At 41.0% G+C, this 72,089-nt stretch overlaps 1 protein-coding gene across 1 annotated transcript; it reads left to right on the top strand.

The window, feature by feature from the left end:
• Positions 1-40,981: 40,981 nt before the first annotated feature.
• GYPC (glycophorin C (Gerbich blood group)) lies at positions 40,982-71,247 on the top strand. Its single transcript, XM_010568554.1, has 3 exons — positions 40,982-41,160; positions 68,373-68,423; positions 70,532-71,247. Exons 1-3 carry the CDS (start codon positions 41,127-41,129, stop codon positions 70,726-70,728), a joined length of 282 nt encoding a protein of 93 aa, XP_010566856.1. The 5' UTR covers positions 40,982-41,126; the 3' UTR covers positions 70,729-71,247.
• The last annotated feature ends 842 nt before the right edge of the window (positions 71,248-72,089 follow it).

Here is a 72,089-nt window from a genome sequence, read left to right as displayed (position 1 = left end):
TCAGAGCAGATCTGCTCAAACGGTATTGCCAATAGCTGAAGACAAATACAGAGAGGTAATAGTTGCTGTTCAATAATTTAATCTCAAACTGTTTTGCCATTACTGAAATAACATTTCATGATTGCATTCAGAAGAAGTAAAAAATATGACTCAATAACTGCAAACCACATGAAAACTTTTAAAACAGAACTTGTATTTGCAGGCATTAGAGTGAGATTATCTTAACAGCTCAATGGCCCTCCATCAGCCTAGATGATCATTGAAATAGAAATCTTAATGAGTCAGCTAACGTGCAATGACAAGCTGTCTCCTTGATAATGTTTAAAAAGGATCTATTTATTCTTCAGGCTCTGTGGGAGGATGGGATGTGTTCTGTGAAGAAGAAATGGATATAAATGCCCTGCATCCCAATTTTAGCTTGGTTGCCCAGTGCAATTGTAACCACATTTTCAGGGTGCGTAACTGCAATTGATCATAGTTTATGAGCATGAAAAAGGAATTTTTTCTTCAAAGGTGCAGCGATGAATATTAAAGAAAAATTGATTCCAGAAATCTTGCAAAGCTCATCAGATCAGGAAACAGGAATAATGTCATGTGACTTTTCAGAACAATTCCCCATAATCAGTGAAGTGAGACTTTTTTCACTGTTTTAAATATTTATTTCTACTTGAACCAAGGCCTGAACCATACTATTGGTGCCCTGTAGGGAACTAAATCTTCCCTGGCTCTGAGTCCCTGGTGAGAGTTTTTCACAAGCTGCTATCATCTTTTCCTTCAGATTCCTGTCTAAGTCTTTGGAGATAACTGCATTTTGACCAATGTCATATTGCCTTCTTTCTCTGCTTCTGAGTAATTCTGTCTTGTAGGTTCTTTCCATTCCTTGCTAACCCCAGAGGAATCCTACTTTGAAAAACAGATAAACCCCAAGCAGGCAGACAGATGTCTACTCAATGAGCACCTGTTCCCTTCACTGCTATTCATGAGTCCTTATATTGGATTACTTCCCTTTCTGCCTCACATTATCTGTTATTTGTTCAAAATGCAAGCACTGTTTACCTCCCTGAGACTTTTCTTCTAGAAGTCAGCAGAGTTATTGGCTCCCTCATGTCTCCACAATGTACTAGCACCTCTTGAGGATCTCTTCTTGCTTTTCCACAGAAAAAGATGCCCAAGCCAGCCCTCTTCTTTGGGCTTCTAGACTTTCTTCCTGCTCTAAGATCCTTCATTTATGAGTCACTTTTCCTGCCACCATTTATCCTGAATTGCTTCAACTCAAGAAACCAGAGGTACTAATTATTTACTTGTCCCAGTTAACTTTTTCAGTTGAAGAAATGTATATATTTCAGGGTTACTTGATACTGCTGAAATGCTTAGAAATAAAAGGAATTTCACAAACAGAAAAAAAAGGGTAATTGTCTAGATCATCAAAATTATTTAAAAAAAAAAAGTTCATTGTATGTGTCTGAGAAATTTGTAACATTGATTCTGTAAATTATTTGTGTGCATAAGCATTTAAGTGGCTTACTGAACTGCAGGTATAACATAGCAGATGCACTCTTGTGGAAATTAGTCCTGTAGCTCTAGTTACCACCTTAAAAATACCCATATCCATGTTTCCAGCAGAGTTCTACGTGGAAATTTTTTTTTCAGCAGAGCGGTCCTTGCAGATAAGCTGGTGAAAATAGACTAAAGTTCAGGCAAGCAGGGTAAGATATATATATTTGGGTGAAAGACAAGAAATTCTAGGCTATCACTTATTTTTGTCTCAGAATAAACACGTTTCGGACATTTAAGCGGACTATTACTTGAGGGCTTTGAATCTGGATTTGAGATTTTGGGGAAGAGGAGAAGGAGGTGCACTGAACAAAGGGACAGGTTTGCGTAAAGCCAGTCTTACATGTCAAAAGACTGTTCTGAGAGTATATGCTGCATTTCCTACCCCAAAGACATTCCTGCAGTGAAAGGGAACCGTTTTAACAATGTGCCTTTTATTTATCCCTACACAAAATCTGGCCCCAAATCTTTGAAAACAAACTCACTGCAAGATTAATTAAGTCTATTTAAGGGACCAAAAGTGGTCATCATTACACTCATTACAAAAGGTCAGCCAAGTTTTATGAACTCCTATGTCAAATTTACCCTGTAGCAAACTTAGTACCTTTTTTAAGCTGATCCAAAGAGAATGAATTACTGGCAATTTGCCAAAATGAAGTGAGAACTACTCACTTCCTCCATCATTTTAATACTTGTAGTTTATTGCTGGTGTAAATAGGTTTATAACCTTCCGGTATGAAGCACAGACATCTGCTCAGCTTAGCACTAAACATCTGGTTATTCCAACAAAGCATATAATTATATTTAATGGATGAGAAGTGTTTGATGGATTACATCCAAGTATCTGAGTAAGACAGTTATGCATAAAGACTATTTGCATGGATTAGCTTGACAGGCTAACAAGACACAGTAGAACATTATTTTGTCTGATAGTTATATTGATTTCGACTGATGTATTGTGTTGCAGAGGCTGCAGACATTTATTTTGGTTACAATCACAAATTCTTTTTATTTTCTTTAGGCAGACACAAAATGTAGAAATTTTCATTTGCTTGACCATCATGTGCAGCTTACTAACACTGCAAGATTCCACTGTGTTGTACTTTCACAGTAGGTCATGTTTTTCAAACTTAGCATTAAATATTGAAAGAAAGAATCCCTATGCTGCTTGCCCTCATAATCTATTGTCATCAGCTAGAAGATGGTTGTCAAGAAGCATTCCTTGTGCAGAAAAAATTGGACATTTTTCAGTTAATTGATGTAAGCAAGTAGCTCGCCAAAGGCAGTACAACAACAGATTGTCTTAAAATGAGAAGTATTGTTCTAGAACCATTAGTAGTAGAATTCCTCCAGGATTACTTATTTTCATTAGGAATCATGACACAAAAGTGGGAGTACTCTAATTAAGTTGAAAAGCATCATTAATGGAGGATGATCAGAATACCAGACAGGAAGAGCTGGGTGACCTTGAAAATGCTAGCAGAAATGGGATGAAACTTAATTGTGTAAACCACAAGGTCACATTCTTGGAGGCTACTAGCAGGCTATAGAACATGAGCTCAGAATCTGGAAATGACAGAGAACAAGATGGACGTTGGGTGTAGTGGACAACACTTCGAACTACATCAAAACCTTACACACAATCCTGACTGCTAATCAGGCAAACTTCTATTATGGACAGAGAAATATTAACAGCATGATATGGGGAGTTTGTCTGGAAGATTGTGTACTGTTCTGGCTACCTGCATTCAAGGAATATAAGAGCAAATATAAGCAGTTACAGAGAACACTGATAGGCTGACTGGAGGCATGGAGAGCTTATCACACATGGATAGAAAAGTTTGTCCTTTTTGCTCTAACATAAGACAATCTGGGAGATTATAGAACTGATCCCTATAAATACATCATGGGGAGAAAATAAATCTCCAAGGAGAAGGAAGAGCTAAAGGAGCTACTTAAATTAAGTGATAATTTGGGACCCATTAATACATTGACATAGACTTGCCTTGAATACATTAAAAATGTAAATTAGCAGACATTTCCTACCCACTAGGTTAGTAAGATTGTAGAACTGGTTTCCAACACTATCAGTGGGTAAACAGTTTTAAGACAGACGCTAATAAATTTCTTAAGGGAATTATATGACATTGCTGTCTATAATAACATAGGCTGGGTTCAGTGGCAGAAGATGTCTTTGCAGGCACATGTCTTGCGTTCCAGTGAAAGCAATAATGAATGGAATTGCATTACTACTGAATCACTGCAGCACTATTACTACCAACCATTAGTTGGTTATTGACACTGCAGAGGTCAGCTGAGGAATTCAATGCAGGTATTTCGCAAACATCTGTTGAAAACTTCATGTCACTTTTTGATAATATAATGGTTTATATGTTAGATATTTTTGTCCCAGAGGTAAAGAAAAACATTGTGGACACTTTTCTAAAGGGTGGGATTATTAATGTGATTTGCCTTGTGAGATCGATTGAATGACTGACTTATCCTATGACACTGTGGACTGTGTGTCTGGAAATAACTTCAGGAAATCGTGTCAGTCACAACCAGGAGAGGGACAGGGACTTGCTGAGAACAACTCTTTCCCAATTCTTCCTCTGAGATAGGGTAGCTACCTTCTGCCCTTTATTCAGAGCACATTCTCAGGCTACATTAGCTCATATTTTACAGATGAAGGAAGGAACAAAACAAGCTCCAAAACCAGAAACATTCAATAAATAAATCTTGCATAATGTGTTTTCCTTCAGAAATGTTATTTATTTCATCCAGATAGACAGAAATATTAGGTGGGAATGTGTCTATGTTGATAGGAATTTCTTCTGAAAAAACAAACAAACCAAACGAAAAACAAGTGAAACCCCTCCCAAAACCTGACTTACTTATAAGGCTGTATTAAGCTAAAAATGAGTTTGCAAAAATTTAGTTGACCCTGAACTAATATTTTCATCTCTGAGAAACTTCAACATCTGAATCTTATTTGGAGCAAAATTGAATTTTTAAATCACATAACTTACTGCCACAGTGAAATTCCAGTTCCCTCATAGCACCAATTAAAACATAAAACACGGTGTACACGAAGTTCAGATCTTCATGGAAAATTCCTGATCTGCTACAAAGACATGCAGTCCTGGCTCTCTGACTCCTATTTAGAAAAAATATTTTTCTCATCCGGAATTGCACTTGATAAATGAACAAATGATCACTTTACTTTTGGTGACTCACAGAGGTTATTTTCCATCATAGCTGACAGACTACAGCTCATTTTTAGTGACTGGATTTTGCAGACCAAAGTTTTGGGAGGATGTGAAGGAGGAAGTCAGTACCAAACAACATGGACAAAACATTTGAAATACTGGGTGAAGTTTTTCTCAGCTGTTAGAGCTTACAAAGGAACCCCCTGCCCTCTCTTGAAAACAACAAGCACAGGTCAGTGTTACAAAGCCATGATTTTCATAGGTCTCTCCTGTTTTCTCAGGCAAACCACACTATTCAAGACCATGCAAACAACATCTGCTCATGACTACTGGTTTTTGGCAAACAGTCTTCTGAGCAAGAAATCTAGCTTGAAGAGCTGTGATGTGTAATAAATACTGGTATTGAACAGTTAAAAGTTTAGCGTTAGCCAAAATTTCTAGTCTAAGTACTTCTGTACATAATCAGCAAGTTCAATCATCACTGCAAGTTGATTAGCTTGGAAGCAGCCATGTTTTTACAGGCAAATCTCTGTTGATTAAAACTTTTTGGCTAATTGTCTTGGCAACTGTTTGTGCCAAAGCTTGAGCCATAAGCCCATGTTTCCAACAAAGGAGTCATTAAGTAGTCCTTACAAGTGGAGGGAAAAAATGGGCTTCAAAGAAAATACAGAAAAAGTGTAGCTCAGACATACAGTGGCATAGAACAGCTGTTGTTAGAAGACATTTCCAACAGAGGTAACCCAGGGCAAGTCCCATGCCATACTCTGAAAATGATAAATTCAATCCTGACCTTGTTTGCATGTTCAAGATCTTCATGAAACGGAGGGATGCCTAGGTGAGGAGATCTTAACAGTTCAGTTTTCCTTCCTGACTCTGTCACAGTTTCCTTCTGTCACCCAGCAAATTACATGGTTGCTTTGTCCTACTGTTCCTACCTCCGTAAAAATGGGATAATGGCAAAATGTATTTTCCATCTCTGTAGCAATCCAGGGCATAAACATCTTGAGCCTGGGGATATCTTTCACCACCTTTTGGATAAGGCACACAGTACAAAAAGCTTTCCATGGGCTTGGTGCTTCTTGGCACTGGAATGAAACAGATTATATGTTCATCGTTTCCCTGGAGTTCCTTTTCTTCATTTGGTTCTGAAACAGATGCTTTATAAAAAAGATTTTTCAAAAAGTGCTTTAAAATATTTTCAGTCATTTACCACAGCAAATGGATTCTAAAGAGCTGTCACTGCCAGTCTACTCTTCTTTAGAATAGGGATGCAAAGAAATAATTATTTATGTGTTTTTTTCTTTTGATCTGATGATGCCATGAAATATATTTGTAACACACTACATTTAAACATTTCTGTATTTGCTTGTGTTTCATGTGTTTATTAAAAAGAAAAAAGAAAAAAAATCACATGAAGTCAAGCTTCCAATCAAGCCTGCAGTCCTCCCAGTGTTCAGTATTTGTACTTGGCTATGTCTCCAAAGTGATAGGACTGGCAGTGCTTGTTGTTTTCTCAACTCACATCCAAGTTTTTCATTTCCTACCAGAGACACCAGTTTCACATCACCTATTCTCAGTGCTTTTTTATTGATGATAGTCAGCTTTGCTGTATACTGGTAAAAAGATATGTGGCCTACCTACACCCTGTACATAATCATATGCACTTTTATTTGTGCACCAGCCACCCTACTAGCTAGGCAACCTTTTTCTATCAGCTCTTGCATCTATGCATCTTTTAACTACCCATCTCTCATTGCACCATCTTTCTAATAACTTTTTGTGCCAAGACAGCACTGAAGGTAATGGCAACAAATCATACAAGAATGCAAGCTGAACAGACAGCCTGTGCTACAGTCCTGTTGGAAATGAAAATGAAATAATCTGTGTGAATGACATTTTAGTAGCTGTTTAGTACAATAATTACACTGAGTGAAACCTCTGTCGGAGGGAGACAATCTTTTTAGTGTCTAACACAATTCTGGTGAAGTAAAAACATTCAACTGTCAAGTTACTCCTACTGAAGTCATCATATAAGGAACTAGAACTGTCTTGGAACAGAGCCATTGGACTGAAATCAGGTAAAATTCTGAATTCTATTCTAATTGTGGTATGTCTTTTGGCAAGTGATTTCAGCCCAGGTAATTTAGCAAATGTCATTGTATCACTGTCTTCCCAGTCACACATCTTAACTATTTTCATACGAGTTTACTAAAATGTCACATTTGGCAGTTGCTGAAACCACACATGAATGCAGAAGGTTTAACATGTTAGATACAACAGTCTAGACCCTAACACACCTTACCAACACTCATTCGCTGTTAGTACAAGGTGTACAAAGGGAAAGATAGAGCCATCACTTTCTTTATTGGAAGTAGCACAGACAAAAACATCTGCCCAAAGATCTGAGTAGTGAATGAGAGCACAAATCTAACCTAATAAAAATATGTGATGACATGAAGATCCTTCTAGACTTCTGGTATTGGGTAGAGCAGTAGAGACCAGAAGAAAATGGGCACCCTAATGAATCAAGAGAGTAGCACATCCTCCAGGGGAAAAAAAAAAAAAAAAAAAAAAAAAAAAAAATAAAAAATTTTTTCATCCCTAGGATGAGCACTCACCATAAGAAAAAAACATAAGAAAAGTCTTACTGATTCAGCACCAGGGTGTCTCTAGCCAGAATCCAACACTGAACTCAAATGAACTCCTACAAGAGAATAAGAACAAGGCAAGGATATATGATATTTGCTCCTTTATACTCCCCTCAACCTCCAATTATTTTAGCACGGGGATTTTCTGAGTCTATGCTGTATGCCTACTTCCCTGAAGGTTATCTCTTCCTGTCCTGGTTTCAGCTGGGATAGAGCTAACTGTCTTCCTAGTAGCTGGTACAGTGCTGTGTTTTGAGTTCAGTATGTGAAGAATGTTGATAACACTGATGTTTTCAGTTGTTGCTCAGTAGTGTTTAGACTAGAGTCAAGGATTTTTCAGCTTCTCATGCCCAGCCAGGGCACCTGACCCAAACTGGCCAACAGTGTATTCCATACCATGGGACGTCCCATCTAGTTTAGGAACTGGGAAGTGGGGGGGGGCAGGGATTCTCCGCTCAGGGACTGGCTGGGTGTCGGTCGGCGGGTGGTGAGCAATTGCCCTGCGCATCATTTGTACATTCCAATCCTTTTATTACTACTGTTGTCATTTTATTAGTGTTATCATTATCATTATTAGTTTCTTCTTTTCTGTTCTATTAAACCGTTCTTATCTCAACCCAGGAGTTTTACTTCTTTTCCTGATTTTCTCCCCCATCCCACTGGATGGGGGGGAGTGAGTGAGCGGCTGCGTGGTGCTTAGTTGCTGGCTGGGGTTAAACCACGACACTTCCAAACTCTTAATTCAGTCTTGAACTCACACAAACATTTTGCATCTGCAGCACTCCTTAGCAAGAGTATTGGAGGAAGTGAATAGCCGTGAAGCATAAGATTAGAAAGATGAGTAAAAAAGAACAAAATGGCATCAGTTATGATATCTGTCCAAGACCTTGAAGAACTATCTCAAATTATGACCATTTCCAGAACTATTCCATCAGATACATCTCCTATACTGCAATAAACTCCAACCCTTCAGAAGCCAACAAGTCTAATGACCAAATTCAAAAATTACAGTCACTTAGACACTTATACCAGTCCAAGACACTGTGATATGTATTTTAGTAACAGTAAAGGGAATAATCTCAGAGAAACACAATGTGCTTTATCAGGTAAAGTGGAGGTCTTCCTGAGAGTAACTGACCCTTGCAACACCCCACCAATGACTGGGGCAGATTTGCAGTAACTTGCCTTTCTAAAATCAAGGGATGTTGTTCCTCTAAACAGGACTTAATTCCAGGCATTTCAACAATCTGTGTTATAGCAGAGGTCATACTGCACAATGGTCCCTTCTACAGGCCTGTGACTTTTTCAGATGCAGCCCTTGCACTTTTACTGAGAACACAGGGACTCTTTTTTTTAAAACAGAACAGGGTGCTGCTCAGTGGGACTGACCTGGCTTAGCAGATAGATACTAAAGATCCATTGTTATAAAAGAAGCAATAATTGAAATCAGCTGCTTTTCAGCCAAATGTTTCTCTGCTTCTAGACAAAATAAATGGGTGTAAGGGAAGAGGAAAGAGCATCTCTCCCTCTGTATATAGGTCTATGCCTGTGAAAGGGTTTCTTTTCAGAATGGTAAACTTATCAACATTTGTCTTCTGGAATGGGTAGATTTGTAGTCACTTTTATAAATTCAGTAAAAGCTAGCAACAAGCTTGCCTGTGATACTGTGTGGCACATATGTAAGGTCATGAAACTTTCAAGAACTTTGCAAAGAGAATCATGTAGCATGCGTGGAAGATTGTGTCCTTTCTTCACCAAGGCAGACCAAATGATCATGTCAGCTGAAGGACTGGGTGTTTGGGCAGCAGTGACAACAATCCTCACTTCCCTTCAGATGCAAAAGGAGCTTCCAGTATACTTTGGTTAAATGAGAGAGAGATCTGAACCCAAACTCTTGAGCTGAACACCCTGAGCACATGGGAAAGGGAAACCTGTACTGGAAAGAGTATTCACACTTGCAGACTGATTCGTCACTGCCTTCCTGCAAAATCAGTGCCAAGGCACACATCAAGCAAGGACAGGTAGCCTGGGACGAATACAGAGAAACTGTCCGAGCAGCCAGGGATCAGGTGGAAAGCCAAAGCCCTGATAGAATTAAATCTGGCCAGGGATGTCAAGGGCAACAAGAAAAGTTCTATAGGTATGTCGGTGATAAAAGGAAGACTGGGGAAAATGTGGGTCCTCTCCAGAAGGAAACAGAAGACCTGGTTACCAGGGACATGGAGAAGGCTGAGGTACTCAACAACTTTTTTGCCTCAGTTTTCATCGGCAAGTGCCCCAGCCACACCGCCCAAGTCACAGAAGGCAAAGGCAGGGACTGGGAGAATGAAGAACTGCCCACCATAGAAGAAGATCAGGTTCAAAACCATCTAAGGAACCTGAAGGTGCACATGTCCATGGGACGTGATGAGATGCATCCACAGGTCCTGAGAGAACTGGCAGATGAAGCAGCGAAGACACTATCCATCATATGTGAGAAGTCGTGGCAGTCTGGGGAAGTTCCCACTGACTGGAAAAGGGGAAATATAACTCCCATTTTTAAAAAGGAAATAAAGGAAGATCTGGGGAACTACAGGCCAGTCAGTCTCATTTCTGTGCCCAGCAAGATCATGGAGCAGATCCTCCTGGAAACTATGCTAGGGCAGATGGAAAATAAGGAGGTCACTGGCAACAGACAACATGGCTTCACTAAGGGCAAATCGTGTCTGTCAAATTTGGTGGCCTTCTATGACAGGGTTACAGCATTGGTGGATAAGGAAAGAGCAATGGACATCATCTACCTGGACTTGCGCAAAGCGTATGACACTGTCCCACATGACATCCTTGTCTCTAAATTGGAGAGACATGGATTTGACAGATGGACCACTTGGTGGATAAGGAATCGGCTGGATGGCCACACTCAAAGAGTTGCCGTCAACAGCTCGATGTCCAAGTGGACACCAGTGACGAGCGCTGTTCCTTGGGGGGTCAGTATTCCAACTGGTGCTGTTTAACATCTTTGTTGGTGACATGGACAGCAGGATTGAGTGCACCCTCAGCAAGTCTGCCCACAACACCAAGCTGTGTGGTGCGGTCGACGCACTGGAGGGAAGGGATGCCATTCAGAGAGACCTTGACAGTCTTGAGAGGTGGGCCCGTGTGAACCTCACAAAGCTCAACAAGGCCGAGTGAGTACAAGGTCCTGCACGTGGGTTGGGGCAATCCCAAGCACAAATACAGGCTGGGCCATGAGTGGATTGAGAGCAGCCCTGTGGAGAGGGACTTGAGGGTATTAGTGGATGAAAAACTGAATATGATCCATCAATGTGTACTCGCAGCCCAGAAAGCCAATCACATTCTGGGCTGCATCAAAAGAAGCAGGGCTAGCAGGTCAAGGGAGGTGATTCTCCCCCTCTGCTCCACTCTTGTGAGACACCGTCTGGAGTACTGTGTTCAGCTCTGGGTCCATCAACATAAGAAAGACATGGACCTGCTCGAGTGAGTCCAGAGGAGAGCCACAAAGATGATCAGAGGGCTGGAGCACCTCCCCAGTGAGCATAGGCTGAGAGAATTGAGGTTGTTCAGCCTGGAGAATAGAAGGCTCAGGGGAGACCTCATAGCAGCCTTCCAGTACTTAAAGGGGGCCTACAGGAAAGATGGGGAGGGACTCTTTAACAGGGAATGTAGTGATAGGATGAGGGGTAATGGTTTTAAACAAAGAGAGTAAATTTAGACTAGATATTAGGAAGAAATTCTTCCCTGTGAGGGTGGTGAGGCACTGGAACAGGTTGCCCAGAGAGGCTGTGGATGCCCCATCCCTGGAAGTGTTCAAGACCAGGTTGGATGGGCAGGTATCTCTACCCATGGCAGGGAAGTTGGAACTAGATGATCTTTAAGGTGCCTTCGAGCCCAAACCATTCTGTGATTCTACGATCATGCTTTGGGTGAGAGGGCAAAAAGCCAGCTTTATGTAATCCTTGATGCAGTTCTGCATACAAGATACAAGGCAGTGCATCCTGTCTATATGCAAAACAATTTAAACTCCAGGTGTCCTATACTCCCCCATTTACTGTTATGGCATTCTTTATGAAGTTCTGTCTGGAAAGTACCCCAGCACTGACTGGACTGCTTGACATCGGCAATGGTCACACATTGCAAAAGCAAATGGGCTACATGGTGGTAGGCGTACAGCAAAAAAACAACAGAGAGGTTTTGCTTTTGTGTTCACATTCCTAGGTCAGCGCTGACTTGCCCTAAGATATGCTTAAGCCTGTGTCTGAACGGAGATTTGCACCTACACAGTGTAGGTGTGAGATAAGTTTGGGAGGCTGGAAGCATTCAAACAGTGTCTACCACACTGCACAATAAAGGGAGTAGGGAAAAATGTAACTAAGGATTCACAAGCAAAGCCATATGTCCTGTGAAACACCACTTCTTACACACACTTCAGACAGAAAGTTTGACACCTCTCCTTTGCACTCTTTTAGGGGGGGAAAAAATCCTTGTGGCCAGGGCCTGAATCATTTTCTCTGTGAGACACAGATGCCTCATTTCAGAAGCTCACACAGCTGCCCCTTCGTTACCTGTGGGAACCAGCCTGTGGAAGCACTCCGCGTTCCACACCAGTACTGCACAGCTCCTTTCATCCCTCCTCTGTCTTCTAGTTTTGTTTAATTGAGCCAGTACCTTCCAAAAGCATTACAGCAGCACAAGAAGAACACTTCTAAGCTGTGGAATCCTGAAATCAAGTGCAGAAGGAAGGAAACAAACTGTGTGTATGTGTGTGCGTGTGGAGGGGGGAACAGAACTCATCTTAAAGAAAATGAAAAGATTTTAAAATGCAACAACCTATATGTAATGTGACCTGTCTGCCTGAGTTGCCCATTTCTGTCAGTGCCACAGCTTCAGTGACCAGCTGTTTTCCCATTATTATAAATAGAGAGAGGTCACCCCAAGGAAAGGAATTCTCTGCAGAAGAAGCATGAGCTGAAGTTTCCTTCCCACCAATGTGCCTAGTACACCAAACATCCAGCCCTGCTGCAAAGGTATTTTTGCGGTGATCACATATGTATGTTTGCATGTGTGAAGAATAATGAATGAAGATTCATTTCTGACTTCATCAATTTGCTACCTGAATATAAATATTTTATGCTACCAGGTGGACTCTACCGCTTGACCATAAGCTGAAAGCAGTTGTGAGCTACCTTTGCTTTCTTGGGTGCCCTTGCTATTGAATTTCTTTAAATAAGTAGAAAACCAAATTATTTCAGAGCAAGCTAAAGCCTTAGCCATAATTGTATTAGAGATGGAAGGTCTGCTTTTGGTGATCCAAGGTCTCTATTCCCAACATCTAAAGAGTGTGATGGAATATACGTGGCATCATCACTAAATTAATTTAATATTTTTCCCCAAACAGTATTATCAGAACAATGAACCACACTTGGAGGACATGAGAATGATCAGTTCCCATCTTGAAAAGCTCAGATGACAAGGACCACGGCACATGCAGGGAGGACAGAGAAGCCTCAGGCCCAGATTCTCTGGAAGAGTATTGTGTGTGTTGGGAGATGCCTCATAAAAAAAATGAGTGTGAAGGATGCAACTTGCTCAGGAGAAAATCATGGCCAGAAGAAACATGCCTATGGAAGATACAAGTGGAGATTGAAGAGACAGGCAGGAGCTGAAGTGTAGGGATCTTTGCCATGGAGGATATAGACTATTCTAGTGTAAAGATGAGAGATGCCTTTTCAACCTGAAATAGAACTTATCTGCACTTGACAGAGGAGTCATTTTAAGTACTCAGTATAATTTTTGTTTTCTCTTAAGAGAACACACACCCCTAGGGAGAGACACTTGGAGGAAGGGACAAAGCAGCTAGTAAGACAGAAGATCTAAGAATGAGAGGTAATCAGGAAAGTAATAGATAAGAGTCATTATTCCTCTAGCTCCCTGGATACCTGAAGCTGGGAAATTCATAATTTGAAAACCATTTTATTCATTGTAGGCCATCATAATTTCAAAAGCTTCTAAATGTGGCAGTAAGTACACTATATTGTTGAGAGAACAGAAAATTTTGCAGTTTAGTAAAAGACTTACTGAATTTCAACATTAATTATTCAAAGGGTAAGATAAGGTTCAATAACTTATTAAGAAAACACATGTATTGGGGCTGTCCATGCAAGACAAACAGGAGAGAAGTAGTATGTCAAACAGAAGAGAAGTAGCATGTCTGCTACAGCTTCACATTAGTAACTCTTATAATAAATACACACTAAAATTTTAGAAAAACTTGTACTTTAAAATCAATTGAAATGTGACAAAACTATACCATAAAGCAAGTATCAATGTTTTCTTGTTAAAAGAGATGAATATATTGTGTAAGGTTCCCCATGAGTCTCACAGCCTGAGTTATTGAGAACCTGGATGATGGAATGAAGAATATATGTATTACATCTGCAATTTCATGCTGGACGGATCTGGTAGTTCCCCTGAATTTAAACTTTGGATATAGTGTGGGGAGAACCTACTTTTCCTTTTAACCAGCAAGTTTTAACACATCTCAGAAAGACATCACTATGATAACTGAACTGTGTTTCTGTGTGCGTGTATGTGAGGGTATTTGTCTTCAGCTCACAAGGAACACACATGATGAGGAGCACAGTGTCTAACATGAAGGAAGGGAGAGAAAAGATTTCAAAAACTAAACTGTGTTAGACTCATGCTACCTCTTTGTAAGTTTGGCAAAGCTTACACTGAGAACAATTTCACCTTGAGGGAACAGAGATCACTGAGGAGCTCCAAGGACTACAGAGGTATGAGCAACATCTTCAGCAGAGAGGTATTTTCTTCCTTCTGTGCTGTTACACATTTGTGTTATTTTATATATAAAGATGCACATCTGAGAAACCACATTTATGAAAATACAAGGCAAGAATGGGAAGGTGAGAGGAAAACAACAACAACCTGGCATAATACAGAGGGGACAATTAACCACACAATGTCAAGTTCCACTCATTTCTACTTTTCTGATGAGAACAGGAGGAGGGAATTACATTTGCAGGTGCACTGCTGCTACCAAGAGTAGATGTGTATTCTCAAAATGAAGAAAGCTTTGAGGTTTAGACATACAGACATCTTTAAGATGTGGAGTAAAATCAGAACACACTGGGAAGGGAAGGATGGTACCACTGCTGCCATTTGGAACTGGGCATCCCAGAGGGGTCAAGATATACCCAGGACAACCTATTTAGAAGAAAGCCTTGATGTGCAGTAGGGAAAAGAGAGTACCTGGCAGCACTGTGCTTAAACACCATTCAGACTGGAGCAGGACATGGTCACCTGAAGGACCATCTGTCCTGGGAGGAGAAGCACAGGCTCAACCACAGGCACAGCAAGTCCTACAACTCAAGTAGTTCCCACGCAAACATCTGCACTGCACAGGGTCACAGTCTCTTTGCTGCCCTGGGATGAGCTGAGCGCAGGGAACCTGCTGGAGGACTGGGCGGCAGCACCCACAGCTCTGCTCGTTCCTGCCATAAAACAGTTCAGGTTGGTGCTGAATCTGGAATTCTATAAAACTTGTGAAAGTCTGATCTTAGGAGACAGAAGTGGCTACAGTGTTTGATGAAATCAGAAAACTCCATTTGGCTTTTCTTTCACTTTTTTCAAATTGTAGGAAGACTTAGAAAGAATGGAGAGATGAGGCATAGGCTGAAGGTCTGACCTGACTGCACTAGAAATCTCACGAATGCCCTTTTGAGTCAACCAACAGCCTCTAGCTGTTCTATTGCACTGCCAAGCCCAAAGAGCTCTCTTTGCTGTGTGGTTTGCCACATTAACTTCAGTCTTGTGCTGCCAAAATGTGACAGGGAATTTGAGCCATCTCACATCCCACCAAGAGTCTGAGAAAAGTGAGTTCACTTCACCCCATATTAGATCATTTAGACAAAAAACAAGCTATGTTAGGAGATGTAAATTGCTAGTGGCTTTTTCATGTCCCTAATAATACTATGCTAACATGGAGATTCAGTGGTTGGGGAGGAGTTTCCCTTGTTTTGTTTTGCTTTGAAAATTAATTATTTTAATGTTTCTGTTTCATTAGAGGGGAAAAAAATGATTTAAGCTTTTTTTTTTTTTTTGTGGGAGAATAAGATTCTAATTGCATTAGCAAAACGCCAGAATCTTGGTTCTTGAATAAACAAGGACAATTATTCAAAATATTTGAATATAATAAGCAGCATACTCATGTCAAGAGGGAAATAAGCCATCAGCTTACTTTTCACTATAATCATGTAATTATTTTATCCAGACCCAACATTTTGCTAAAAGATATATGACTGACAGATGAAAAAAAGAACTAACAATGTTCTGTGTTTCTTTTTCTGCAAAAGGAATAAAAAATTGATGTGAACCTATTGGTTAAAATGAGGTTGGCCATTTATAGAACAATTTTTATGAGATTAGAGTTTCTGTTTCCTTTTGCTAAACTTGATTAAAAAAAAAGAGCCTTCTCTAAGTCACACTTAAGGGTGATTTCTTTCAAATTAGTAAGATTACGGGCAGCAAATTCCATTGATTCCTTCTAGTCATTAGGTTTAGGCCTGATGAGTGCAGAGGAAACTTTTACTTGCCTGCATAGGCTTTGCAGGAACTTTTGGCTCTGGTCATTCCTTTTTCTGAACACAAAAAGGCTTTTATCAGTTTTTTAACTCAGTACCAGAATTTAGGCCCCTGAGTAAGGGCAACTGAGCCACACTACACCCTGCTGTGACAGTTGTGCAGTCCTGGCTACTGGATGCACAGCTTGGCCATCTCCCAGCTGCACACGATGACACAATCTGATATGTTTCATTCCTTGGATTCCTTGGGGAGGACATCCCAAGAGGGAACCTGTGTGGGCTAGTCTGGATGATCAGGGGACTAGGACTACCCAAACTGCAGTGTAGACATAGCCATGGTGCCTATAACTGCCCTCTCCCTTATATTATCTGAGTCTTAGCACCACTGAAGCGTTGCCACATGGCAGCAGGCAAGAAGGTGGCATGCATCCTTGCTATCGTGAAACACCACCTAATAACATCTGTCAGTATAAACATGACCAAAATATCCACAGCCTTGGGAGGAAGTTCCTGTGGGCACGATCTTCTCCCTGTGACTTCATACTTTATCACAGAGGCCACAGGATCAAGTCTGAAAACTTTGTGTTGCTCAGCGTGAAGTCCAAATGTTCAGCACTTGCCAGGAATGCTCTCTACAAACAGCTCCTGAGCCTTCACATTGTGGCTTTCTGAACATTCCTCTGTATTTCCCTTCATTTTTCTTTGGAGTGCAATTTACATCACAGGCAGCAGTGTGAAGCTGAGAATTCACTGATCCCACAGATTTAATGCTAGTTTGCTTGGGAAAAGCTTAGAGCAAAAATTGCCTAAAAACTAAATAAGCACTTTCAGATTAATAAATATTAATAGCAAAGCTTTGCACTTATAGAGCAGATTCCATCTGTAGGTCTTGCCTAGCTTCATAAATATTAACAATCCAGTTCCATCAAAATCTATCAGAATATTTCCACTGGGAGTCTATGAAAATGGGACTTGGGTGTTGGGGTTTTTTTGGTGATTATTATTTTTTACCCCTTCTTCCGACTTATAGCAATCTTGTTCCTCCTTGGATATTGTCAGGCATTGGAGCACATGCTCTGAACAGGCCTCCATCTGAACATCTCTCCTTGATTTGTGAGCTTAATTAGCTGTTTTGGGTTTGTGTGGCAGGGCTTTGGTAGCAGGGGAGGGGGCTGCAGGGGTGGCTCCTGTGAGAAGCTTCTAGAAGCTTCTCCGGCTCCAAGTTGGACCTGCCTCTGGCCAAGGCTGAGCCCATCAGTGACAGTGGTAGCGCCTCTGGGAGAACAGAAATTTAAGGGGGAAACCTGCAGCGGTGGAGGGGATTGGGATGTGCGAGAAAAACCTATGTACATACGAAGATCAGTGAAGGAGGGGGAGGAGGTGTGCCGGGGGAGCAGATGCCCACCTGCAGGCCGTGGAGGAGCCCACACCAGACGAGGTGGATGCCCCCGAAGATGGCTGTGACTCCATGGGAAAGCCCGTGCTGGAGCAGTCTGTGACTGAAGATCTGTGGCCCGTGGAAATGACCCATGCCGGAGAAGTTCGTGAAGGACTGTCTCCCGTTGGAGGGACCCCATGCTGAGCAGAGGAAGAGTGAGGAGTCCTCCCCTTGAGGTGGAAGGAGCAGCAGAGACAAACCATAACCCCTATTCCCTGTCCCCCTGCACCAGTGCAGGGGGAGGTAGAGAAAACCAGGATGGAGTTGAGCCGGGAATGAAGGAAGGGTGGGAGGAAGGTGTTTTAAGATTTCACTTCTCATTATCCTTGTTTTGATCTGGTTGGTAGTAAAGTAAATCGATTTTATTTTTTCCCCAAGTTGAATCTGTCTTTTGCTTGTGACCCTAAGTGGTGAGTGATCCCTCCCTGTCCTTGTCTCGAACCACGAGCATTTCGTTATATTTTCTCGTCCTCATCCCACCAGGGCCAGGGTGGGGGGCGGGCGGTGAGTGAGAGTGGCTTCATGGTGCTTTGTTGCCAGCTGGGCTTAAACCACGACATTATGCCTGAAATGATTGTTTTTGCAAGAGGTGACAGCTCCCTGTATATTTGTTTTTCCCCTGCTTTACAAGCACGAGGGAGAGCTGGTCAGAAAAGTGTTATCATCAGGAACAAGCATATCTGCCTCAGATGGAAGTGCAGGCTATTCCTGAAGGCAGGATTCAAAGCCCTTCTGATTTCCCGAACTGCCTACTTGTTAACTATTTCCCTGCTGCCAGCGGTCCCCTGTGTTACAGAAGGGCTCTGATCAGAAGCAGCATTAACATGAACATGAATCAGATCTTCATTAAAAGAGTGTTCAAAAAGAGATGGTAGAAGGTGATGTAACACCTTGAAAGGAATAATAACTGTCAAAATTGTAGATTTTTTTTTTCTTTTTTTTTTGCTTGACTTTGCCTGATGGCAGCACTTCTGTGCAGAGTCAAAACCCTGCACTGCAAGTTGGCTGGATGTGTACCTCTGGGAGAGCCACAAGACCCTGGATAGTTCCAAGGCATCACCAGAGGCAGAGCTTCTGCTTCCCATGACACAAGGTGACATTTGAGTTGTGAAGTCAGCAGGAGCCCAGAGCTGCCACCTAACATAGAAGCCAAATTTGGTCAGTTGTATAATATTTGTTTTCCCATTAGGGTACTTTTTTGTTTGCTCATGCAGGTTATTTGCTTGTTTTACTCTCTCTTGCCTTTTTTCTTGCTTCCTCAAATATTAATTCATTGAATAATTTCTCTCAGGGTATCCACAGTGCCAAAAGAAAGACTAACATAACTGTGGAGAGGGAACTTTCTGCAGTCTGGTTTGCTGTTGATGAAGGGTTTGCTTTGTTTTCATTTCATGGATGTAACCATTGCTCTAGACTGTGACACACTGCTGGACACTTTTCTGGTTTTGCATTTTCCAGTGGAAAGTATCTGGGTTTAAAATATATTTTAAAAGACTTTTGACTTTTTTGGTATTAATTTTAAATATTTTGTTCCTTTCATACTTGATTTACTTTATAGAAAAATAAATATTTGAGCCTGGATGTTAACAAGGAGAATTGCTTTCCCTTCTCCCACTTCCCTCATCTCTAAATGAGCAAACACATGGTCAAGTAAAGAGTTCATAGGATGACTTGGCAGTTATTTTGGAAAAGAGGAAAATAATGAAGAAAGGAGTATATTTGTTAAAAAAGTCAAAAAAGTCATGACTCAATGCATATAGACAGGAATCTAAGATTCAAACTTGATTTAAAAAAACACAAAACAACATTGTGGATTAGTCTGATTCATCACGCTTTTAAAACAGAAAAATTCAAAGAAATGTAATAAAAGTCTTTAAAAAATCAGTTCTGCACCACAAAAGCCTGAATGCTAACACTGTCTGCAAGGTATCCAAGCTTATAATGTGGATCAGAAAACAATATCCTTGCTAATAAGAAGAGAGTGGGAGGATCATTTCAGTTACCTTGTCCTCAGTGTTTTGTGTTACGGTTTTGTCCTGAATAAATGGTTTCACAAGTGAGCTGTTGAAGTAAATTGCCTTTAAATGACATAAAAAATGAATTGTAAACAGGACCTTCGCAGTTTAAAGGAGAAACATTAGGTTTAGTTCTTTCCTCCTTGTATCTGAAAGCCCTGAATATCTTGTAGAACAACACACAATATAAATGCTGCAGCATCTTTGTTTGCTTACAGAATTTGCAGACTGTCTCAGTATAAAGTCAATCCATCCTCAGCTAATACTCCAGCTGAGCTCAGGGGCTGAAATTAGTGATAACTTCCTGCAGTGCCTTCCATGGCTGAGCTTTACCTTCAAAATCTAAGCATTTTACCATCAATCACCTATCAAAAGTGATTCTTCTATTTTACGAAGTGGTAGCTAAAACCACGCCACTCATGGCTACCAGAACAGTGACCTACAGCACACAACATGTAAAGAGGTGTTAAAGGATCTGTGCTTGTTTAGTCTAGCAAAAAGGAGGCTTGTTAGCAGTGGCCACTGTCTGCTCTTATTATGATACCTGTGCTGTCTTTTTTGAACCAGGGCAAAAGCAGCACAAACATAGTGGGACCAGGGGCCAGTCCCTCAGGTAAGTGTCAGAGATCCAGAGTCACGGACAGCACAACTCAGCCAACTTCACTTATTTGTTCCTTCTGCTGGCTGAAACTGCCAACATTCGTTCACACCAGAGAGCAGTCAGAGCAGGGAAGTCATTGCACATAGACTGGCCATCAGCTGGCAGGCACTAACAATGCTTGATTCCTATCTGACCCGACTCATTTCCCAGATATGAAAGAGTTTGCACTTCACTGACTCTTCTGTGGGCTAGCCCGTCCTGCCTTACAGTCCTGCCTAGAAATATAAATAGCTTTAAAATAACACATCTTTTTTAACTGCTCAGGCTTTGACCCCTGACAGTGATAACATGAGAGGAGAGGCAGCCTTACATGAAAGTAAACAGCCTGAACCTTCTGAGAAGGGAATTCAATGCTGAAATTTCACTGTTAGGTTCATACCACAAAATTCAGTTTATGTACCTCTCTCTGCTCTCAGAATAACATTCTCCTCACCCTTCCCAGGTGCCCTGGTGATTTTGTAGGGATTCCTCCACAAAGGTCACTTTTTTTTTCCTTTTTCCTTTTTTCTTTGTTAATTTTTCTTTTTTTTTTTCTTTTTTTTTAAGAGAAAGAAAAAAAACCATAAAGCAGCTGAATGGCACTCGGACTCCAGGGTGGCTCCTTTAGTCCCCCACAGGGACATTTATGCTCACATTGCCCCATGGACTTCCTTTTCCTGCACCTCTGCAGGCTCATTTCAGCCACAACCACGACCTTCTGTCACAAAGTATGGATTTTCAGCCCTTTTGCTGAAGCAGCACTAGTATCAGCCACTGGGACTAGGGATATCCCTTCGTCCCAGTCAGGGTTAGTAAGACCAGAGTGCTGTGGCCTTAATTAGTTATGACAGAAAATGCTCCCAAGCAAGGGAAAGAGCAAAAGAGAGAGTGCCAGGACCAGGCTTTGTTGGAATGCATTTTCCTTCCTATAACACAATTCCTTGAGACCAGGGCTTGTGGGTGTGCTATGTGCGGCATCCTCTTCCTCTACTGTATTCATGCAGGGTTCACCCAGCCCCACGGACATCAAAACTAAAATCTCCCCTCGCAAGCCTTTGTGGTGAGTTACTCACCTATCTAGTGCTTAAATGTGCATCACAGGCTACCCGAAAGTCTCCCAGGTAATACAGAGGCGAGTTTATCTTTCTATTTCTGGCCTTTTGGCTGTTGAAGGATATCTTATGCTATGATATGGTGTCAGAGGGACATACTTTTCCTAGGGCGCTTCTGATTCATGAGAGGACAGTCATTGCGACAGAAGCTAAGGGCTTAAGCAATCTCTTTTCCCCGCTGGTGACCAGAGCTCTTGTTCTTAATGCTGCTTACAGATACTAATCTCTTGCACAAAATTGTCTTATCTTGCTCCCATAAAGAAGACTGTCTGAGATGCATCTGGGAGCATTAAAGATGAATACGTGTTTATCTGAGCCTGCCTCTTTCAGGATGCCTTAGCTCAGAGATAGGGGAAGGATGCTAGACCTTTTGTTTTCTGCTGTGAAGAAAAATCCAGGCTCTGGGAGGGGCTGAGAGACTTCAAACAAGAAATAAGGAGGCTTGAGGGAATGCAAAGAGTTCTTTTTTTTTCTTGAGAATAAGAAAACAAGAACAGAAAGAAGTGGAACCTGATGAAAAGGAAAAGAGTAAACAGGTATGATGGGTAACGGAGAGAGGTAATGAAACAAGGCCAGACCTAGGAATGGAGAAAAGGAAAAGGAGATCGTTTTCCAGGGAGAAAGCACAGGTCTAAATTCTGCAAGCCATTATCTCTTTCTGAAGGAAAATATCTAAACAGCAAACAAAGACACTCAGGATGTCGCCCTCAGGATGTCTTCCAGCGGAAGGCTGTGTGGGGCTGCATCAGTATCGGGGGCTGCTGTCCTGTGCAGGCAGGGATCTGGTTGTGCAGGAAGCCCAGTGCATCCCTAGGAAGACGGAAAGTCTGCCCGTCTACTTGCCCTGGTGTTTTGGCCCTGATATTGGCTGGGGTCCCAGACCTGCACAGGGAATAAATTTGGATGACAAAATGGTAAAAAGACATTTTTGGCTGTCTGTCTAGCTGGTTATCCAGGCACAGCTGACTCCTTCATCTTGCTCTTCCTGGAAATCAGGAGTCAAGCAGTGGCTGCTGAACTCTCCTTTCTGCCTCGGTGATTGCAAAGCTCTTCTCAGTGGAGTATTAGATGAGAGGAAGAAGCCAGTGCAAGTGTTAGGGATCCCAGGGCATCATCCTGAACCCTTCCTTTCTTTTCCCATGGAGATGATTCCAGCTGCTGTTCTTAATTCTGATTTAGCTTCAGGCTCCTTGTATTTGGGCCTCACCATGATAAAAGTTAAGGCTTCTAGTTCAAGTACAAAGAAACAAGAAGGGGCAAATAGTAACAATAACAGCAATAATAATAATTTTGAAGGTGTTATATGGTGCAGAATGAGTCAGAGATAAGAGAGCAGGAGGTGAAAAAAAGGCAGGAAAATATTCTGACTTGCTTTTAAATGCCAAGGCCCAAACAAATCAGAGTTTTTCCCAGGGATTTTTGCTATCTTTCTGCTTTGGTTGGATTGTGCTTTCTTCTGAATGCAAACACAAAACCCAGAGCTCCTGCTGACATGGAGAGATTCTTCAAAATAAATGCTAATATGATCTACCTCACCTCCCAAAGACAGACTCTCATTTTGAAGAGAGTTTGTGATAGTTTTCAGTTTCACCCTCCAAACCCTGGAACAAACTAATGCAAGCCACAGCCTGGAAGGAGAAATGCCCACTTCTAAATTAAGGCTTTAAAATACTCTCTACAAGTACTTAAAAAGAAACACAAGATTTGTGTGTTATTGTCATTATTATTACTTAAAACATATCCGGGGAATCTAATCTAATATGCCATCATGCCTTGCAATGTTGAAGTCCATCAAACCAAATTAATTAACCAAGTGGAATTAATTAATTCCTTTGATACTACCCAGTTTGAGAACAGAGTGTTTAGGGTTTTTTTAAACCTTCAAACTGGCAGCTGGTTGAAACTATTTCTTTTAAGCAAATATGCAAATGAAAAAATGTTCATGCTGAAAAGAGTATTTTTTCTGTCTTGATCTAAGATTATTTAGGCTTCCTCCTCATATTGTAATTTCTCATATTATTATCTTTTTCTCTCTCTAACATTCTAGATGTTGGGATAGCATATAAACATTATTTCAGGCCCAAATTAAGCCAAGGCAATAAAATGTTTAGAACAGAACCTATGTATGGAATTAGCAATGGACCAAGGAGCCCTTTTCTTCTCCATCAACACTGACTGGTGTAATAAGGGCTCTAACATCACATAGTATTGTCATCGTCAAGTGACTACATAGCCCTTTAGACTGGAACAGCATTTTGGTCCTATTACTTCTTGTCTTGGCTCTGCGACCATGGAAAACAGCAGCTTTATACGTATTTGTATATTTCTGATCATTTCTCCACTCAGGCATCTTTTCTTTAGGCCAAAGGCCTAAACTACCTTTTTTTTCTCCCAACATTTTATTGCAGGTCATGTTTACTAAGGCAATGATTAGTAGTTCAGATAAAGCCTTGCTAACGCTCAGGTAACTCTATTTTTTACAGGTGATACTCCTGCTCATATGTTTGCTTTTCCCATGACATCATGAACATGACATGACTTGTTCAACTGTTACAACTCTTCAACTGTCTGAAGAGCTGCTACCTATTCCCCATCTTCTGTGTGTGCACTTGACTATTCTTTTCTCACTCTGGTGTCTCATACTTTCTGTTTCTATATTATGTTATCCCAGATTTTTCCCACCCATGTCGCCAACATACCAGAATTAGTTACAATTCTTATCTTCTTCTCCAGTGTCTTTGCAAGTCCCTCCCAGGCTACACTCTACAGTTTTAATAAACATGATTTCCATTACATCAGGCAGGTTATTAATGAAAAAGTTAAAAGATTTGGGCTATAGGCCTGCAGAATTAACCACAAAATTTTATTCTGTTTGAAGATGGAATCACTGAATCACTACATTTTCTCTCAGTTGATACCCACTGGATATCAGTTTCACCATATCAGCCTCCCTCCCTCAATTTTCTTGTGCTGTCTCACAGGGTCCCTGTGTATCCCTTCCCCACTATCATGTTTTTTTCCACAACTGAGGACAGAAGACAGGAACAGGAAAATGCCCTATGAGTTTTGACTGCTCATTGTTCCTCAATGCCTCCCCACAAATCTGCAGGACCCAATTTCTCCTGCTTCTTCACTTTGCTGCTAGGCTGATACAAAATGCATAAAGCATCACCTCATTTTTCCTGGGGCCTGGGAAAATACATCTTCCTATTAAAGAACATAAACAGCTTCCTAGTATTGTCTCACCAATGATGAACCCGGTCATTTCCTTCTTCCTGGATGTATAAAAATGTTTGTCCAGCCATGCCAGATTCCCCCTGTCTTGTTATTCACAGATTATGGGGACATGCTACTTGGAGGGGAAACAAATCAAAACAAAAATCTAGTCCAGATATATTAATAAAACTGAGCAGAATAAAGAACCGAAGTCTAGACTATTCAAAGACACCTAATCCAGTAAAATCCTTTTTTTATTGTAATGTGCTAGTGCTGGTTTTATTGTGCCTAATATATTTGCGTAAATATACTTGCAAATCCTAGCTAACATTTCCAGACCAAGTTCAGAACACCTACTGCAGCATCTAATGTAGATTTAGTCTATATTATTATATCTATTGCCAAAAAGCAATGAGCAATATAGACAGAGATGGTGAGAGTCCCGTCACAGATGAGACGCACATCACGCAACTTATAAAGTCATCAGGGTTAGCGTCCATACCTAAAGTAGGTAGTCTAGACTCCCCTTCTGTCCCTAGTGGACAGAAATAGGAATTTCTCAGTTGCAATTCATCACAGTCTAAATTACATGTTTAAAAAGAATTAGATGAATCATGGCCTGGAAACACCTATTACTTTCCCATAGTCATAAAAGGAATCAACATGATTGGTATTTCCGTCAATATTGCACATACTCAAACTTGGAAAAAAAGAATCTCAGCGGAAAGCTTGGAGCTGACATATCCCACACAATCCACAGACAGAAGCAAAAGTTGTGTCCAGGTTATCATCATGTCTTGCCCTATGTTTCTTTGCTGACCTAATGGGAATAACCACGGCCCCTGGAAGTGCCACTATTCCCTGGGACCTGGAGGCTGTATTAAGGGCTCAAGCCCCTTCCCTTTGTGCTAAATGTCAGCAGAGGGGTGAGACCGAGCTGGATAATGCAACTATTCCAACTTTCAAAACTGGGTCACAGAGGACAAAACATTAATTACACGTTCATATGACTAACTTTTCTCTAAGAAGCAACCTTCTCAGTTGTTAACTTAAGTAATGTGTTACTGGGAAAGTGAAGGCATTTATCAGGCAAGGATCCTTAAGAGTCCGTCACTTGAAAACAACATAATGCATAGCTTTGAAGGCATAATACAGCATCCTTGGAAGTACAGGGGAGTGGACGTGACTTACACAGATTTCAGCAGGATCTTTAATACATCACTGTGCTTAGCCAGGTGGTGAACAAGATCAGTGAAGGCAGGGAAAAGGACCAGGGACTTAGTATGCAGAAGTCCAAAGATGTAACATTTAAGCATTGCAAGTACACAGAAATCATTGCTGGTAAACACAGGATAAGGATCTAGAAAAAGCGAGGGGCCTGTCGTTTTTTTATCCATGCTTTTCTTAGGCTCGATTCTGGATTGGTACAATTAATGGCAGCTCTTTGGAAAAAACAGGATTTGGTCAGGATATGCAGGATCAGACACTCAGTTTGGAGAAGTCAAACCTTAAGTGTACTAGTTGAAACAATTAAAATATCAGGTAATTGCAAATGGTACTCACTAGCTGGGGAATAACAAGCTGATGAAGAGATGAATTTCCAAGATTTCAGAAAGTATGCTGCAATACATCAGAAGAAAGCAGACAAACAAGCCCTCAGTTAAGCAAAATCCCTCAGTTTCTTTTAAAGGAACTGGTGAGGCTCTGGACAAGCAACATGATGACTACGTCCTACACAATATTTTTGTGTTACATATATACAGAACCATTAACAGCATTCAACACAGAGACAGGACTCAATAACTAACAGGCAATGACAGATGAATAGATAAAGGAAGAACAGGCTTATGGTCTGAAATGGGGAAAGGCTCCAAAAAGCTCAGGAGAAAAAACATGTTGAATTTAGGAAGGAAACTGCTAGATGATTTCACTATTACTTCAGATACCTTAAGGGAAAGTGCAGCACTTTAGAGTGACCCAGCTGGTTTGTCTCTGGGAATCCACTTAAATATTGGTCTTTCCTTTCATAGATCATTTTTAAAAAAAAAAGTATGGGAAGCAGAGATCTGCTGTTTTTAAAGTTTGTCTACTTCAACAGGAAAAAACAATGAGATGGTCTCTCATTTCCAAGGACATCCTGAAAGCACTTGGCTTACTTCACCAAATGGACAACACATTACAGACTGCAGAAGAAACATTAAAAAAAGGTTCAGCACTCCTTTTGGTTTTGGACATTTCCTTTGTGTAACTTTCTGACTGGTTATTTAACATTGTCGCATATCAAGTGGCTGCATATTCTTCTGTATTAAAGGGCACTAAACAGAGGCTTCAGATTTTGTAAATTTTAATGGCTATTAGCATGGTGCTAAGCTACCACAGTGCAGAAGTATGACTACAGACATGACAGATTTGCCGCCAATCAGGTGAGATATGAGTGGGCAGATTACATGTCAGTCTTCAGCAGCTAGAGGGGTTGAACTGTATCATACAGGCTAAGAAATGCTGGCTGCTCTTCTGGCCTCTAGATTATGATACCACAAGAAAGAACAAGTCTCGCAGAACTGGAACTTGGTCCCACTGTGAATGTGATGTGTTGGACCTACATATGCAGAAAAGTAGGAGAAATAGTTGGATGACTGATGTGCATATACAACTATTCTTTTGCATGCATAAAGTGTGTAATTACATTCACTTCATTTGCATGTTATATCCTAACTGACTATTGTATCAGCAAACTTCACGGATAAAATATCAATTTTTGCATATTTACAGACATAATCTTACCCTCAAAGTTTTCAATGATTTGGGTCTTGTTATTTATTTCTTTTGTCTTCAGCTATTTCTGCACAGACAGGAATTACAGGAGTTTCTAACTGTTCGGTATAGAATTATAAAGACCCAAGAGTTTTAAAAACATAAAAAATATTTTATCATAGGAAAAGGAGGAATCAAAGACATTTCAAAGGGCAAACTATGATTCAAGCTTTTTGCCAAGACAGTTTTTATTGGTACACTTCAATAAGCAATGGCATAACTAGATATGAAAAACAGTAACATAACTACCTATGAAAAGCAACCTTTTTCTAGTGAAGACATCCACCAGCAGCAGTCTGGAGAAGTAATACCAAGATTCATCATTGATATTGTTGGTTTGGAAGCCTCCTTTCTGTCAAAATGCTCTCAGTGACAGTTCATCTGCATTGGTCTCCATCTTTTCCTTCATTGTCTCCCAAGGATATATTCCCCTTCTGGTGAAATGCGTACGTACAACACAGACATTTGAAGCCTACTTACTGGCTGGCAAATCATCACCTGCACTATATTACAAAGAGTTTTCCAAGAGGGCGGCATTTGGTTCCAGAGTCTACAACCCCGCCCTGGGGCACATGGCACCACTTCAGTACAAGCTCCTTCCAGAAACTTCAGTAGAACTGCCCATCATATAATTCAAACTGAGTGAGTTTAGTAACAGGTGCCCTGAGCTTTGAAAACAGATGCCTCATAAAGCATCCAGACATTAGAAAACCCGAGGACTCCTGAGGACTTCACAAAGCATAAAAGGAAGCAACATTAATACATGGTTTGGAGGAATCTGGTGCCAAAAAAAGAGCAAATATTAAAAGCAAACATCAAAAAGAAATAACAGTTGTTTTGAATAGTTACTACAGTGTTAGGCATTGGGGAGCTGTAAAACTTCCTCAGCCATTCTTGTTGCTATCATTTTCCCACACTGTCACTAATACCCAAGCTACTGTAGTAATTTAATTTTACTTTATTACACTGCTTTTCCAGCCCTTCTAATGAGATAAACATTTCTGACAGTATTGAAACTTGAGGTGACAACAATTTGCAAGACAGACCAGACACGAGAGTATGAACTGCACAAACATAAACAAAAAGGAGGAGGAGGGGAAAAAAAGTATATTGTGCATTCCTTGTTGTCAGACCAGCGAGGCAGGACCCCAGTTCTCACTGTTCAGAGGTATTTGAGGTAGTGGGGAGTTGGCTCAGCACATGACTACCCATAAATTTGGCTCCAAGACAAAACTGGCTTTCTGATTATATTAAACAAGAGGATGGCTACCTTTGCAGTTCACGTACTTGAAACATGCTCAGGAGGATGACCAGTTTGAACCTCATGGGTGACCTTTTACAGGGGACGTAGAAAATGCCTACTTTGTGCAAGGAGGGTGTGCCATGAAAAGCTAGTTTATTTAGTTCTACTATGTCCAGAAGCAATACAGCTGAGGAAGTACAGAGCTTTGCCAGGGCTGCTTGCCCTTCTGGAAGAGCTCCACACAGTATTGGCACACCTACCCTGCTTCCTGACACCCTGAACGACACAGACAGACAGACCATCTCATTCAGAGGTAGCTTGGTTTACTCTATTGCACCCTTACTCTGGACAGAATAGTCACCGTCCCTGTCTGCTCCTCTTTTGCCTGTTTCTGGAAGAAAAGATAATTTCTTTCCCACTCCTGTTTCTGGAGCTCTTTCCCACTTCTTTGTTCTGAAATATTACCTAATTTACTATTGTTTACTACAATACTACATACTACAATACTTCGACTACTATTACTTTTTATCTTGTTACCTTTCACTAAATCATATGATTACCTCCTACTCCTTACTTTCATGCACCAAGCCATCCTTGACCCCTTTGTTTGTCATATGTTTAGTCAGCATAACTTTTGTTGGTAACACCACATCCTTTTGAGAGCATTTTGGGAAAGTAACGACAAGCAGGTTATTTTTGGTAGAGCACATTTTGTCACACCAGGGAAGAAGAGGTTACATCACAAGGACAAATGTTTCATGATTTCCAGGGGACACCAATCTGTTTAGAAGCTGTAACTGCAGGTGTGAGAGAGCTCGTGGCATCGCACTAAAGTCCACAGCAGGATAGCGGAGAAAGCCTATAGTGAATGACTCTACAGTGAGAAACTTGGATGACTTGGGCTCATGCTGAGAAAAGTAGTTGTGCTGAAGTCATGGAATAAAGTAGAAAACAATATATCCTTCTACTCAATTGTTCTCTCTGGGTAGTTTTTAAGTATTCTGAACCGCAGGTCAGAACCTCTTTTATTTCCAACTGAGCTCTATCATTTTACATCAGTGGAGAATTTGGCCCTCTCTCTGTTGTGCAGGGAAGGGTTATATTAAATTTAACACCTAATATCACTCTCAGTTACATAGTGATAAATCTGAAGTTACTCTACTCTTTTGAGCTCAAAGTACCAAGCGCAAATCCAATAGGTTTATCCCACTTTTACAGTCTGATAACAGAATATAAGCTGTGCTTCAGGACATTAAGACCAGAAGTAACACACAGTAAAAAGACTAATCTTGGAAATAAATTATTGAGATTGTAGCAATACAAGAAATAAAAATCTCCATAGGCAAGGAGAGAAGAGTTAAGACACTCTGCCTGGAATTGCAATTCATTTTCTTCTCCTGGACTTGATATGCCAGCTGCTGTCTCTGATATATGTCTCCTGCCTCCCCATATGCTTCATGTATATGCTTGCCTATCACTCTGCAGTCAGCCAGCAGCTTTAAAATGTCACACTGATAGCTCGCTTGGTGACGCTCCCCACCCTCTGTGCTCATGACTTAATTTGTAGGTCTCAAGTCTACTTATATACATATAAAGGCAGAGCCAAGGAGGTGGTTTACAGTGAATTTCTTGAGCAGTGTTACAACAGTGAACTCTGGAGTGAGCTAATACAGATGGTTTCATCAGCCTGTGGCCTGTAGGGACAGAAGAGACATAACGATCACGTTGTCAGATACGTTGCCCTTTACAGGCCATGGATTTTCATTGGCTGATTCACAGATTAATATCTTCAAGGCCACTCAGGCCACAAAATAATATTGAACTAATAGCTTCTGTTTGACTCATAAATCTTCCAGCAAGGTGTCTGTAAGATTTCAAGAAATAGAAAAATTCATACTTTTTCTCAGTACTTTATTCCAAATCTTGATTGTTAAAAAATTGTGTCTTTTTTTCTCATTTGCATTGTTACAGAGTAAATGCACAGTTGTTAACTCTCATTAAACTTTACTCCACTAGATTCAAAACCCTCTTTAGTACCTCATTTTTCCTTCCCATGGAGGTACTTGCAAATAATAATCATATTACCTCTTGATCTTCTTTCTGATAAGCTAAACAGATGTATTTCTGCAGCAAGGCCTTGGCCTTGTACGAATCATAAACCCAATATACTTAAAGATATCTATCTTCCATGCTTTCAAAACGGAAAAGAAAAAGCTCCTCCATGATGCTGCTTCTTGTTTTCCAAAATGTTGACGAGACCACAGAAGTTAGCTCAAGACCACAGTTTGCAGAAGAGGTGAGGTCAGCCATTGGCTGTTCATCTCAGACTTTTTACAAAGATCTGCAGCTGATGAGATTTTTTTTAGAAGTGAAAAGACACATTCAGTTTCAAGCAGTCAAATGGCCTTCCCAGGGAATTCAGACAGTTTATGTAAGGCAGCAAAAGTCTCTTTACAGACAATGGAGAAAAATTAAACACCACCAAAAGGCAAGTTAGCATGCCTAAGAGAGGTACTCCTCCTTCTCTGCTTCAACAGGTAACCTCCGTTTCTCCGTGGGGTCGCCAGACCCTTTCACAGAGTGGGTTTCCACATGGACCTCACATCATAGAAATGGTGGGGCACAGGGGAAGTCCAAACGTGAACCCAAATAAGTCCTGTATAGCAAATGTTCTGCATTCAAAATGACAACTCCACTATTCCAAACAGACACCTGGTAGTGAAAAAGCAAGGAAGAACCTAAATCATTTAGTGGCCAGAGTGCCTAACCAGAAATCTGGAGTGCTCCTAGGGGTTTTTCACCCTGGAAGCATGAAATCAGTGATCTCACCTGTCCACAGTGAGCTCTAATCACAGCACTATGCCATGAAGCCAATGGAAGATAACTTCGTGGTAGAGCCGGGAGGTAAAAAATAGGCAAGAGTTATCAATGTCCATCTGTGGCAAAGACATCAGTTGAAAGTAAAGTGGGCGTGCATTGACTTCTCATTCTGCTTGTGTACATTTTACAAGGAGAGACTATGTTAATATAATTTTTAGTCTGACAGATTTGTCCACATTTTTACTTTCAGAATGTAAATGACATAAGATTTTTACATGATTTATGTTAAACTAATGTGACTTCTAAATGGAGAAAAGCCTTTCATATCTCAATATTGTAGGTGCATTTCTCTTTCTAGATAATATTTGAAGTGCTGGATGCTTTTCAATCTTTTTTTTCCCAGTGAACAAAAAACTCAACATTTCCAACCTTTTCTGTCAGTACATTGTAAGTGATCTTCTATTCCTCTAAGGAACCCAAATAATTTTTAGCCCTTTGCCAGCAAACTGCAATTTTGCAATATCAGCTCACTAGCAGAGTACGGAGAATTGCTGGAAACATTCAGTCTTCCTTCTGCTATTAGGATAAAACCATGAATAGAATTACTGAATCTCCCCACATACCTTCCAAAACTTGAAAGACACTGACCTGACACTATCAAAAAGCTGGCTATAAGCATAAATACTTTTTTTTTTTTTTTGGTGTGTGTGGAATTAATGTCTAGGTATTGCCCATGGCCATTCAATTTGCCATTGTGTTGACTACTAAGTCAATGCTGACTATAGTGGACAATACAAAAATGTTAACTGATATGATAACAACAGAGTTAGTTTACTCATTTACATGCATAGCTAATTTGTTACAAGGTACAGCTAACTGGATGCAGCTGTTAACACACTCCATGTCTGGGCTGGACTGACAGCAGGGCAGTGGTGCTGCATCACCAGTGATTTAGGAGAAGTTAGATGGGAAGATTAACAGCTCAGGGCATGCAGCAAAAGAAGTATATGGTAACACGAGAGAACAACAATGTTATTTTGTGGAGGTGTTTCTGATTTTTTTCATGTGAATTCCACATTTTGAATACTTAGGAGGGCAAAACGTCATCATAACCACTGTGAACCACAATGGCTTTATACGTAGATGATATCTGGGTAGTCTATTCAGTAAGATCAGATACCAGCAAAACACTACCATTTTCTTTTTCATTTTATATTTTAGCTGAGATACTCTAAGCTAGATCATTTATATGGGAATGGGGTCCAAATCTCCTAGACATACTTAAGCTCCACTTTCTCTCATTTATTTCTGCACCTACAAAAAGTACATAAATTTATTTAAACTATCAGCAGGTGTATTGGGTATTCTTGGGAAGGTTTTGGTATCGGGGACTCTACGGGGTGGCTTCTGTTTGAAGCTGCCAGAAGCTTCCCCCGTGTCTGACAGAGCCAATGCCAGCCGGCTCCAAGACGGACCCACCGCTGGCCAAGACTGAGCCCATCAGCAACAGTGGTAGCGCCTCTGAGGTAACAGATTTAAGAAGGGGGCAAAAACTGCACAACAGCAGCTGGAGAGAGGAATGAGAGTATGTGAGAGACACAACCCTGCAGACCCCCAGGTCGGTGCAGAAGGAGGGGGAGGAGGTGCTCCAGGCACCGGAGCAGAGATTCCCCTGCAGCCCGTGGTGAAGACCACGGTGAGGCAGGCTGTCCTCCTGCAGTCCAGGGAGGTCCACAGTGGAGCAGATATCCACCTGCAGTCCGTGGAAGACCCCACACCAGAGCAGGTGGATGCCCGAAGGAGGCTGTGACCCCGTGGGAAGCCCTCACTGGAGCAGGGTCCTGGCAGGACCTGTGGACCCATGGAGAGAGGAGCCCACACTGGAGCAGGTTTTCTGGCAGGACTTGTGACCCAGTGGGGGACCCACACTGGAGCAGTCTGTGCCTGAAGGACTGCACCTCATGGAATGGACCCATGCTGGAGCAGTTCATGAAGAACTGCAGCCTGTGGGAAGGACTCACATTGGAGAAGTTCGTGGAGGACTGTCTCCCGTGGGTGGGACCCCAGGCTGGAGCAGGGGAAGAGTGTGAGGAGCCCTGCCCCTGAGGAGGAAGGAGCAGCAGAGACAACGTGTGATGAACTGATCATCACCCCAGCTCCCCATAACCCTGTGCCACTCAGGGGGAGGAGATAGAGAACATCAGGAGTAAAGTTAAGCCTGGGAAGAAGGCAGGGGTGGGGGGAAGCTGTTTTAAGATTCAGAGGTTTTTTTCTCATTATCCTACTCTGATTTGATTGGTAATAAATTTAATTATTATTTTTTTCCCCAAGTTGAGTTTGTTTTGCCTGTGATGGTAAGTGCTGAGTGATCTCTCCCTGTCCTTATCTCGACCCATGAGCCGTTCATTATATTTTCTCTCCCCTGTCCAGCTGAGAAGGGGAGTGAAAGAGCAGCTTTGGTGGGCACCTGGCATCCAGCCAGGGTCAACCCACCACAGCAGGACATTTCAGAGGTTATCTAACAATTATTTTTTGAAGTTAAAAAAAGCAAACAACAGAAGATGATAGCAGGTGAAATTTCAAATGATGGAATGTTGATACAGAGTGTTAATTAACACAGTATTTATTCATGCTACATGGTGCATATAATCAGTTACCCTTACTAAATGCAGATTTGACTGCCCACTATTCCAAAGCATACCAGCACATTTACATGGTAAAGGCAGGGACACTGTCCATTTGTATTTGCTAAGTACAAGAGGGATGGCCTCTGTGATGAGCATGAAATGGTACCAGAATACAAATAGCAAATTTAAATATTCCTAGAAATGTTGCAACTTCCTTTATGCCTGGATCTCAGCAAAGAAGGGTGTTGGTTCTTTCCTTAAGGGGAAGACAAAATTATTGCATGTGATGTAGTTCATCACACCTAATTTTAGCCACAGAATTAATCACCTTCTGGAAACCTGTATCTCCTCCTTTGTCTCTGGAGGGAACGCAGAAGACTCAAACAGACTATGTGACTAATATCTCAATCACTGAAGTTACATAAAATGACACTAACCCCTTATCTTTAAAAGTTTCTTCAATAGACTGCCTCATTGTAGAGTCTAATTAGGAAATTTAACTTGAGTGATGTGGTAGAGGAATTGTCCATTTATGAATATTTATAGGCAGCCTTCAGTAATCAGGAAAATCTTTAAGCATGCTTTCAATTGGAAAGAGACCTAAGTATGTGCTTAAAATTAAGAGCATGCTTTGTGTTTTCTTAAATCAAGGTAGCCATAAGGGCATTCTTCAGTGCTTTCCTAATATGGGTTTGAGCTCCCAGAGACGAACCAGCAGTGTAGCACCAGTGTTCCACAGAATTGCTCCAGCTCTTATTTAAGTGTTTGAAAACAACTGACAAGATCCAGTGCTTCTAGAAACTTCCGAACCAAGATCTTTCCCAAAACTTCCTGATCTAAACCAATTCCTTTCATGAACTCTCCCTTTCACATCCTTTCAGCCTGACTTCACAAGCCAAAATTCACCTTAATTTACCTGGTAGAGAAAAGATATGTTTAGATTATTCAGATATTTTTCCTGTAGTTATGTTTATTGTCCTGACTTATAACTTCCCGGGCAGCTCTTTGATTTAATAAGGAAGAAAACTATATCTAAATAAAGCATTGCGGATTTCATGGTATGTATATATTAGTAGAGTTTGCTTGCAGCTCACTACAAGGAGTAATCTCTACATACTCTCTTTCAGCATCTTGCCTTTTCTTTGCAGTTTAATGCCTACCATGTCCAACAGGAACACAGGGATGATAAAAAGTAGATCTGTGGGAATGTTGCAGAATCAACAGCTGAAATTTTCAACCATGTTCATACATGCCCTTTAAATAAAGTTCAAGGAAGTCTGTGACATTGTATCCAGAGTGAAACATTTGGACTCTGCATTAAAACAAAACAAAACTCATTGTATAATTTAGTCAGCAAAAACATTCATTGTGTGTCCCAGTGCCTGATTAGTTGTGAGTGGGTCTTGTAAGCTGTTGCAGTTGGGCTTGTTGCCATTCCAGCATGTGCATTTCGAGAGTTTTTTGCTTTGTTTTGTTTTTTGCAGCTGTATATTCTTCTCCTACTGAATGTCAAAAATCTTGAAGTACTGCCAATCAGATACAGCTGAATTGCCTTTGCTGCAGTAAAAAAAAGATCAGCGTGCAATTTATTATTAGAATAGACCATTCTAAATTTTTACTCCCTTCACAGCAGACAGCTATATCCATTTTTGTATAAAAAAACTTACTTAGCAAAAATAAAAGGAACAGCAGATTAGCTGGTTTTAAGACCATATCCTATTTTAGCTGGACTCACTGGGGGGTGGACCTCAAGGACAGCCACATCCAGTGCATCTAGTTGTACTTGGGGTACTCTTTCTCTCCTACTCCCTGTACAAAGCTTGTAAAACAAATTTATTATCAGCAGCTTAGGAACCTCACTTCAGTGAGAATAATATTTTACTATTCAAGAGAACTACAAACTACCCATTAAGCAAGGGTGGGTGAATTTCCTTTAAAATTAAAAGGAAAAATAAGGCACCTACTTGTGTCTCACTAAAAGACAGTGGGGAATCGCATGTCTAATGCTTGCGTTTGGCTTTGAGAGTCCTCCCTGGAGCTCAACCGAGCTTTGTGCTCGGTTTTACAGTCACTTTCTCATCTGCTTAATTCCCGTGAATAGTCTTTTGAAAGCAATGGGAGGAACTGTCTGCAGGATGTTAGTAAATCCAGTCACATGACTGCATGTGTTCATATGGCAGGGGTCAAAAGCCATGGGTTTTTTATCTTAGAGAACACCAGTGATCAGATAAGGAAAAATTATTTCTACTGTAGCTGTAAGTTTACACCAGGATTTTAGCCAGGGCTCCCTGGATCCTATGCCTATTGATTTAGGAATTGTTTAGAATAAGATTTAAAACAAAACCAACCAAACAAACAAACAAAAAAACCCAAACCACCAAACAAAAAAAAACAAAACCAACACTACCAGCATAAAAGTATTAATTGCTTTGGGAGCTCCCAAACTTAATTTTTGTAGTCCTAAGGGATGCCCTGCATGCAGGATATGGTCACCACTTGCCACTTTGGGAATGGTCTCCAAGAGCCTAAGGATTTGCAAACACTACAGCCAGGGATCAGAGGAGAACACACCCTGAGGGCGCCTGGGAGGACCCAGATCCGTGCTAACTGCTTGTAAGCCCTTTCTTCCCACTGCAGTGCTGAGTTATTGGTGCGATTCTAATGCACTCCATTAGGATTGCTGACTACATCTTCTAGGTATTTAATTAATCACTTAACAAAGGAAGCAACTTGACTAAGTCAGTAAACACAAACATTTTCCTGATTGCTCAGACAAGTTGCAGAATGAAAGAAAAAACTATGTGAGTTTAAGGTTGTTTTAAAATAAGAACAACTAAAATCACATGACTCATGAGAAAAATGAAGTTCAAGCCTCCCTTGGGCTAGGAATTTTGTGGAGCTATTTTTAAAGCAGTGATAGGAGCAGTGCTAAGCGGCAGGGTCTTGGGGTCATCACACACGTCCTCATGGTGCCCTAGTTTCATTCAATGTAACTTTGCCTTTATCACATGCCAGCTTTGTGCTCGGATAGTGGGTTGAAACACTAAACTCTGCACTGAAGTACCTCTGATCTTATAATTGATCCAAGGCTATGGAAAGCAGTCTGATAACCAAAGTGAAGACTGTTACAACATCAATACGCTGAGGAAGCTATCTAGCGCAGTTATTATAAAGCGTGCTTGTAAAAATTACCAGGACAGCATTAATTTGGTAGGATAAGTACCTTTGAGTAAATTGAGCCTGCAATCCTGCATAGACACTGCCAGTTATGGATTGACCAGAGGTACAGAAGAGCAGCAAGAGCTTTTTGCTTTTGCACTTATAGAAGAAAGTAGTCTTAATCTGATACCTTTTTCTCCAGAGAGGGTAGTACGTGCAAGTTAAAAATGAGAGCAAATGCCTCAGTGTTATTATATTTCAGGAAATATCATCTGCCAGTCTGACTGTGTCTGGCTGGCTCTGTGTTGCTGCAATGTGGGAAGCAGACTCAGGAATGGATTAAAGCACACACACTTATCCAACACCTTTGTTGGACATACCCCAGCTACTGCTTTGGTCAAAGCATGCACACTGTGATTAGAAAGATCTCAACTTTGGATATGTCCCACCCATGCCTGATCCATGCAGACTAGAAAGGGTAGAAAGGAGGCTGAAGCCTCCCTGAAAGGGAGCTTAGGATCCAACCTCCCAGAGAGCTCAGGCTGAGACGAGCCCATAGTTCATGTTACACGAGGACAGTCCAGGTGATGGACAAGCAAACTCTGAGAGGATTTTGAACTCACAACCAGGCAAGGACCGCTTCAGCTGCTGCTGCATCCTCTCCTCAAAGGTCCAGGTGGTGGATCCAAACACCCTCTCTGAGGCTGGGAGGCTGCGCAGGGTGGGCAATGAAGGATATTGCTGAGAGTTTTCCACTCAGCCTCTTTCAGTCTTGCCACAGTTTTTACAGGCTAGATTACAGATTTTGCATTATGTTTTGTTGTGGAAATCCAGAGAAGACAGGGATTTCTAGTGTGATGTCCTGTTGTTGTCAGGCATAACTTCCTGAAGAGACATTTTTTTCCTTTAGCTTATTTATTTATTTTCCTTCGAGTGCAGCCTAAACCCTCCCTTCCTGTTGGGAACAACAGCTGCAGCACACGGAATCAGCTTGCCAAGCCTGAACGACTGTGAAATATCATTTATCTTGGAGCAAGATAGTATCAAAGAGAACAACCGTGTGGGCCTGACTATGAATTCATTACATAGCTGTGCTTAGGAGGAGTAGGATAAGTTGCAGTATCAGAGGCAAAAGAGGTCCCACTTCTGAGCTAACACTCTTGGACCTGAAAGGACTGTCACATCTGAAAGTACTACCGAGACAAAAAGGGAATTTGGGTTTCCTCTCTTAGAAAACCACTGTGAACTTCCAAAGGTTGGAGATAGATAAAAAAGTATCCACCAGGGCTTGAAACCGATACTTCTTCTGTAGGTTAATGGGAACATGGTGGCCCCAGAAGAACAAGTAATTGGCTGATGAAAGCCACACAGCTGACACACACACTTCCCAGCATACCTGCATTATTCCACAGATCAGGTGGGTCCTGTATGAATGCCACAGCCCTTAGATAAAAAATGCTTTCAGCTACCCTTCTGCTATCTTCACCTTCTCTCCTTTTTGGGGGGCTTTTTTGCCAGAAGCAACCACTGTATTTAAAGTTTAGGAGGGAGTTCAGACAAGATAGAAATTAATGATTAATCATATATTTTCCTCACCACCACTCCACTCCACTCCCGTCTTTTGCTCTGGGTTCCTTTGGTGCCTCCTGTCCCCCAGGGGCAGTCGGCTGAGGGTTGGGGCAGGCAGAGAACATTGGGCTGCTTTTTGTTTTGCACCGCGGTCTCAGGCTCCTCCGGAAGCGTGCGGGGCTGCATGGAGTTGTCGTGCTCACTTCCTTTCTCAACTTCACATATTTCCCATTACTGATGAGTGGGAAAGGTCAGGGAGAATGTCTTTAATGGCCTGCTTGAGGGCAAGCAACAGCCATGGGAAATGGCGCTCTGATTTCCTGGGAATCCCAGTCTATTCAATAAGCAAAGAAAGAAGTCCTAAGAAAAGTGAAGATACCAAGGTGTTAAAGGGCACTTTCCCATGTGAGCTTGGTTCTGCCACAATTCTCTTATGTAAGCTTGGGTATAACTCTCCCAGCGATTTTGGTGATAGCAGAGTAGCCTTAATAAGAACGAAGAAGGCAGATGCAGGACGTGTTGCACAGATGCGAAGGGGTTAAGCACTAGGAGCTAACGGGGCTCTGTTTAGGGCAGCCCGCTTGGGTGTGTGTATGCCATTTTGAGTAGTCTGCCACAAAACTCCTGGGAAGGGTCTAGAGCACTGGCACTAACATAATGAAGGCATCAACACCTTCCGTCCCCCAGTTCAGCTGCAGCGGCTGATAAGTCTTTTCTCAACAGCAGTTCTGAAATTTCTCAGGGATCAGGATGATGAAAGATTTAAATGTAATAACTTCGCATGACAACAACTCTCATGCCCCAGGACAGAAAGCCCCAATTTTACCTGTGCACATTGTGCTTCAAATATAGAAGAAGAAGTAATAGATAACATGCCCATCAGTATTTTCATAGAGAAGCTGTCTGGTGTAAATCAAAGCTGTGCTATAGAGTTGAAGCCAGTGGAGCAACGTCAGGAGTTTTTGCTATTATTTTTCCCTCTTTGTTTTGTGCTTTGCTTTGCTCTGTCTATCACTAAATGTTCCAGGGCTCTCTACCATGAGCCCAGAGTGTGGAAAATGCTGACCAAAGTCATTTACTGTATCCGTGCTCACAAACAAGCTGTTATTTGTCATTGGCATGTAAATAAGTCACTGTTCTTTCCATCCTATAGCTGTTAAATAAATACTGTGAACCAAGTTCGCAGCATTGATTTCTTGTAGGAGGTCACTGAGATGATTTCACAGAAATATCCTGTGACAGTTTTGCAAAACAGGATGAGTCTCAGCCTGAATTTCATGACTCTGTTTTTTTCCACTTCCATTCCAACGGTTACTGTGTTTTTGCTGTCACAGGCCTGTGGTTAATTTATCCTGACTCAAAGGGACCAGGGAAATGGAAACTTTGTCCACTCTTCTTAGTGTCTGAGACATATGCATTATAAATTACTTGTATTTTGGTATGACCTAGAAGTCCTAGCCCATGTCAACCGCAGCCTGACTGTGTATGCACACTTACAACAACTACATACCGCTGATTGCAGTATAGCATGCAGATAGCCAAACAGATAGCTTTAAATGCTAGTAATATAAATGAGGGAGCTGGTAGCCTAGTCCAGGCTGAAAAACTTGCTGCAGAGTATGAGTACATTAACCCATGCAGACCAATAAATATATCCTATTTATAAACAATGCCTGCCTGCAGAGTAAAATAAAAATACCAAGACTGGGAGGAAGTCAGTTGTATCATCTTTATTCTACAGATGGCAAACTGAGGCAGAGATTAAAAGCTTTGCCCAAGGTGCCATAAGAAGCCTGTGTCGGAGCCAGGACTGGAGTTACCTGTGCCACAGCCACAGGTTCCTCCTTGTTCTGAGCACAGTGTAGATTCATGCTATACGCTGACGTAACTACTCTGAACCAGTAAATGTCATTATCAATTTTCACCTTTTAAAAGGACAGAATCAGTTACACTGTGAGTGTTAAGGATGTTGCTGGGCAATGAAAATTGAAAGCCCTACTTTTAATCTCACCCACTGATGATAGGCGTTTTGGGAATGGAGTCAGCAGCAAGTTTTGCACTTAAAAGAAATAATATCAACAGTGGTGGGTAGCGGTTTGGGAAGCGAATCAAATAGGTGTGTCTAGATTTGGCTAAGAATGAAAAGAGTGTTTTCTTTCTGCTGGTTGCTGGCTAGTAAAAGCAAAGGGGTGGAATACATCCAACTTGCAAAACTTGAATACAGTTACTGCTATCTGCAAATGGGTGCCCCTCCCCGCTCATGTGAGCTACACAGGCAAAAGAGAATGACACATGTGCTGTTTCCTTTTCCAGTTGTAAAGGGGTCAGGAGACAGGCAAGGAGAGCCCGAACAAGAGGAGCATTTTCCAGGGCTCTTCCAGCTGTTCTGTTCAATCCCGCCGTCGGTTCTGAGCAGGGAAGAGAGACTGTCAACACAAATAAGGCATTTTTCAAAGGCGTAAATTATGAGTTACCAAAACAATGCGACATCTCAGCCACGTGAGTACCCTTATCCCCCCCCTCCTTACAATAAGAGTGGATTTATCAGTCTGCCGCTTAAGGAAAAGATTGTCTAATGCGTTTCATATGAAAAAAAAAAAAAAAAAGAAAAGAAAAAAAGAAATCCGGAGACTAACCCTGAAGAAAAAAAGTTGTGATGAAACTGTTTTTCTCTTTTATTCTTTGTGTTTGTGTGCGCGCATGTGTGTGAAGAACTGAAACGGGCTCTTCAAACTCTGGCTCCTGAAAAGGACTGAGCAAAGTTAGTAATATTTCCGCCTAAACCCTGGCTTAGAAAAGTTTCATTTGAGTGTTTTTCCCTCCCCCTGCCTTCAGGAATGAAAATATGGAGCATTTCGAAAGCGTACTGACGCTTTTCTAAGATATTAATGGTGCTGCCCAACTTGTGTTTAGAGTCTCAAGCTGTCTGTGTGTAATACGAGACGCAAGCCACAAACTGACAGTCTATATTTAAAGCCACAATGCGTTTCTGCTCCTGGAAATTTAGAAACATGGGTTTAAGGACAAGCAAATTAGTTCCTCAGCAAGAAAGGGTACGGGAGGGCAAGTCCTCTGGTGGCGTAACTCTGCATATTTCAGTAAATTTGAAAAGAGAGAATTTGGCCCGAACAGTCAAGTGAGCACAGAGGCTCAGCTGCAACATGGTAGCGTTCATTCTGGGACAGTATTAAAAAGAAAGCGGAGGGGAAGGGGATGGATTCTGATTTGATAAGCTGAGAAAAGTCAATGGGAAAACTCCGAGTTTTCAGTGCTGCAATAGCTCCATATCTCTTTTATGGCTTTAGTATAAGCTTTCCTGTTTTAATTCAAGACAGTAGTTTTGTAACATTTTTAATAAACAAACTGCCAATAGCAGAATTGTTTATCATACCAAGGTATCAATAATGAAGGCAGAAAGTATAGACAGCACTGCTGGGTGCTGCCTGCAGTTCAGGATTTCATCCAGAGATTGCTGTAAGAATATTTGTTCTGTATGGATGTTGACACTGACGATGTTTCCCAAGCTTTGAATGAGGCAGGGTGATCCAGCAGAAATGACACAGTGAGCAGCATCTCTGGAATCCCGACCAGAAATTTCTATTTACCCTTTAGTCATTTTTGCAAGTTCTAACCAACAAGAAAAATTAGATGCTAGCTTATATTATATTATATTTATTATATTATATTATTCTATTCAGCAGTTTGGAATATTATAGCTTGTTTTCTATTTTTTCTGTTACAGCTTGGTTTCTATTACTGATAGGAAAGAAACATGCAAGCTAATTCAGGATTCTGAGAGTTTGAGTTTGGAAAAGCTTGATAAATTACTGACATTGGTGCTCTCCAAGCATGTGCAGGAGGGTAGTTGTGACTCCTTGAGGTGCATTTTTCTCATTGTGCAATATCAACAAGGGTCCAAACACAGCTTTGTATCTTTAGTGACAGGCTTGGCCAGGTATCAAGTCCGGGACCAGCTCTACAGTCCTGAATACATTACGAATCACTTCTCCAACAGACCCAGGCTGTCAGAGGACCCCACAGAAGGCCCTAGGGTGGATTTGGATGAGCAGTTAGGACCCCGTGGGGCCTTTGTCTGTACATAATGAAAAAAGGCTGATGCATCAGGTTGTCTTGTTTTTTTGCAAAATCTAGGCAGGAATTCTCAGCTTGAATAATTTTAAGATCATATGATTGCCAGTGAAAATAAATGGCTTGCAATCTAGCTAGAAGAAGTATTCTGACTGAAAAATAATGACTATCTATTCTTTATTTGCCCTCATAATTTCCCTTAGTGATTCAGACAGGATGTTCCTGTATTTTGTTTCAGTCTGTCTTTGGTTTCTTTTTTTTTAAATTATGTGGATCAAATTTACAGATTAATAACAAAATTAAATCAGAGGGAAGTCTGATAGTACTATATTCCTGTATATTGCAAGTTTGGTGCATTGTTTTTATAATGGTTGAGGTTTGGGGAGAAGGTCTTGGGGAAAAGGATCTTGTTTCTTAGTAAAATCCCAGCAATTTTTGCAAGAAACAAGATGTTGAAAGATCAGTGTATTGACAGGCACTGCACAGCATGGACAGCAGATGTTTGCCAGAGAAGCAGAGTAATTGAGAAAACAAATTTGTTTCGTAACCATAGTGAAAATCTTTGAAATGGGTGTGAAAATGCATAAAGAATCAGCAAAAACTTTTGACTATACTGAACATATTAATTCTTTGCTGAGTACCTGCAGGTGAGACCACAGAGCAGCTGCCTACTGATGTAAACTGAACAGTGTTAAGTTACTTAATTGCTCATGTTCTTTGCTTATCTCCTTGTATTCGCTCGCGGCTGATAAGGAATTTTTATTCATTCTATAAATACAGTATGATCCTGACAATCCAGGTGGGATCAGACTACTGTTTCAGATTTAAAATATTCAACTCTGTGAACCCTGCAAATGTATTCTGCCTCTATACAGGGATGCCACACCATCTAACCTTGGGCACTTCCCATGCCCAGCTCAGATATCCCAATGCTTTGAGTGGGCTCTCTGTATACTCAACAGAGAGGCAAAGGAGCCAGTAATTCAGCCTGTTGATGTTAGGCAGTGTGTGTATATTTACTCCATAGTTCATTGTTAATGGACATTTGTGTGTGGCTGGAATAAAATGGAATACCCAAGTGAAGAAGTCTGCTACGAAGTCAAAAATAAAGTTGGGCTTGAATTTCGTTGGCTTGGATCCAACACAATACTGTGCTGTGAATGTATTTCCAGTTTCTTTTTTTTTTCCTTCTTCTTCTTCTTATGATATAAAAGGGGCCTAGGCTGACTGCAGGAATGTGAACTTCCTGATTTTTAAATGCACCACTTTTAAATGCATCATCTTTTGGTGATGCATTTGCTTCCTCCCATCTCTGCTCAGATGCACAGGCAGTAGCTGCCTGATGTTACTAAATCTGAGGAATTCCACAGGTTTGGCAATCTCTGTTCAGACTGCAGCTTTTGCTTTCTTCCTTTTAGACTGCAGTGACCCAGTTCCAAGGCAATGGGACAGCTCAAATGAGGTGAAGGACTCATGCAAATAAACGTCACAGGGTTGAAGGTTCAGTCTGGGGAGGCAGTGATCTATGCAAAGCCATCTTTGGGGGTCAAAGTGTTCATCCCATCGGAGAAGGTGCTCTGCACCTCACAGGATTTAATCGGTACTTAGCATGCTGGGAATGTTTTATTTGAGGCCTCCTGTACTCCAAATACCAGCTGCCAAAGGAATTAGTGGTTAAGGAGAGCAGTTTGCAGAGGCTCCTCTTCCTCATCACCTACCAGCAGATAAGGTCTTCCTTCTGGGTGGGTAGGGAAGCAGCGCGGTCTGCGCTGCGTGGAAGAATTGGCCCAAAAGGAAACCAGGAGGCAAGACCGGACCCCAGGCCGTGCCCCAGCTGCAGAGAGAGGGAGAGGGTCAGGAACAGGGCAAAGCAAAGCAAGCCTTGGGAGCTGTATGCTTCCCACCCGCGTTGCCAGCTGTAGTTCAGCAGTAGCCCAGGTGCAAGCCCTGCGCTCGGGGGAGCACACCCTGGGGCTGCCTCCATCCTGCGAGCGGGAGATCTCGGCTCCGTCGTGCCCAGCTTCTCCACCTGCCGCAACGACAGCTACGGCTTCTGGCAAAAAGAGTCCAGTGTGTGTGGGCTGTCCCCTCCAGAGAGGCTGAGAGCTTGGCAAATGTGGCCCCCGATAAAGGCAAACTGACTTACAGTTGTGAATGGCGAGTCTGGTTCTGAGAACAGCCTTGCCCTATCTTTAACTCATTATGAGAAATATTTGGGGGCTGCAGACTGGCCCTTTAAATGTTCCTGGAGCAATACCACTTATCTTTCACACAGGGCCTGTGAAAAGCCGCAAATGATCCCCGTAGACTTTTAATCATGTTATTCACTGCCTTGGCAATAGATTTGATTTCATAGCCCTTAATCAACAGAAGCACTTGTCTGTGACAGTAACTAATAAACAAAAATGGACGCTATTGATTATGAAAATTTTGGTCTTCACTGGTAAACCTGTGAGTGTTTATAAGCAAGAAAACCTATAGATTATAATAACCTCTCATTTTTAGCACAGAAGTCTCAAAACGTGTCCCACAAGCATTTATGTAAATTGAATGCCTCTGCTTGTATATTTGTCCCCTACCACTGTGCGTATGAATTGAAAAATTTGGCTTTATACCCCAGGGCTCTCCCCAACACCCTTATTGCCTGAGATGTTGATGTGAAACTCTGCAAATTAAAAGGCTCAGAATGTACCTGAAATTCCAGTAATTAACAGCAGAAATGTTGGCAAACTGCTAAGCTGGAGGGAATGGGGGAGATGTCCACCCAAATAGGAGTCTGCTTTTTTAAAATACACAGTTCTAAGCATTTCTGGGCACTGCTTTTCACAAAAAAAAAAAAGGGGGGGCGGGGGGGGAAAAGCCAATGATTTACACAGTAGATGTTAAAAATTCAGGTTATGACTGGTTATGTGCTTAAGCCTATTAGTATTACAGAATTGTACGGTGTCTGCATCTCATTGCTGATACTGCTGCACCTTTCTTTCTAGGCTCTTGTGGAATATACCCTGTATCCATCACTGTTCAAATGACTGAGTCCAATCAGCAAAGCCTTTTGTGAAACAGGCTTTCAGGACTGCATTCTCTAATGAAAGTCTGTTTGTGTGTCTGCTCTGTGGAGTGCCTGTCTCTATTGTTGGAGAGGGATTAGTATTCCTATAGCAGAGAGAAATTCAAGCCAACAGCAGGATCTGATTGTGCTAGGTGCTGTACAGGCACCCTTTCTTCAAAAGGCTGGTAGACCACATAGAGAGGACAGATTACAGGTAGGAGAGAAATGACTGCTTTCCAGGGGCACTGCTGGAGAGGCAGCTTTTGACTATGGGAAGGCATTTATAGCAGCCAGGAGGTAGGAGTTAGTATTGATTCCAGTAGATCCACTGGGGCAACAGCTCTTTGCTTCCCACTCTCTAATTTTGTAATGCATGCTTAGGAAAAAAACATAGCTCAGAAATCATTTAGCAATTGGCTTATTGGCTTCCCACAGGGAGATCAAAAATCTTTTAAACACGGCGTTTGGCACTGGTGGGATCTTTGTTTACATTTTTTTTGTTTCACGTCCAAGTTGTGATAGGAAATGCTTGAAAAATTGGGGGACACCCAGATGCCACAGTGACAAGAGTACATGAACACCTGAGCTGGGCAAGTATGTGGACAGCTGGCAGACTGCTTTTTACTTACTTCTGAAAGACTTAAGTTTCTAAGTCAAATGAATTTGACAGTGTTACCCCAGTAATGAGTTGATGAAAAATTCACCAGCTGCTAAGCATTCTGAAAAACTACTTGGCCAATGAAGAAAACTGGCACTTGGAGAAATCAGGTTTGGTTTGCCAACAATTTATGAACACGAATAGAGAAAAGGACTGTCTTCTCTAGATAATTTATTTGTAACCCATAACTCAACTGCATCAAGTAACGATACTGCAACGTTATAACAACAGACATGCAGCTCATAATTTGTAGCTGAAATAAGACCTGTACTCCTCCGTTTCTCCAAGAGTCAGCATGATCTAATTCACACCAGATTCCTATCTCTTCAGTGTTAGCATGGAAATCAAATGCACTGTCTGTGCTATGCTGCTCCCTTATTGCAGATGTACCTTGCACGTGTAGTTTCACCAATGAGACATCTGGCTAAGTGATTTTCCTCTTAATTAATCTTCTCATCTGCAAAGGAGGCCAGTTTCTCATATCTTCTTCTCTTCTGACATATGTTTCACCACAGGGTTCTTCCTGATGAAGCAGAAAACTTCGCTTAAAATCTCAATGGGTTAAACTTGTTCTACTGCATTGAAGTTTTAAAGTGATTTTTTTTCTCCTTCCCTCTGCCTCTCTTTTTCATCTTAGAAAAAAAAAAAAAATAATCAGTTATTTCATGAGGGTCTGCCTCTTTCTTCTTCAGATAAGCCCTGAAATAGAGTTAAGCTTTTTATCAGTAAGTTGCAGGGGGGCCTTTGAACACACCCTGAGACAGCTCCATGTTATCATGAGTGATAAATGCCTATTTTACTGGGGACTGCATGTTTAAAATGTGTAGTTTTATGAGGCGGTCCACATTATAAAGAGCATGTGTGACAAGGTCACAGCAATGCAGAATCAGACATCAAGTCTTTACATATGTGTGGGTGTTTAAATTTGCAAACAGAGACTATCTTAGTAAGATCAAAAATGGATTTAAATTCTTTATATATGTACATATATACACACACAGAGTGTTTGTATATATAATATACTGTATAACTGTATGCATATATAATATACCATATATCTGTATGCATACATATACACAGACATACTTATATATATACACACACACCACACTTTTCGCTACTTAAATGCCTTTTCACTAGTCAGACTTCTGGATATGGAGAGGTTTATTTCCCTGACCACATCTCTATTCACAGACCAATACCCACAAGCTCATGTTTCCCTTATTATATGATAGATAACTTCAAAAGTAGGAGAAAAAATGACTAGATTTTTGAAGGCTTAGCAGAGGCATAAACTTAGTAACAAGAAAGAAAGCAAGAGGATGGTTTGGGCTACATATGAGAAGTTGGAAAACATTACAAAATACCCTTTTTATATGATATAGTAAAACATTAGCAAAACGGCCTTATGCAAGCTATCCTTTGCAGATGCCAGATTCAGGTGTCTCTGCTGACTCTATAAACAGTCAGAGCCTAGAAGCTTGCCATGGTATAGACACTGAATCACTCCATGTTTTAAATTTAAGCATCTACAGTATTTGCCTGAATCCATCTTGGAGACTATTACAGGATCGATGTCTACATAAGCAAAGATCTAGAGAAAAGCAATGATAATGGCTTAAGAAACAAGGAGGAAGCAGATGTTCCATATGTATCAAGCTACTTAAAAGGGGAGAACCCAGATGAGGAAAAGACCAAGTCTGCGCTCTTCTTCAGGCAGTGAATGGTGCAAGTTTAAACCTCAAGCAGGCAGGAGATTTGGTCAGGTTTATGTTCCTTTAGTAGCTCATCTGTGCTGGGAGAATTTGGTAGTTGCATCTTCAGGACAGTTTTCTAGAAAAACTGATTATTTTGGCATATTCATGCTGAAATAAAAGTTATTCTTTAAAAAATAACTACCCTCCTTTGGAAACAGAATACTTATTCAAGAATCAATTCAATCATATTGTGTAATTCTGTGTCTACCTCAAACAGTTACGGAAAAATTAATTTATACTGGAATGACCTTCATAGAATTGTTACTCCAGGTTAACCTGATCCTTTTGTGTAGGCAAATTTGTTCTCTGTATACAAGAAAAATAAGCTTGTTTCTTTGAAAAAGCATTCTTGCTAAGACAAAAGCAAGATGCTTCTCATCTGCTAATTGGATGTTTCAAAAATTTCAGTCGCTTAACAAGGGATGAAAAAGCAGCTCCTGAAGATCAACTTTAGCTAAACCAAATAATCCTTAGGTAAAACAAATAGCCTGCAAATCACCTAACCATAGGTGATTAAAGAGTTACATGTATGAATGAGTAGAGGGGAAAAAATATTTCTAGTGGATTGTGAAGAGTTACTGTAAAAATGTGGTCATCCAGGAATTCAGGAAACTTGTGTGCGTTTTCAAAAATTATGAAGTATGTTTAAAATGGCACTCTGGCTTTTTATATTTTGTTTCTATCTTCTGGGATCTATATAGGAATATTGTTGAATACTGCTTTCAAGGTTTTCTTAGCATATATTAGGGATAGAAATTTACCAATTTATTATGAAATTACATTTTCACTAAAGTCTGTTATCCTGAGGCATTAATAACCAGCACTCATGAGCTAGCAGAGGTTGGTCTTCTAACTATTGATGGTTCATTCAAGTGTCACAAGCACAGTCCCTGTCCTATCCAATAGAGAGAGCAGAAAATTAAATTCTTGGTGTATCTATCTGTGATACAAGAATGCTCTCAGAGAGCAGACCAGTCTCTATCATTACCTCTCTCTCACACATGCACTCTCAAGTTGTCTAGTTCAGATATCCTCTGCACCTCCTAACCCTTCCTGTCTGTCCCTTTCTCAGCCCACAGGTAGATGCTTATATCTCAACACAGGAGAGACACACAGGTCCCAGTTGTTAAATGCCATTTCCTCCCTTCTTTCAAGGACCTTCCACGGTCCTGGCAGTGGGAAGGAAGAAAAGCACAGGCAAGGAAGACATAAATCTTCCCCTGTCATCCTGTGGGCTGAGGCCTTGTTTCCTTTGGGAGTCACCCCCTCTTCCATCTCCCTCTCTCTCCTCTTCTCCATTGGTTTCTCTTTGCTCCCTCATCCTCACAGCTTGCTATGAAACACCACCTCCCTCCTCCAGATCTTTCCTGTCATCACACAGGAATTTTTATTTACAACCTGGGACATAGTTTTACATCCTGGATCACACGATTGGGAGAGATTATTATTGTCTGTCTCTCTTGAATTTCCATAATTACATCAGTGGACTTTGATTTTTGGACTCTATTTCATAGAAATCCAATTTTTCCCTCACTGAATTCTTTGGGACTTTTTTATTTTAAAGAAGCCTATACTATCAGTTACTAATGGCAATTAAGCCCTTGGTGGAAACGGGGGGATATACACAGGACTAGGCTGCACCTCTATAAAAAACCCTGCATAAGGTGTTGAACAGAGCAGACCAGGAAACAAAACTGCCGTTGAGAGCCATGTTTCCTTTCCAGCTTCCCTTTGCTTTGGGTAAAGAGGAAGTCATGGTTTTCTCACTCTTTTTCAAAACCACTCAGTGTGCTCTGCACACCCTGTCACTTTTCCTATTACTTACCCTATCCTTGCTCCAGTCATGAAGAAGAGTGGAGTGAATAGCTTCTGCTAATATCAGGACAGCCAAGAACAGCACCAGGTCAGGGAGGAGAAGGCTGCTTTGTAGGTCTTTCTTGTGCAGGCTGTGTCCACCTAATAGAGAGGGACCAATTCTTCTGAAAACTTGTTGATTGCCTTTGGCACTTTCCCATCTCCCACTGAGAGGAGTCTTCTCCTCCATGCCTCAAGCTCAAGCAACGGTTAGTGTCAGGACCCTTGATTATTCTCAAAAAAATGAAAAATCACTTTCTGTCTCACCTTTTTTAGAGCTGGATGGATCTGATCCCTCCAAACACCTCTCCCATGCTGCTTAGTTGCCCACCCACCTCACCATATCTCCCCAGTTTATGCTCCCTCCTTCTCAAGTTAACCATCCCATACTCTGACCCAAGAACCCAGCTCTCATTTCTACTTACTTTCTGTACAGGGGACAATTTTAGATTACTTCAAGTCCAAGCCATTACCACAAAGGCAGTGATGCATGGTGACTCTGTGTGACGAGGGATGGAAAAGATGGTGTTGTACAGCCCCAGAAAGAAGCTGGTTTGCTCACAGCATGGGTTAGCCAAGTCTTTCCTCTGTTCCCAGCTCTCCAGTCAATGTGTCCTTCCTACTTATGATTAATAGCAAGCTCTTACCATCTTTCCTCTCACATCCTTCCCATTCCTTCTTAACAAAATACAGTCTTCTCCATTGCATAAATGTATCCTTTTTGCTTTGTTTAGTCTGTAAATTCCTCAGGACAGAAATTACCTCTCCTTCCATCTCCTTTCTAAACAAAAAACACCAAAAAATTATTTGCCATTTCAGTGCTCATGATAAGGGTCACTGACCACATCCATCTTCCCAAGTTACCTCATCTAGTTGCTCATTCTGGGCAGAGATTTAGGCCTCCTGAAGCATAAAGTACAAAAAACAACTTTAGATATGACATCAACTGGCAAAGCATATCAAGTTGGAAGGACTGTAGGGTTTTCTCCTTGAAAATATTTTTCCCCTAAACATATTTATTTGTATTCTCTGAGGTAGTCTCTAGACTGTGGAGATCAAAGCAAGCTGGAAATCCAGCAGAGTTTTTAAGTGCATTAAAGGTAGCGTGTTTCAAAGCCACATGCCTGAACATTTAAGCACCATGGAAGAAATGAAGTAGCAGGTGGTAATACATGTAAACATGATTGTTCTAATCTTCATACTTTTCAACTTGTCAAAGCCTAACTCTGTGACACAACGTTTGACAAAGAGCAAAAATAAAGGATGCTGCATGCACACACAGATACACAGCACAAAACCCAAGGACACCAGCCAGCTTTGGGTTTTCTCTTTGAGCCACATTTCTGATCTTGTAAGTCATTTACAGCAATAAGGATGTGGATTTACCAGACTTATATGGAACCTGGCAAACCTGAGCACAGAGTGAGTGCTTCTTGGGAGATTTGAATACAGAAATGTAGTTCTCTGCTGCACATTTTTTCGCCAAGGTAAAGACTATAAAATGCCATCCACTACAGACTAGTGGCATTTTGTAAATGTCTGCATATTGTGAATAGATATAACCAGTCTTTAATGTTCATCACTTAGCAACTGAAGCATTGCAGAAATATTTTCAGGTGGTTTCAGAGAGTCGAAGTGAGACAAAATGAGACTATTTTTCTTTTTATTACCCCTAAAGAAATGAGAACATAATAATAAGAGGTGTCCACCAGATCTAACCCCTTTCCTACCATAACTTTTGGTGCATGTTTTCTGATCAGCTCTAGCTGCTAAGAGAAAGCTTCATCACCTGAGGTCCTGGCATGGAAACAAATAGTTGACCATTTCTGTCTCCTTCACTTTTCTGCAGAGCTTCTCAGGAAATGCCTTACTCACTGCAAGTTATCATTGCATTGCCAAAGTCAGTGGTGTTTTGATGCTTGTACCCTGGAACTTGAGATTGCTCATATTGATTTCATTGGACTTTGGATCAGAATTTGCTTATTTCAGATCTTCACTTTTTAATATTCCTCTGCTTCAAATGTCTTGATATAGCTCACAGCAGCCTCATCTACTATCACCACAGATTTTAATGAACGTAAAGTGATTTATCCATGGTAACTAGAGCTCTTGCAGGGGTAGTGGGGAGCAAATAAAGATAAACTGATCCGGTATGCTCCCAAAGAATACTTCCTGCTGATTCAAGGTTCTTGCACATTAAGAAAAGATGTCTATGGCTCCTGAGCTCATTCTCCCTGTGGATTAATGATCCATAAGGGACTCCCTGTACCAAGGAGGAGTAAATCACCCCTCCTGCTTTTGGCAGGCAGGAATGCAACTGGGGAGATAAATGCTTTTACATTTCTCTGAACTTTGCTGTTGCTCCTTGGTAAAAGATTTCCGCCTCTGGAATCCATTAAAATCTGTGAATCTCAGAAAAAGACGACTCTTCCTCCTCCCACATTTTGTGTGAGATGCTTAATCTCTGCATCCTGGGGACATAACCATTTGTGAGCTGGAAAGAGAGCATAAGCCAAGCCCTTCTCCTCTTGGGGTACCTCCTCTGATTTCCTTTACTTGCGATGAATGAAACCTTTCATTTCAACAGCATCTGACTTGTGTCAGAAGGTTCATGACTGACTGGAGCAACAATGGGGTGGCTGAGACAGATGAAACTGTTTAAAATGTGTGATTACTAAATAACTAAGGATCAGCTTTAAATACAGGGGGAGAAAGCAAGAGGAGGTATGACTGCATGGGACTTTTTAAGATTAAATGCAGCCTGGACTTTTTCTCCCTACTCCTCTCCATGACTTGCATTCCTTTAAGGAAAAGGTCATGCCTTCTCTCCCGGGTGCTACAAGCCTTCCCCAGGCAGGAGGCATATCCTGTGTCCTGTTTTCTCCAGAGGCCAATAGTGGAGCAGATGGGAGCATGACTTCCACATCGTCGCTGCTTCCACTGTGCTGTTTTTAAGTGACTTGAGTACCAAATCACTGAGTGAATCACCCTCCCTTTCAAATGTGGTGTATTCCAGCCCTAGGACCTTGCAGGGTCTGGCAGCTGATGGAGGTGGCCAGAGGGGGAAGTACCGGCTACCCACTTTGGAGTTCTGGGTGCCTATTTTGGTCAGATATAAAATTGCAGCAGTCATTGTGGGAGGAGGGGGGCACACATCCTGTAATTAAAGGTTGTGTCTGTGGTTCATTCCAGAGGAGAGACATGTATTTTCCCCATTGAATGAGGAAAATAGGCTTGGAAACTGGAACATCTAGCACATGCTGTTTTCTGCCTGACTTCCTTCACAGCTCACACCTGAGAAGAGGCTCTCAAACCCTAAGGGATCAACCCTCCTTGGTCATGCCCTGCTACCTGCAGCACACAGCAAGGTCCAGGAGTTGTGGGTGCCTGGGGGAAGTCTGCCAGGGACATACTGATAAATGTGGGTGTCTAGCTTTGCAACTGATTTTGTTTGCCACTATTTGGCACATTAAGGTAAGAGCTTGCTGTCTGTGGGCATGAGCATCCATACCCTTAAGAGGATACTTCTGCCCGACACTGAACATAATCCTGGGTGAGGGGAGATGTAGCAAGAAATGCAAAATCAGTCCCTTGACAGGCCCAAAGCCATAGCACGCCAGCTGTGGCCGAGGGCCATATCGTCTCTCCAGACTCCCAGGGCACACATATCTGTCCTTCCCATTCCCCATCCTTGCTGGCATATTTCCAATCCATCTTCTAGCTAATGGGATTTGGTACCGATTTTCCCCGTCCTTTGTTTCACTGCCACTGCACATCGCAATGAAGTGATGTGGCATTACCAGAGCTGCCTGTGTGTTTCCCTTGGCCCTCACCAGCTGGCTGTTAGGTTACACCAGTATTAAGAAAAAGAGACTTTCTTTCCCAGGGACACTGCCACCTCTTCCCATCTGCTACAGTATCCATAAGAAGTGATTGCCAAGGTAGGTTTGATCCTGATGGTGCTGGGTGTTCTTGCCTAACCAGGACTTAAACACATTTTCAGCTCTGCCCATGGAAGTGCTGTAGTGAGCATGGAGCTGATGGTCCATCTTCCCCGTTAGAGCCAGTAGCAGATGCCTAATGGAGAGTTAAAGCAGAGGGCAACCACCCAGGGATCTGAGGCATGGGAAATTCTTGAGCCAGAGTTAGCATTTCAGTGTTTAAAGGGTTGCCTTGGGGTATAAAAGCTTTTACATTTACCAGAGATTCTCGTATGAAATACTTTAACCTCCTGCTCACATCCAGACTCAGCGCTTGGCAGGACTGAGCCTTACCTCCCCCTCTTCCCTCTTCTTGAATGAGCTCTTTTAACTCGCAGTTAAAGGAATTCAACCTTGGGAGCTCAGCATTACTGAAGGCACAGCTCATGTCAGGGAGCAAGGCGCTCCTCTGCCTCGTTCGCCCAGGTAACCACAGTGCCTCCAGGAGCCATGAAGAAATGCATGTGGCCATGACTTTATCCTTTTGTCCTCTCTAACAGCCAGCTGTGCAGCAGGAGCCAGCCCGAGCAACGATAAAGGCTGTTGCCTGAAGCTCTCCATGCAACTCAGCACAGCACAAGGGTGCCAACATGCCTAGCCCCTTGTCTGGGAATGCAAGCAGGATAGGGAAACTCTCTTCCACTCCTTCTTCCCTCTTCATTCAGCAGAGCTCCTGCTTGTCGCACAAAAATATTCAGTGGAAGGCTTTAAGGAAGTAAAGCTAGTCTGCTGTGTATGTCCCTTCTTCATGAAGTGTGTGCATATCCTAGGGAACACTTCTTGCTGACTGTCTCTTAAAGGGACTCCAAAGAGCAAAGAATTTAGAAAGACAAATCTTAGAACTTCTGCCTGTGTGTTTAACTCTCATGGGGGTGGCAGGGACACAGGGAAAGGCTACCACGTCATATGAAAGTACCTTAGTGGATTTAGAAACACAGGCATTCAGGTCTTGTGGAAGAAGGAATTAAGTTTGACAGACAGGCCCTGTAAAATTGTGGGCTGTTTTATCCACTGCTTTCAGTTTTCTATTCCTTCTCTGCAGACAAAACCAAAAAATGCAAAAGGGATGTGGGCTTTACTCCTCTCTGACTTGTAACAGATACATACTTGTGTCCAAGCCTTGCCCCGACATGAAGTACAGCATAGGTCCCCCTGAAATAAACTGCAGCTCACACATATCTCAGAGTGGAACTTGGCTCTTAAACAAAGTTTAATGGGAGTCTGCTCTGGCTGAACTCTACTTATGACTTCATATTTTCCAGGGCTGTGCTAGTGCTTGTTCATTTCTTTTTTTATTTTTTTTTTCATTCTCTTTATACAAATAGGTGCTTCAGTGCTATAACTTGACCTTATGATACTGTTCCAAAGCAGACTTCTCTGGAGGCAATGGTAAATAGTTTAGGTATGTTATGAAAGGGCTTTGAGAAATTTACAGGCTTTCTCATGACTGCTTGAGAAGGCAGATTTTTGCAGCCTGTTAGGCAGCATCAGCTGGTGAATAAAATGGGAAGCTGGAAAACAGAGAAGATGGACAGAGGCTATATATTATGATCTTGACAGTGAATCCTTGGTTCTATCATGTTTCTAATATTTGTAAAATAGTTTTTAAAAGCTTTGGCCTATCTGAGCAGTGGAATGCGTGGGAGATTGGCCACCAACTTCAAAGGGAGCAGAAGCAGTTTAGCAGAGAGAGTTTTTGCAAATCCCACTTTGTATGTATACCAGTTGGTATTTCACTTGGTGTGTTGGAATGGTGCCCCGTTTTGATACAAGTGTAAATGGGACAGCAGTGACTGCTGCTGCTCAGCTGCAGAGCACGACTGCTGCTGATTCAGCTGTGGAAGAGCAGCATCCCCCCAGGCAGTAGGGGAGGTACAGAGTAACAGCTCTGCCCTAGGGTCCCTATGTTGACAGCTGAGAGAGGGCCCTTACTTTTTAGTGCATTCCAATATACTCTTACATAGGGAATACCAAGCCCAACTTTTTCCATGGCCTTCTAGAGCTACTGTATTTCAAAGGAGTCACTTAGCTGTGAAAACTGGAGTGTTCTGTTCTGTTCAGAGCAATCTAGCAAGGAAATCTCTGGCTTTATCCAACTGTTTTTTCCTTATGCTTTTCTTTTGGGGTACTTGTTTTTTCTGAGTGCAGATTTATAATGTACTTCACCTGCCCAAAAGAGCATTCCTGCTTTTTGCCCTCTCTCTCTGCACCTAGCAAACCCCTCCCTGTCAACAGATCAACGGACAGTCAGACCACATGCTGACTTGGATTAGTTTGCCAATAAATACCCCCCACCTCTTTCCTTTTGGTGGGCTGGTTTTCTGCTAGATCAGCTTGAAAGGAAAAGGGTTAGGAACAGGAATGCCCTTTTCTGCTGGAATGTAACAGCCAGCTCAAATCACAACAATTCACTCTTAGCTTTCCTGCATGTATATTTCATATATTTAGGAAAGGAGTAGCCCAAAGGCTGTACAGTAAGTCCAAAATATTTTTGTCAGAGAAGTGCCATAGCAAGCATTTGTTGCTATTGAAAAGTACTAGACCATATTTCTTTGCTTAATGACACACATTAATCCTCCATTGAAATTGCCAGGGCTCTCCAAGCCGAATCTGTCTTTAAAGGTTTAAAATATAGTCCAAACTATAAAAATGTAGCATTCTGGCAGAAAAAGGAACTGAAAAAAATCTCAGCAATGTCCCTTTTTTTTTTTCCTTTGCTGTTTAAACCACTAAGGACATCATCTACAAGCTTCAAAATGGTTGCAAAAACATGGCATTTTTTAAATTGGTCACCAAAATAGGAATATTATCCAAGTACCCACTGCTACTTCTGTTTTTGGTCCAGTTTCCTAATGAAATGAATCTTATGTGTTCCTGCCATCCATCTTTCTGCTTAATCATCTGCTCATCCATCTGCCACTTCCCATCAAGAACTTTTGGATCCACTGACCAGTTTCAACCAGATTTTAAAAAGAGGCAGAATCCTCAGAAATTATTATCATTCTCCAAGTTGTTTGAAAGTCAACATTTGTCTACAGACAGCCATTCAAGTGAGCAGTAACCCAAAAAGGACTCCTTATTAGGAGACTAAACTAAATGGAGTTATTTTCTAGTTGGGAATATAGTAGCATCAAATTTTGACACAATAAGATTGCTTCCATAAACATGACTGCAACTTAACAAGCAAAAACGAAGTGTAAGACACTATTTAAGCACCTGTAGGAGAGATATAACCCTTCTGACCAGTGCATGTTGAAAGCTCTGCAAAAAAGGCTCTGCCTACCTTATAGAAAGGCTAAGCCCTCAGCACAGGCTTTGGAAAGGGATGGTTAAGCACTGCTAACAGTAATAGTTGGAATTTGTTTTCCCTAATTATAGACTCCAGAAAGCTAGGCTTCTAATCTAAGCTAGTCTTCTAGGTTTGCTGGTTGGCTGATGGGAAGAGAAATTCCCACCCCATCCCCCAGGATTCATCACACCTCTGTTGGAGCTGAATGGATCTCCTTGCAAGAAGGCATGTCAGAATAGGATAGGATAGGATAGGATAGGATAGGATAGGATAGGATAGTTCAAGTTGGAAGGGATCTACAACAATCATATAGGCCAACTGCCAACTAGTGTCCTCTCTGCAGCACATGTGGAGACAGTTTAGATCACATAGGCTCCTTTCCAGTAGTCAAAAATCTTGCCAGGCTGGTTATTAGCTCTCCACCTACATGGTACTTACCGTTCATGTTGCATGAGGAGAGGGGAACATTAATAATGAGTTGTTAATGAATCTCACAACAGTATAAGTCCCATGCTGAAAAACTTTCAGTATATGGCTTCAGTGAAGGTTTTTTCATGCTCATCTCTGTTAATGTATTCAGTATGCTATTTGTCAAATAATACCAGACAACTGTCCAAAAATAATAGACAAGCGAGACTTTTTCTTTTTTTTCCTCTTTTTAACAATTATTGCACAATCTGTCTAGAATTGCTCAGATGAATGATAGATGGCAAAGAAGTTTTGCTAAAATTGCTCAACTCCATTCAGACAGCTTGGACTGATACATAAATGCTTTTCAGATAATAAAATGGGCTTTGTCTTTTTAAATGGAGCAGATATGCAAAAGAAATCTGCATATTCATTGCAGAATCCTTGGAAAATGAGAAAAGTTGTTGCCCTGAGCTACTATTTGCCTTGCAAGTTTCTAAGGTGTTTCAATATGTTTTATTTCCTTTGTTTAATATGCTCAATATTTAAAGCATTTGGAAGATTGTTTCCACTACAGATATCTCTATTAATAATATTAACCTCATCAGTGCTCCAGGAAAGATCTCTGTGTCCCTGAAGAGCATATGCTAAACATCCTGACATTTCCACTTGCAATGCTTAGTAGATAGTGCCTTAGGCAAGCACTGGTGTATGAGCTGGAAGTAGCTGAATACAATTCATATCAAATAAGCTAGGGGACAGAGCACAGAGAGCTCCTGTTTCCAAGAATTGTAACCTGTCGGACTGCTTTGCTACAAAATATTGGTGGTGAGAATGAGATATAAAGGAAGAAACCTACCCATGTTGGGAAAATTATTATACTTTTCTAAGGACAGTAGCCTGGCACTACATTCTTTCAATTGTCAGGATAATATCTTCATGCATAACTGCAGGCTTTCACCAGCTTCCAGGTAATTTCTAGATGACATCACCTGTAATTTGATCGTATCACCTGTAATTTAAGCACAAGGTCAAGTTTCTTCTTCTCAAAAGGAGAAATAGACATTTAACAGCCTTAATAGAATAATGGCCATGTTTCTTTCCTTGCATGTCATTGTTCATTAAAATAAGTTTTCTGCCAGCAACAGAGCCAGTCAAACACTCTTGGGTTTGGATTTATGACTCTGCCCCCTAAATCCCACCCCCAGCATACACTAGCTCCCTCCCACAGCAGCTCCCCATGGGGAGGGGACGCACCTTGCTGCAACTCCTCTGGACCTACATGCATCATGACTGGAAAGCATGTGGCGACTGAAGAACCGGCTGCTCCTTTAGCAGCTGAAAATTGCTGAGTCCTCGCTGCCTTTCCTTCACTGCTGGACTACTCTAGTCTCCCTTTTCTCTCCAGCCTACAGCTTTCATGAAAATTGAGGCAAACTGCTTATCTTTGCCTGTTCTTCCTTTAAAAACAGTTGAATAATGGAGTCAAAAATCATGAAGATTACAAGGACAGTCAGGCACACAGCAGGAACAGAGAAAATCAGTGCAGAAATGCTACCAAATGTATTTGATGGAAATATTTCAAATACTAACAGGCAGTTCAGTTTGTCTTAGTCGGGGGACTAATTTTGACTAATGTTTGTCTTAAACAGTGCCTCATCTATAAAAAGGGTATGTTTCAAATGTAAACTAAAACCTAATCTTAAGAAGTTATTAAGTCATAAAATCAAGCACAGCAACATTGAGAAACACAGAGATCACCTTATCCTCTGATGACACAGTAAAAAGGCCTGAGAGTCAGGACTGAGGCTGGTAGACCTGTTAGGTACAAGTTAAAAGCGCATCTTGGTAAATAATTACAAGCAGTTTCGCAGTTAAATCATCTTACTGCATCATATAACCATTTACGCAAGGGGTTGGGAAGGAATTATCATGTCCTCCAAGACCTCTTGGCCTCTGACTTTCCACTGGAAGGTTCTGGCTCAAATTTTTATGCTTATGTTTCTAACATGCAAAGTTTAGGTCAGTGAGGTATGCTTTTTTCATGCACTGTTTCTCAAGAATTACAAGTTAAGTATCTGTTACAGGTTGTCAGATGGGCTTTCACTGTATCCATAGTCAGCTCCTTTGATTACCTACGATCATTTGCAGCATTTACAATGGTTAATCAATTAAGCCAGTGACTCCTTTCCATTCAGCTTTGATCTAAGTGATTGAGCAAATGGCTGTTTTGTTCCCATTTTGATTCAGCAAAAATGACTAGAGCTTGAAATTGTTGACTTTGGAGGAAAGTCAGGCAGAAATTATTTGGCAGATTTGCTGGATATTTAGTGTTTCTTTCAAAACCTTCCCAATTAAAAAGCACTCAAAAGGAGTATTCTGTTCTGATGAAAAGGGGGAAGGTGGGAGGAGAGGGGACACACGCAGGAAAACAGCCTGATTGTGGACTGTACCTTATGGACTGATTCATACCACATTTGTCACTCCTTTAATGAAGCAATACAGGTCAATTTATCTTCCCCAGCAAGATGTACATTTGGAGCATAAGCCAGCTCTGACACTTGTGAAGGAAAAATGTAAATGATGGCCTGGTGACATTAACATATTTCCACGGAAAAGTAAGGAACTTTTTGCAGTGATACAACTATAAACATGAGGCAGACAAAACAAGGCACAACTTGCAAGTTGCCACATGCAGCATTTTTTGAAAAAGATTAGACCTTCTTCCAGGTCCACACACATCACTCACCCTTTGTATGAGAAGAAGGCAGCATTTGCTCTTCAGACATCAAGCAGCTTTGCCGTAGAGGCACACCAAAAACCAGCAACTATACATGAGCGGCAAGACCACCACAGGGTGAACCTTGGTGGCTTCCCACATCCCATCTCTAAATTCAAGATTTCCACAGCATCCTTTTGTGAGCTTCCTTGCCCACTTGCTAAGGAGCTCCAGTGCCAGGGAGGCAGGTCCTTTCTCTAACCTCTCCTCTGCTCTGGGTTTCTTCTGCCAACCCTGAAACCCTCTCATTCCTCCTGATGCTGTGAGCAGCAGGCAGTTCTATCTGAATTTCTCTGTTAATTTTTTACTGTATATACACACAGTATATATATACTGTATATACATCAGTGTGAATACATAGGCGACATTAAATATCTGCTACCGGAGGGGACTCGGGCCTACAGTAAGCTGTCTCTCAAGTACTGTGCTGTAATGGGAGCTTTAAGGTTGTCACATTTATAGCACTTCTAAGGGGGCATTGCCATTTTAATGCTCTTACGGGATGCACTTTGCTTAATTGCCATCAGAATTGGTGGTTGGTATTCAACCACCCTGAGCTAAGGAGCTAAAGTACTTTAATGTATGTCTCTAGAAAGTGCATTAAAAAAAAAAAGCATGTGGTTTAAACTGAAAGGGGAATTTGGGTTTTTTCCAGTTCTTGTGGGGGATAAACAGAAAAGTTTGATTTAACTCAAAAATCTGTATTTTGTTTAGATTATGTAATCTGTTAAAACACAATTTTCTTCTCTTTTTTAATTCTTTTAAAATTTTGTTTCAAAATACAGAATATCTGTTCAGTTTTAAAAGATCCTTATTATTTTTCATCTAAAATAACTTCCCAAATTTCGTGAACATTTTCTCCTTCTCCCTCTTTTCATTAAGGGATATCATATGATTAAGTTTTGACAAGTTGACTTTTAGTCCATTTGTCCATCTCTGATTTTCCCTAAGACCCAAGTGCAATTCAACTTCCCAAAAGAAGGAAAAACTGTGTGAGTAAAATCATTACTCCCTCAAACACTGGAAAACATATTTTCTCTTATTTACTGTATAACATTCTATAATGGTACAAAAATATTTTGCTGACACTGTATACCAGAATCAAATGTGAACTACTAAAATTATGTGGCAATCCTAATCTAATTAAACTAATTTGATAATGCCCTTTTATCCTCACTGTATTACAAAGTGTGAAAAGTCTTGAACAGACCTTTATGTTAATTGAATGAGACTGGATTTTGTCTTCTTGGAGTTAATGACAAAGTACTTGCTAGCTAGGATAGCAAGAGGATTGGGCCCTGTGTATTTTAATTTTGTAGATATTTTTAGTCTGCATGATTTACCTTACATTTGGAGCACAGTCCATTTACTTACCCAAAAGATCATGTGGTGGTTGTTGTATGTCACCATTATTGTCCTTATAATAATTTAGTATATAAATGGAAGCCAAATTATTCTGTCTCTTGTCCAGATTGACAGATGAGAAACTGTTCCTTAATTTTAAAAGAACAGCCTTGATGTGTTTCATTATCTAATGGGAGACGGTGATGGCTTTTTCAGCAGAATGTGTCAAATTGATGGGTTCAGGCTGATGACCCTGCGGGATAAGAGATGCCAGCTCTGGCAGGGCACCGCACACTTACTGGCAAATATTAAAATAGGTAATGACATTTTTTTTTTAATCCAGAAAGGCCTCGGTGCGATGCATCTGATATCGTAACACAGGCCAGAGAGCAGCTTGAGCAATTAACATATTTTTAACATGAAGTTTTCAGAAGTTGGTTCAACTCATTTTTACACATGCAGCTGCAGTGAACCAGTTCTAACTATAGCTTGTAAATTAAATCAGTATGCTAAGGTTAATAGATTAATGATTTTCTCATGAATGCAATGTGTTGGCAAGGCACAAACATAAACCAAAGGGCAAGGAGGACATACCACAGTTGCATAAACAATGGAGATGTTAAGACTTCATTAGTTGTTCCATACTAAATGTGTGGTAAGAAAAGTCTTGCATCAGTGATGGCAATAGGGACACATTAAGACTTGGTTTTACAGTCAAGAGGAATGATGACTGCAGAAGAGCATATAAAGAACAGAAGAGAGCCCCTGGGAAAGGAGCAGTTATAAGAAATAAATTTTTATATACATGATATTAAAAAATTTAAAATTGTAAAAATTTTAGTAAAGTTTTTTAACAATTGCACAAGCTTCCTGGTAGACTCTGTAGATCCCTCAATACTTTCAGAAGTTTATAATATTTTACCGAACCCAATCAAATACCTTACTATTGTCTTCAGTGGAAGGAATTAGATCAGCAATGAGTGGTTTTGAAACCCCACCTAAATTCTTCACATAAAAAGGCAGTCTTCCTTTAAAATTACAACTTTTTTAAAATAAGGCAAAATTGATATAGTATGTTGTGCTAGGTCAATTGATACAACTCAAAAAATAGACCATAATTTACTAGACTCGGTATTACTGAGTAAACTGTATTTCATTAGTTTCCAGTTATACTTAAAGCTCTCTTTCAAATGTATGAATGTATGAAAGAACAATCAATACAGAGGCAAAATCCTTCTCTGAATTACATTTATATCTGGCCTGAATCAGTAACTGGATGTTATTCAGTTTGAACATCTCCCTTGTTTACCGGAAGTGCACAGATAGATAGTACTAATATTTAAGACAAAACCATTAAACATTTAACAGTTGAATTCAAAAGACACATTTCAGCCTACAGACTGCTTGCACACCACTTCCTGCAAGGATACGGTCAATACTTGGAGTGGTTCTGCAGAGCACGTCCACGGATATACCGAGATAAGGTTGGGCTGTTCCTCACCTGGAAAAGCCCCACTAGCAGCCGTGTTTTTCATAAGGTGGTTAGGTGAGCTGATTAAAGATGAAATCTTACTGTGCGTTTCCTAGTCTGCACACCTAGGAAAGCCCTAAGAAGGAAATCACTGCCCTAAGGACCTCAGCTCAGCATTCGCAGGGACTGAATGAATTTCAAGCACTTCTCTTGCAATGAACGGGTACATCAAGAGAGAAAATGGGTTGCCCAAGAAAGCACTTAGAGACCTACTTGAGTGTAATTTAGCAGCCAAGGCTTCGCCTGAGAGTGTAACCACAAGCAGGTAGCAATGGAGCATCGTGATAAAAGATGGCTTAAGTTGCTGAGAATCAAAAGCACAAGCTTATGGGTAGGAAAATCCTGAAAGGCAGGAGCAGGAGCAGTGCTGCCTGACTGGTGTTGAGTGGCTTTGAAAACTTTGTTGTAAAAGCTAGTTATCGCACACAGATATCTGTATACTCACTCAGCTTGACTCACCCTCTCCAAAACAGCAGTATCAACCACAGCTGCAAGGAAATTGTGACAACATGAGCTGTAATCTCAGGCTTTTCTTTCTATAGTCAACACTACTTAGCAGTAAGCACTTGTCCAGCTTTAGTTTGGAGCTTTATCTTGGGAAATGAGAGAGACACTGAGAAGTTTGGGGTAAGGTCTATGTTACCCCATCACATTGCTCTTATGGATTACACACCAGTAGATTAGATCTATCCTGTAGGATGATTCCCATACATTCATATCAAGTGTGCCAAATGGGGATCCCTTCGCAGGTACGGTTTCCCTTTCATGCCTTTTCCATGTGTAAATCCACAACAAGCGAACGTGTAGGTACACAAATTGCTAAACATGGTGCTGACTGCAAAACCACTAAGGGTGCAAGTACCAGATTTTTTTCTGGAAACTCCTTTAGCAGGCAAAAACTGTGCCTGAAAAATGAGAAAACTTGAACCTCTCTGCAAGTTTATCCCATGTGTCAGTGACAGTAGCCACAGAAGCACATAAGGTATTGTTTTCTGCAAGTAGCAGGATCTAAAATCTATGCTTTCTATGCTGGATGGGAGAATGTATTTGGGGAATGAATATGCCCCTTCCTATCACCATATAAGTTCAATGGCTTGTCACTTTGGATGTCTTAACATGGTTATGCTTCTAAAGTAGCTCACTGATAAGTCTTGTCAGGATTCTCATAATACTTTGTGTTTTACTTAAAGACCTGTTTCCTGGTGTCACAAAATCATGCCAAAACCTCAGTTTTCATCTACAAAGTGCATTTTGGTTTTGGCATTGTAGAGAAGGGCTGGTAACTAAGACTTGAATGAAGCTCAGGTATGAAAGAAAGGGTAAATAAAAAAGTTTTAAATTATTTTAAAGCCAGTGTCATAATTTTCGAACAGGAAGTGACTTATGGATTTTAGTGGTTCAGTTTTGCAATTTAAAGAACAAAAGAAACCATTACAACTGCCAAGAGAAGTGCATAGCAAAACAAGGAGAGTGCTGAACCTCAAACATTTTCACTGCTGGACCTGCCTCCTTCAAACAAGTGCTCCTCAGCCAAAATGGAATGGGATTAACTGAAACTAGAAAAAAACTATCAAAATTAATAAAACCCAAGTTTTATTGGAAAATAGCACCTGCAGGAGATGCTTTAACAAATTTACCACTGGCTACATTAACATAAAAGCTAATTGTACTGGCTTTTTACCTTTGAAGCACAAAGGCAGAGATCTGCTTGCAGTATTTAAGTCAGGAATATTCCTGGGGCTTTCAGAGGCTGCTGCCTTCTCAGCATGATTTGATTGATGAGAATGAGACAGGTAGCAATTGTCGTTCTATTGCAAAATTCCTTATCTATAAATTTATGGGCAGAACTGGAATTTGATGAATTTCAGGTCATGGCACAAAGACATTTCTTTCCCTTCATTCTGACTTATAGAAACATACTTTCCAACAACAGGCAATTTGATTTGGATGTTCTAGTCTTGATTTAGCCAACTCATTCTGATGGCCAGAGATTTTACAAAAAACAACTTTTCCCACAATCTTTTGATTTCTGCATGTCATGGCAATGAATGGCACTAAATAACAACACTGTCTAAACACTTCAGGACCAGATTGTACCTATGGACAAGGGCCAGTATAACAGTGAGAGGAAGTTTTGCAAGGACAATTTAGCAGCAGATAACACAAAAGATGTCCTTGAAACAAAGGAAAATAGCCAAAACAGGTGTAACAGAAGTTACTGAAATACAGACCTCTGAGTCCTCTGCGTGTGAAGAAAAGCAGAATAAAGAAGGTACAAGAGGCCAAGCCTACATCCATTGCTCTTCTAAAAATTCCTCCGGTACCTTGTATATTTTTTCTGCCTCAGAAAGTGAAGATTCAGTCCTACAGTAATGCAGTGTGCTTCTCACATAGACTGAGCTGATGTTTAGAGAGACCACGCTGAGGTTCCTGGCCATGCATGGATTCCTGTGTGGATAGTGGCTGTTGTCTCACCCCTGCTTTGGCAAGACGGCCTCATTTCATGAGTGCATGCCTTGCATTTTCTTCATGTTTGTGAAGGGTGATACTGCTTGAATCTTGAATGACACTGATACCTTCCCTTGCTGCCTAGCAATACTGTGATGTTGCCATGAATCACATAGCTATTTTTGGACAAAGTGAAATTTCTGAGACTGTGAGACAGGCATTGAGGGTCCCTCTCTTCCCTCCATCATTGTTGCTCCAAAACTGATCCAGGGAGCGAACCCTGGAAACTTCTGGTCATTGGTGGTACCTGCAGTGTCCTGGCACTCTGGATGATGCAGCAAAAGGTCATCTGAGAGGACAGCAAGCCCATTCCATGGTCAAAAGTCGACACACAAAGGAGAAGTCAGGCTCTTGTGCTTGCAGTTAAATGGGAACTGTGGTGAGTGAAGCCACATCAAGGTGTTAGGTGGTTGCTGAATAGCACAGCATTGTCAGCTTAACAGATCAGTGCTGACTACACAATAGCTCAAGATGGGCCCAGCAGTCTTCTGAAAACTTAGAAAGTACAGTATGGAAATGAAAACTTTTCTGCAAAGTGGTGATACTGTAATCCATTATCAGAAAGCACTGTGGTGGCAAGTACTAGAGATAAGGCACCTGCTTGTTATCTGAGTCTGAGAGGCACCTGGGAACGAGAGGAAAGAGCAGAGAGTTACTAGCATACCTTTTTATAATTAAAGGGATAATGATTTGATCTGGAATTAATGTTTGGAAGCAAGCTGCGTGGCTAGGGAAGCACTTTAGAATTCACACCTTCAAGTATTTGATTGCTGTAGAGGAGCCTGCTTTTTGGGCATGCAGCATATATTTGGTGTATAAAGAAATACAGAACAGTTTGACCTTGAAGCAATTAATCTCTTCTGAGGCACACGGGTTTTGAATGGACGTAGACATAATTTGAGCTTTTAAATTACACAAGGCGTGTTCAATCTTTCCATCACAGTACAACTGCAAGAAAATGTGGGAAGGATCTCTGGGGTAGAGGAAAGTACTCCTACTTTCTAGAAAAAGCATCTCCCATGTTTGGGAAGAGGGGGATACTTTGAATCTCAGGTCTCCTCAGTTTATTGCAATTTGATATAAGGGACCGGACATGAGTAAGGAGAGAGCTGCTGATACTGTCTTATCCTTGTATCATATATCACAGATTTAGCAAAAGGAGAGCCAGATATCAGCCATAATGCCACTGTTGAATTTATAGAAGGTTTTGGAATTACCATTTTTACCTTTTCCAGAGAAGTTTTCTGTCCGCTGTATTTACCAAAGGGAAATAAAAAAAAGACCACACATAAAACAATTATTTGACTTGTTCGGAAACCAGTATCATTTAGAATTGCATAAATAGTACAATAATAAAGAAAGAAAGGAGTGTCCTATCATAAACCTAGCATGGAAAAACTCCAGGAGTTCATCACCTTCTCAGACATTCACATAATTCAGGACTAAGTGGGCTGATACAAATGGCATGAAATAAGGAGGAGAAAACAAGATCAGAATTGTACCCTGATCAGCTAAGGGGAAGCTAGTGAAGAAATGCTTGTTTATATGAATTTGCTTTCACTTAAGGTCTATATCATACAATAAGGAGAGAAAAATCCTTACCATTCTTTAGGATTTTTTTTTCTTCTCCCCTTTAAAACACTTTGGCTAATCATTAGTTATTTTGGATGTTCTTAGTAAGTGCTATAATTAAGATCAAAATGTAATTCAAATTCTAACTGCCCTTTCAGCAGCTTACAACTTTTCAAACCAATTTCTTACTTCTTAAAAAGACACGGTCAGGTACTTCTCTTTTGCATTTAAATTGCAAAGTTATCTTTTTTTATAAATTATAATCCAGTAAAGAAAGTAATTTGATTTATCAGCACTGAATTCAGACTTACTCTAAGTGGGGACTGTGTTTTATAAGACACACCTAACAGGCTTGCCTTGATTCCAAATGTAGGTTTAAAAGAAAACAAATGCTAAGATTAAAAACAGGATATTGCAGATAAATAAATACTAATTGAAATCAATACAGCCAGATTAATTTGCACCAAATCAAGATCCAGACCATGCTCAGAAGAGCCATAATTGGGAAAATAAATAGGCACCAATATTTTTTTTCCCAAAACTACCTTTCTGAGAGTAATCACAATACCTAAACGTTTTTAATTTAATCATTCACTGGAGGATGTTACAGGTAAGTGCTCATAATAAACAGTAGGTGTTTCCCTGAGGGCCTTGATAGTTTGCATAATGTGCTAGCTATTTATTTTCCAGTGTTATGGTGGCAGAAAACTGTTACAGTACAGCTAACTCTAACGAGAAGTTTCATAAATGTCTTTTGCTAATGAGAGATCTTGTTTAAGTTCTGAGTTTGAGAGGTTAAAATAATACAGCACCACCAGTACAGTCACTGCTGTTACATATGATCCAATTCCTTTTTCTTTAATTAACTTTTGTATATTCTAATCTATTTATAGATGAAGACATTGAGAGCCCCACAGCTGGAGCAGATGTGGCTGTTATTGGAGGTAAGTAGCAGACCGTACTAAGCAGCACCATTAGAATTAAAACAGCGGGTTGGTTGATTTCTTGCATTTTGCAAAACCCCTACTTTGCTGACAAGACAACAGGAGCAACACAATTAGAGTTAATTAGGCCAGTGGGAAATCTGCTCCCAGAGGGGCTATTGGCAAGATAACGAGATGAGATAATGAGCATAAACCATATAGTGAGCAGTACCACCCCCATCCATTCCTCATTTTAGGACAAAATACCTAACTGTCCAGCAGCAAAGTCAACCTCTGATATACTTCATTATTCACTGGGCCAAGATTGTTATTTAATACAGAACTGGTATAGCACCTTTGATTTGAGCCATGCTAGCTCATACCAGCTGACCCTTTATTTTTACAGAATATACCACAGTGCATTTTCTGGTGTTCTGTTAAAGCTCTCTCATGCATTTAAACTAAATACAATTGTCAGAATAAATGAGCAAAGCTATGTTCACGGAGAGACCCTGTCTTGATTTTTATTGTGTTTGTTCATTTCCATGCTAACGCACTAATTTCAGTCATTCACAAGGGGGTATACCAATCATTAGTGCAAATTGGTGAGGTTCTGCTATATTTCCCTCAGGTCCCATCTCCCGTAACTTTAATTTCAGCTTTCTATGAACAAGTAGCAGGTAAATTGATTTGTGCTTAGTCCCTTAGGCTTATTAATATTGTGCTACATCCAAAGCCTATTAAAGCCTCTTGTGTCAAGGGATACCAGTGAGGTCCTAAAAATTGATGAAGCCCCCACTGCAACTATGATATTATTGTAAACCTAAAGTTCTTTGTATAAGCAATTTCATTTCTGCTAGCAGTAACTTCACTTTCCAGAACCAGGCACCATAAAATCTGCAGAATAACATTGCAGGCATATTTTTTAAGACAGAGTTGTAATTTTTATTTACCCTGCTAATATTCTGTCCATTCCCCTGTTTTCATGCCAATAGGGGATCCCCACTCAGTTTACTGATGCTGATAAATCTAAAGCTTTGGAGATACCCACTCCTGCCACATATCTTGAACACAGGGGACAGAAGAGAGATATTGTCCACATACCCCTCTTTGTCAAAGAATAGTAGGCATTTCCAGGGAGCAATTCATCTGACCAAATGTAGGAATTCAGTTTTAGAAGAAGAGTCACCCCAGACACACACCATCCACTGACAGCAAAGGAAGCCCAAGGGGAGTAACTGAGATAGAGCCTCCTGAACTGTAGATACCTACAATGAGTCAGATGAATTCCTAACTACTGCATCCTCACAGCACCTTCACACTCCACATACGAGATTTTCCTAGGAGTGTCCTGTTCTGGTGCTTTTTATTGTGTATTTCTTTAATGTTTGGTTTACTCCTGGAACTTGAATTTACTTTCCTTCACTAGGAGTGCTTCCATTTACCATTTAGTCCTATGTACGTTTGGGTTACCTATGGAAATTTTGGTCCAGTCAACACATTGCTAGTAATTAGCCTTAGTCCAGGAGACAGGCAAGATCTACCCAGAATCCCTTCCTCCCTTCCCTCCCCTCCTCCAGGTGTCACTTCCACATTCATTACAATCAGACTTGCTTAATTAGAGCACAGCATGAAATGGCAGCTTGCAAATACAGAGCAGTACTGCAGCCACACAGCTCCTGCTATTTGTTGAATGTCTCCCAAGAAATAGCCAGTGCCCTGTGCTTCTCCTGAAATTGAGTACACTTGTGGAGGCAGGGTTGGGTTGCCTGCAAACTCCCCGGGGTATATGTTACCAGAAGGATGAAAGAAACCTATTGGTTTTCCTTTATGTTCTCTTATTTCTCCTCATTTTGTAATGAACTTTTAGCTCTGATGAGTTCAACCAAATCAAGCCATTGATTTGAAAGAAAGCTAGTGAGAATTTGACCTGCATTCTTGCAGTATCTATATCCCATCTTGTGCTTTGCAGTGTCACACTCTGTTCTGACTCTGCCCGCTGCAACATGTGAACGTCTTATGATACATGGGCTTTCCTCTATCAAGTAATTCAAGTTGTCATGTCTGGCTGTGAGATACTGCTCGTATTTCATTACTGGCAATATACTTAACTGGTCTCTTTCCTCCAGGTGTGATAGCTGCAGTGGTATTTGTCCTCATTTGCCTGCTGGTGGTGATGGTCCGGTACATGTACAGGCATAAGGGCACCTACCACACCAACGAGGCAAAAGGAACTGAGTTTGCCGAAAGCGCAGATGCCGCTTTGAAAAATGACCCCGCTCTCCAGGAAGCAGTGGATGAGAGCAAAAAGGAATATTTCATTTGAGAGGCAAGGATTTCCATGGAGACTCCCCGAAGGGAATCAATCAGAAATGCTACATCAACAGAAGTGCTAAGAGATGGATAATATGAGGATACAAGCAAGCGTCCTAATTGAAAAGTATCTCTTTACTTTTTTTGTCACTGGGTTGTTTCTTTTCCTCTACCGGTGAAGAACTAAATGCCAGATACTTGCCTGTTGATTTTATTAGCAACACAGCTGGTCACAGTTGAAATCAATATCAGATAAGAAGAAACAAAATCTCAGTATGAGTGATACACCAAAACCAGATAAAGATAGCAAATGTCAAGCCTTGACATTTGGTGAAAATAGCAGATGCCAATGGAAAACATCCTCTTAGAGTTAATGATGCATCCTATGCTGATATGATACAGAACTAACTGAAATTGAATTTCAAATGGTCACAGAACAAACATTAAACTAGATAAAGCTGATGTAGCTGGAACAAAAATAGCTTTCTAGCCCAGATATCTCCCCCCTCCCCTTAAATGTGCAATTTTATTGGCATGGGGGAGTTTATTTTGTTTGTTTGGGGATTTAGATTGGGATTTTTTTTTTTAATTTTTTGAATTTTATGTATATAAAAATCAAAGACACTTCAAAGAAATAAAACTATTGGAAAACTTGGAAGATGTAAGAATGAAGGATTTATTTCTAACTCCCTCTGCATGGCAGCTTGAGAACTGCAAAATGTTGGAATTTACAATGTAGTATATGGTAGTCAGTAGACTTACAAATATGATTCCAATTAGTTGGTAGGTTCCCTGCATGCATGCATAAATAGATACATGTTAAAAGGTAAAGCATCTTGGTTTGAGCAGGCTTTTTGAAACAACGGAGCTCAACTAGGTTTTTTCATGTAAGATATTTTTGTCTGAGTATTTATTTATTTATTTTGCATTGGAAAATTTTCTTGAATGCCCACCAGCAGGATTTTGGATTTTTGAAGGGAAAGGAATTCAGTTCTGGTGCAGATACTGATAAACCTTATACCAATGCAACCATAAGACTGCCACTATAAAGCAGCTTGTTCATCTGCATACTACTGGCTTGTATTGATGTCTCCCTCTGTATGGTCTCTGTATATCCTTTGCATCATGCTAGATAAGAGAATTACACTGACCATCGATGCTTTATTATAAATAAATAAATAGATTAGTCATGGTGGGTCACATGAAAAGATCTTATTCCTCGCCTAAGAATCGACAGTAATGAGTTTCTTTACCCCAATAAATTGGCTTCCTAATTGAAGCCCACAATCAGCTCCAGAAGTAGAATAATTGTTCTCTGCACCTGCTCATCCCCAGCTGCGATGGTGCCCTGGACTACTGAAAATAGAGGGGGAG

This window comes from Haliaeetus leucocephalus, unplaced genomic scaffold (genome assembly GCF_000737465.1).
Source record: "Haliaeetus leucocephalus isolate CR32 unplaced genomic scaffold, Haliaeetus_leucocephalus-4.0 Scaffold1, whole genome shotgun sequence".
In the NCBI taxonomy this organism is placed as follows: domain Eukaryota; kingdom Metazoa; phylum Chordata; class Aves; order Accipitriformes; family Accipitridae; genus Haliaeetus; species Haliaeetus leucocephalus.
Note: the sequence above shows the minus strand (reverse complement) of the source record. Positions and strands in the feature narration are given on the sequence as shown.

Excerpts from the sequence above, each read along its gene's own strand:
- GYPC (XM_010568554.1), top strand. The coding sequence starts at position 41,127 with ATGAGTTACCAAAACAATGCGACATCTCAGCCAC. Across the intron at positions 41,161-68,372 it reads CAATGCGACATCTCAGCCAC|ATGAAGACATTGAGAGCCCC; the intron begins GTGAGTACCCTT and ends ATCTATTTATAG. Across the intron at positions 68,424-70,531 it reads AGATGTGGCTGTTATTGGAG|GTGTGATAGCTGCAGTGGTA; the intron begins GTAAGTAGCAGA and ends TCTTTCCTCCAG.